General features: G+C 39.5%; 11 protein-coding genes and 1 pseudogene across 11 annotated transcripts; 10 read left to right on the forward strand and 2 right to left on the reverse strand.

Moving 5' to 3' along the window:
- The first annotated feature begins 2,349 nt into the window (after positions 1–2,349).
- On the forward strand, positions 2,350–3,276 carry LOC103057452 (olfactory receptor 10G6-like). The gene has a single exon (XM_007439374.2). The coding sequence runs from the start codon at positions 2,350–2,352 to the stop codon at positions 3,274–3,276; it is 927 nt and encodes a 308-aa protein (XP_007439436.1).
- A 5,560-nt stretch (positions 3,277–8,836) lies between these two features.
- On the forward strand, positions 8,837–9,763 carry LOC103057696 (olfactory receptor 10G6-like). The gene has a single exon (XM_088144065.1). It carries the CDS (start codon positions 8,837–8,839, stop codon positions 9,761–9,763), a length of 927 nt encoding a protein of 308 aa, XP_088000191.1.
- Positions 9,764–13,009: 3,246 nt separating this feature from the next.
- LOC103057937 (olfactory receptor 10G6-like) lies at positions 13,010–13,942 on the forward strand. Its single transcript, XM_088144066.1, has one exon. It carries the CDS (start codon positions 13,016–13,018, stop codon positions 13,940–13,942), a length of 927 nt encoding a protein of 308 aa, XP_088000192.1. The 5' UTR covers positions 13,010–13,015.
- Positions 13,943–18,057: 4,115 nt separating this feature from the next.
- Positions 18,058–18,984, forward strand: LOC103058182 (olfactory receptor 10G6-like). The gene has a single exon (XM_088144067.1). The coding sequence runs from the start codon at positions 18,058–18,060 to the stop codon at positions 18,982–18,984; it is 927 nt and encodes a 308-aa protein (XP_088000193.1).
- A 4,747-nt stretch (positions 18,985–23,731) lies between these two features.
- Positions 23,732–24,659, forward strand: LOC103058408 (olfactory receptor 10G6-like; annotated as a pseudogene).
- Positions 24,660–29,976: 5,317 nt separating this feature from the next.
- On the forward strand, positions 29,977–30,903 carry LOC103054151 (olfactory receptor 10G6-like). Its single transcript, XM_007444825.2, has one exon. The coding sequence runs from the start codon at positions 29,977–29,979 to the stop codon at positions 30,901–30,903; it is 927 nt and encodes a 308-aa protein (XP_007444887.2).
- A 5,277-nt stretch (positions 30,904–36,180) lies between these two features.
- Positions 36,181–37,107, forward strand: LOC103054398 (olfactory receptor 10G6-like). Its single transcript, XM_088144068.1, has one exon. The coding sequence runs from the start codon at positions 36,181–36,183 to the stop codon at positions 37,105–37,107; it is 927 nt and encodes a 308-aa protein (XP_088000194.1).
- A 3,748-nt stretch (positions 37,108–40,855) lies between these two features.
- Positions 40,856–41,782, forward strand: LOC103050689 (olfactory receptor 10G6-like). Its single transcript, XM_007445437.2, has one exon. The coding sequence runs from the start codon at positions 40,856–40,858 to the stop codon at positions 41,780–41,782; it is 927 nt and encodes a 308-aa protein (XP_007445499.2).
- Positions 41,783–46,656: 4,874 nt separating this feature from the next.
- Positions 46,657–47,586, forward strand: LOC103057472 (olfactory receptor 10G6-like). Its single transcript, XM_007443635.2, has one exon. It carries the CDS (start codon positions 46,657–46,659, stop codon positions 47,584–47,586), a length of 930 nt encoding a protein of 309 aa, XP_007443697.2.
- Positions 47,587–53,460: 5,874 nt separating this feature from the next.
- LOC103057242 (olfactory receptor 10G6-like) lies at positions 53,461–54,390 on the reverse strand. The gene has a single exon (XM_025176539.2). It carries the CDS (start codon positions 54,388–54,390, stop codon positions 53,461–53,463), a length of 930 nt encoding a protein of 309 aa, XP_025032307.2.
- Positions 54,391–63,701: 9,311 nt separating this feature from the next.
- On the forward strand, positions 63,702–64,694 carry LOC103057007 (olfactory receptor 10D3-like). The gene has a single exon (XM_007443633.3). It carries the CDS (start codon positions 63,702–63,704, stop codon positions 64,692–64,694), a length of 993 nt encoding a protein of 330 aa, XP_007443695.3.
- A 5,100-nt stretch (positions 64,695–69,794) lies between these two features.
- On the reverse strand, positions 69,795–70,745 carry LOC103056772 (olfactory receptor 10G6-like). Its single transcript, XM_088143915.1, has one exon. The coding sequence runs from the start codon at positions 70,743–70,745 to the stop codon at positions 69,795–69,797; it is 951 nt and encodes a 316-aa protein (XP_088000041.1).
- Positions 70,746–71,287: the final 542 nt, after the last annotated feature.

Below are 71,287 nucleotides of genomic sequence, written 5' to 3' on the forward strand. Positions count from 1 at the left end.
AGCTCTTGTTCAAAAGTAATTATGCCCCATGGAATTTCAGGCAACAGTAATTGCCTTTCTTCTAAATCAATAATGTTTTTGCAATAATGCGCACTGGAATTTGATAGAAGGCGCAGCAGCGCTCCTCTCACTATCTCAGGGGAATGATGACAGAGGGTTCATGGAAGATGTAACATTTTAAAAAGATGTGGAGGGAGAAGTATCAAAGGGCTCCTACCTGGATGCCCCAGGCTGTATGACTCTGCCTTATTCCTCATTTCATATTCAGAATGTATAACTTGCAGGAATCCATAATATCCTCGGAACAGAACTTCAAGGACTTCTAGATGTGAAAGTGGATGAAGAGTAATCCTAGTTAAGAGGGAACCAAGATGATTTGGAAAGAATCTGGCTCACATCAACATTATATTCCACAATCCAAGACTCCCTTTTTGGAATTACAACACCTTTGTTGGAGTCCTTGCAACAAATTATCTCAACCATCACTTTGGAAAGAAATTTTGATATCTCCCCCCTGCATACTCTGTCTGGGTGAAGATATCGTTGGTGCAACTCAAATTACTTGCGGTCTCTGGAGAGAAAGGTCATTTGCTATCTCTACTTTGTCCAGTAAACCCTCTGAAGAGGAACAGAATGACAACCTATAAAGCTAAGAGTCAGAAAACAAACAGAAAACAGTTCTAAAACCCATCCAGAGTTTCCAGTTTCTCTTCCAACAACAGCATTAGAAGTTAATGGCAGACCTCGCAACATTGTCCTTTTACAATTTCACAGCAGCAAGCATAGCTCTTTAGAAATGAAAAATAGATTGAATCACTCTTCCCCCAAGACATTTACATTGGAATAGGTCTGTGAAGAGGCAAACGATGCTAAAAAAAATCTGCGTGCCATGCTGATTTCCATGTTGTGTTATGACTGGTGAGTCTTCTGCAGGCTCTGTGCTATTTATATGAAGGTAAGGCAAATGATATCAGGATCAGGACCTCCATGATTTTCCACGTGGTCATTTCAGAGCAGATATTTCTTGAACTTGCATATGAACTATGTATATGCATATGAGATGGAATCTTGGACTTTCAGCCCATTCTTCATATTTTCATATCAGATAATGTCCAATTAATACATAGGCAGAATCATGTGATTTCCACCCTCCTATGTAAATGCACTTGCTTCAACCTCAAATTCATACTTTTGTTTTATATCAGGTTGAGGATTGAAGTAACATGTTCCTGTCAGTTTTCTTCGGAATCTTTTGCTTCTTCATAAATGGAAATGTCGCAAATATTTTAAAATTGGTCTCTCCCTGGCATTTCTTACCTCAGTTGCTGGCTTGGGGCTACTTCCTCCCTTAAAATCCAACCTAGCAGTCTGAGGTTGTTGGGGAAACTCCCTTTTTCCTAACCGTTGTTCATCACCCAAAGTCTAACCAGATTGGGGTGGGGTTATAATTCATCATAAATAAATGTTGTGTTGATTTGGAGCTCAGAGAGGAAAGACTAGACACAAAGGCAGATCAACCAGGGGGAGAAACCCCTGCCACATCCTTCATGCTACAATTACAAAAGAATGATAACAGAATTTCCCCAAGCCTCTTTAAATATGAGAAAATAAACACTGAGAACAATATGGAGAATTTATGCTTCTAACATTAAGATAGCTTCTTTCCCCCCACCAACAAATTTCACAAAATTCTAGGCCACAATGAGTATTCCACCTCCACAGTTTCAGGGTTGGTCCATAGGAATACACTCTTACGATCCATGTATTTGTTGGCTAGATTTTAGCTGTTAGAAAAAACGATCTTTCTTTTTCCTCAACATTATTTCTTTCTAGAACATCATTAACTCTGCAAATGATTTTGTAGAGGCAGTGTTTTTCCCATTTATTTTGATGAGGAACTGAAAAAAATGCTGAAACTAATTAAAGGTATAAATGCATCTGTAAGGCTAGAATTTTGACAAGAAAGAACTAACAATATGTTCAAGGATGCTACTGAGAACTGACACCAGTTCTATCTGATACCCAGCAGCTTTGTTTTGACATGCAAATTAAGTTTTTACTTACAATTGTTATACTTTTTAAATGCCTAGGAAATAACTGAGAGATAGCTCTCTCTGCCACGTTGGCTGACGCTGATGTTAATGATGATATGAAACAGATTTCTATGTTTGGAAGAAGATTGGATTGAATTCCATTAAACCTCCTTCTTAGTACATAAAGGCAAACACTGCAGAATGGGAGTAAGTTGCCAATGACCTTTCTCCATTGAGAATTAACTCCAAATGAAACTTCCCTCTTAGAATATCTCATTCCTTAAAGAGCTGAAGTGAGCATAAAAAAAGCATATATATGGAATGCCCAAATCAAACAGCTCCAGAGGATTTTGTCCTCTCTGGATTCCCATACCCAGAAGAACTAAAGCTCCCCTTGCTTCTCTTCTTCTCAGTCATGTTTGCACTCACACTTGCTGGAAACTCCCTGATCATCTTGGTGGTGATCTCTGACCTTCAACTGCACAAGCCCATGTACTGGTTCCTGTGTCATCTCTCCCTCCTGGATATGGCCTTCTCCTCTGTGGTGGTTCCCAAAGTTATTGCAGGATTCAATTCCAGAGGAAAGATCATTTCTTTCACAGAGTGTGTGACTCAGATATTTTTTTTAAACTTCCTGGGATGTGCAGAAAGCCTTCTCTACACCTTGATGGCTTATGACCGCTTCTTGGCCATTTGTAAACCACTCCACTATGGCAACATCATGAGCTGGAAAGCCTGCCTCATCCTCTCCTTGGGTACCATAATTGGTGGCTGCCTCAACTCTACATTTCAGACAACTTTCACCTTTCGCTTGCCTTATGGACAGAGAAACAGTATTGACTATGTCTTCTGCGATATTCCTGCCATATTGAAGCTGGCTTGTGCTGATACAGAACTTAATGAGTTAATGATCTTCATTGACATCGGCCTTGTAGCAATGACTTGCTTTCTCCTTATCCTAGCATCTTATGCTTACATTGTCATAGCCATTTTGAAGATTAGTAGCAGTGAAGGACGCCACAGAGCCTTCTCAACTTGCAGTGCCCATCTTACTGTGGTGGTCATATATTACCTGCCTCTTTTTTATCGTTATATGAGGCCATCTTCTCAGGACTCCATGGATGGTGTGGTGAGCATGTTCTACACTACAATCACCCCTTTGTTGAATCCAGTGATATACACACTTAGGAACAAGGAGATGAAAACTGCTCTGGTGAAACTATGGAGTAGGAATCTAGAGTAGGCAGTAGGTAGTATGTTAAACGTAAAAAAATGCATAAAACATTTTTATATTTTTAAAAATAAACATGGTCAATAGTCAAGTTTATTGCACCTTTTCAATGTGGAAATCTATCTTATTTTATGGTCTTTCTGTAATTTTTATGGAACACTGTTAAAGAAACTGATGGAGCTAGTCTAATTTATAGAAAAAGCAAAAAGACTTATTTAAAAAATAGAGATAACTTCTTTCAGATGACATAGGCTAATGTGTGTAATCATATCTTTCTTAATTCAGGGAATGATATCTTGTTTTAAAGAGGAAAGAGAAGAGGAATCACAAGTTGGTCCAAGAGTCCTGCTACATGTATGTGTTTACAAGAGAAAGAGTCAAAAGAATCTCCTGGAGAAATCTCAGATTGAAGGGAATCCTGCAGGGTCTTTGAAGGAAGTGAAGAAAGTCTGAGGTTTATGTCACAGAGCCACAAGAGTTGATGAGTTCCTCTCCTGGAGAATCCTGGCCCATCCAGATCTTGATTTCTGATGCTTAGAATGTCCTTAATCCAGCAGCCTGAGTAAGTTCTGCTCTCTTGGACACAGAGGGGGAACTCATCTTCTCCAAAAACATCTCTTTAGGAGACATGGTCCCTCAGCCTCTTTCCTGACAGCTGGATGTAATTCTTCTATCTCCTACAAGACCTGATTCCAAAGAGATCTCAAAGGAGGCAAATACAGCAAAGTAGAGGGGAAACAGGAAGTAATTGGCTATTAATTTTTATTGAGCCTCAATGGAAGCTATTACAGAGTTCATATGAATTTACCATTTAGAAATGGTTTTAATTTCTCTCCTAAACATCTTTGAATGTGTCTCTTCCTCAGTTAATGATTCTTTCAATCAGTTATACTGTGGGTTGTGTTCTCCTTTGAATAATCTTCATTCTTTTGTTATCATATTCATTAAAGCCCAAGAAAAATCAGATTGCTAGATTTGGAACTATTTTGGGTGTTCTTTTACTGTGAATACTGCAGAAGCATTCACAATAAAACCATTATCTCAGCTATGATACTCTAGCAAATGGCATGAGCGTAGGCTTCATCTGTTGGAAAGTTGAGATCTTTTTCCTTCCTTGAGTTGATTGTTCTTCAAGCACGCCATTCTCCCCTTCTGGTCTTTGTAGGTGAATCATGAGATTACCTTTTCATGTAATTACATTTTCATGAATAAACCAGAAGATGAAGTAACATTACTGGGGGATTGAAAGTATTCACTTTGCTCTCCACTATGATTGGTTTCTCACCTTATTGCAAAGGATGGGGCCCTAGCCACCACTTTTCTGCGATATATCCTTCCTTGGTCAAGGGATCATGACCTCATCACTAGTTTTGGGACTGGAGGCCTGGAAGTACCTTTCATCCCTTACCATAAAATTGTAGCTAAATCATTCATTCCCATTAATTCCAATTTGTCTTCATTTTGGGCAGGAAGTAAAAGGGTAAAAAAAAAAAACCTATTTCCAAAAAGAAAAAGATGAAAAATACTAATGGAAGAATTTGCATGAATTCTCATCACTCATAAACTATTCACTTAATTGTACTTATATATTCTGACATTATACAAGATTTTTTGACAATGAAGTCCTAGGAAAAAAATAGGAAACAATACATGCCAACTGGTATAAAGATAGCACATTTCTAATTAATCCTCTGTTTCAGACTCCTAGCAAGGGAATGCTTGTTCAGATATTTAAAAGTGGTAAGTTGTTCAGTTCTTTGTATAAATCATGAAGAACAGGAGTCCTTACTATTTATGTTATCATTTTTTTAGCAATTATAAATGCATGCAATATCCATATCCTTTGTCCTTTTGTTTCTACTGGAAACATAACCATCAAGAAACAACAGGAATTCTTCCAAATCAAAATTAACATAGAATCACAGAATCAAATGAAAAATCATTCATAGCCCCAAAAGAAGCATTATAGTAAAAGGCTACATTAGATGCACTAGAGGTACGTTTTTAGTACTAGACACCCAACAATTAACTGAAGTCCCCCAGCTACTTCTAAAGAGCACTCATATATGTCTAGCATGGACAAAATAATAAGGTTTGTTTTATCCATATGACCTAAGACAATGCAAGGGACAGAGTTGTTCAAAAATCAGACACTGTGATAGACTTGGAACAGGAAGAAGTCAAATTTTCTGCTGGAGAAAGAGATCAGGAGATCAGGAAGGAAACAAAAAATGATCCTATATTTTAAGGTAAAAGAATGCTATGAGGAGTGGGTCAAAAACTTTAAAGGATCTCTTCAGTTTCCATTCTTTGTGTGCATGACTCCCACTCTTCCTTTCTTCATGCCAATTTCATGACCATATGCTTCTTGTCCATCAAAGTGGACATTTTGTTCCTTCCTTCAACTCATCAACTATCACTTGAGTTTGTTTTCAAGCACTCCATGCAGCCCTACTGATTACCTTCTAGCTGCAATGTGAGATTATCTTTCAATTTCATTGTCATGAATTAACTGCAAGATAGAGCAAGAGTATAGAGGATTAAAAAGGCTTATTTTCCTCTCCAATAAAATTGGCTCCTGACCTCATTGTGAAGGCAGGGATCCCAGCAACCAACCTTCTGTGATACATCCTTCATTGGTCAATGGATCCTCACCTGATCACTAGCTTTGTGCCTGGTGGCCAGGAGGTACCTTTCTTTTTTTACCATAAAAATCATTCATTCCCTTTAATTCCAGCTCGTTGTCTTCATTCTGGGTGGGAGATGGAGGTGGGAAGAGAACGGATTTTTTTTTTATGTGTTATTTTCAAAAAGGAAAAGACAGACAAGAAAAATGCAAACAGGAGAGTTTGCATAGATAGTCATCACTCATACATTGTTCTGTTAATTGAATATATATTTTCTGATATTATACAAGGTTTCTTGATATTGAGATCTCAGGAAAAATGAGAAATAATACATACCAAGTGGTATAAATAGAACAACTTTCTAAATATTCCTCTAGCTGAGATTCCTAGGAAGGGAATGCTTCTTCAGATATAAAGAGAAATTAGAGCCAGTTTGGTCTAGTGGTGAAAGCACCAGGGTAGAAAGCAGGAGATGGTGAGTTCTAGTCCCACCTTAGGCATGAAAGCCAGCTGGGTGACCTTGGGCCAGTGACTCTCTCAGCCCAATTCACCTCACAGGGTTGTTGTTGTGGGAAAAATAGGAGGAGGAAGAAGTATTAGGTATGTTCACCACCTTGAGTTATTTATAAAAATAATAAAAGTGGGATTAAAAAAAAATCTAAAAAAAAGTTGTTGAGATCTTTGTATACCTGATGGAAACTGTGGGCCTCTCCAGGTGGTAATATCATCTTTTCCAACAATAAAGGCAATCAACAACTATTTCCTTTGCACTCTTCTTAGTTACCATAATAGTGGAAACATAACCATTTAGGGAAGATAGTGTGCCTTTCAAATGAAAATTAACATAAAAACATAGAATCAAATGAGAAATGTTTTCTTGCAAAAAAGGAAGCACTATAGTATAAGACCACTTCATATGCCCTAGAGGTACATTTTTAGTATTGCACCCCCAACATTTAACTGAATCCCTCAGCTTTTTCCTAAAACCTCACATACATGTCTGATATACATGAAATAATAAGGTTGATTTTATCAATATGACCTTTGACATCCCAACGATCGTGTTGTTAAAAAAATCTGATACTTTAATAGATGTTAAAGGTAATGTTCCAGGACAAGTAAAAGTCTCTGCCAGAGAAGTGTAGAAATAAATCAGGAAAGAGGTGAGAAAGATCATGAAGCTTAAGGTAAGGACAATGTTATGTTTGATCAAGGGGAAAGCAGAAATTCATCCTACACATTTCAGGGAAATAAATACATAATCCTAATGATAAGACAGAAGAATGGCTTTGGTAGTCAGGTCTGGGGTAAAAGAATTGTTCCAAATTTGTTCCCATTGGAAACAAGGGGATCTTAACTCATGGCTAATTGAACTCTTTGATTTTTATGCGTCCAAACTCTTCAAACTTACCTACCTATTGTTTGAAAGTAATTGTTCCCCAGTGGAATTTGTGGGAATGGTAATTGGCTTTCTCCTGGATCATCAATATTTTAAAATAGAACTCAGTGGAATTTGATGGGAGACTCAACCGTGCTCCTCTCAAGATCTCTGGGGTATGAAGACAGAGCATTCATGGAAGATGCAATATTTTTAAAAGATGCGGACGGGAAAGTATATTAGCCCTCCTACCTGAATGAACCAGGATTCATGACTCTGCCTACTCCTTCATTTCATATTGAGAGTGCTGATCTTTCAGGGGTCCCTAATATTCTTGAAATGAACCGAAAGGACTTCTAGATGTGAAAAGGAAAGAAGACTTAACCATAACTAAGAAGAAATTAAGGACGTCTTGGAGTATCCTAAAAACCTACAAGATATAAGTTTACAACAAGCTTCTATTTCATAATAGTTGACTACGTTTTTGGAATAATAACCCTTTTTTTTAAATCCGCTTGCAGCTAATTATCTCAGCCATCATATTGGAAAGAAATCTCTTCCAGCATATTCAATTTGGTTAAAGATATCTTTGGTGCAACACAAATTACTTCGATGTCCGTGAAGAGAAGGATCATCTGCTGTCCATAAATTGTCCAATGACATGATATAAAGCTAAGAGTCAGAAAGCAAATAAAGTGAATATCCATCAGTAGCTTTCGTGTACTCTTCCTGCAACAGCATTAGCAATTAATGGCAGACCTAACAATGTTGTCCGTTTGCCAATTGCAATCCATTTTACACAAGCAACCATAGATCAGGGGGAATTCAATGGCTTCTTCCCCAACATGTTCACAGTGTTGGAATTGGTAACTCAAGAGGCAAATTATGCCCCCTCAAAAAAACACATTGAATGCAATTGTCTTTTTAGTGTTGTGTTATGATTGATGATTTATTGTTATGATTTTTGATTGGTATGATTGAATATTGTTTATTGGTATCTCCCGCAGACTCTATCTTGTTGAAAAAGGCAACATTATGCTAAGGCAAATGATATCGATGTCAGGATCTCTGTGGTTTCCCACTTAGTCATTTGGGTGGAGACACTTCTTCGACTTGTGTATCTTCAGGAATGCTACTGAGGTCTCACTTAATTCCACCTCAAAATACTTACCCAGTAGTTTTCTGTTGTTAGAGGAATTAACTGACTGCTCACAATTTTGATAGATAGATGATAGGTATGAAATAAATGAAAAAGTGGTAGCACTTTCTCCATTGTATTGATTATATATTAATTAATTTACCTAATAAATATTCTTTTTTATTTATTTTATGCAGCTGCCCTCTTGACATATGAGAGAATGAGGATGATGTGATATTGATTCCTATGTCTGAAGGAAGAGTGCACAGCAATGCATGAAATCTCTTTCTTAGTACCTAAATTCAAGTCCTGCAAAATGCACAGAAGCTGTCAGTGACTTCTACCCAATAGGAGCTAACTCCAAGCAAAGTGCCCTTTAGAATAGCTCATTGCTCAAGGACCTGGGGTACATATCAGAATAACGGATATATGGAGTGTCCAAATGAAACAGCCCCAAATGAATTTATCCTGTCTGGGTTTCCATATCCACAAGGGTTCAAGCTCCCCTTCCTTCTCTTCTTCTCAATCATGTTTACACTTACCCTTTCTGGAAATTGTCTGATCATCCTGGTGGTGATCTCTGACCTTCAATTGCACAAGCCCATGTACTGGTTCCTGTGTTATCTCTCCATCCTGGATATGGCTTTTTCAGCTGTGGTGGTTCCCAAAGTTATTGCAGGATTCGACTTCCATGGAAAGGTCATTTCCTTTTTAGGGTGCGTAACACAGGTATTCTTTCTGAACTCTGTTGGATGTGCAGAATCTTTTCTTTACACCTTAATGGCTTATGACCGCTTCTTGGCCATTTGTAAACCACTCCATTATGGCAACATCATGACCTGGAGAGCCTGCCTCATCCTATCCTTCAGTACCATAATTGGAGGCAGCCTCAACTCTGCTTTTCAAACATCTCTCACCTTTCATTTACCTTACGGAGAGAACAACTATATTGACTATGTCTTTTGTGACATTCCATCCATCCTGAAGCTGGCTTGTGTTGACATAAAATTTAACGAATTGATTGTCATCATTGATGTGGGCTTTATAGCAATGACCTGCTTTCTCCTTATTCTAGCATCTTATGCTTATATCATCACAGCTATTTTGAAGATTAGTAGCAGTGAAGGACGCCAGAGAGCCTTCTCAACTTGCAGTGCCCATCTTACTGTAGTGGTCATATACTACCTGCCTCTTTTTTATCGTTATATGAGGCCAGCTTCTCAGGACTCCTTGGATAGTGTGGTGAGCATGTTCTACACCACAATCACCCCTTTGTTGAACCCAGTGATATACACACTTAGGAACAAGGAGATGAAAACTGCTCTGGTGAAACTCTGGGGTGGGAATCCAGAGTAGACAGAAAGAAGTGTACCTAAGACATTTTTAGGTTTTTAAAAATAGGGTGAATAGACAAATTATGTCATATTTCAGTGTGGAAATTGGACCTATTTTATGGCTCTACTGAAATTTTCTATTGACTGCTCTTCTGTAATTGATAGAGCTGGTAAAAACTGCATAGGAGGCCAAAAGGAGCTGATTAGAAATATGGGGGTGAGAAACTTCTTTCAGATGACCCAGTCTGTTGTACATAATAACTTCTTTCTTAGTGCAAGGGAGGATGACTTGCTCAGAGGTGTAAAGAAGTGGAATCATAAGTTGGACCTATGGTCCTCCTCACCGCATATGGTTTCAAGAAAAAGATCGAAAAGATGCTCAGGAGAGAATCTAAGCACTGCTGAAGGAAGCCTGTGGTTTGCAGAACACACATTCCCAACAGGTGTTGACTAGTCCCACTCCTAGAGAAATCCTGACCCAACCAGAAGTTGATTACACATATACATATACATATACATTTACAATGTCTTTATTCAGCCAGCCTGGGAAAAACCACTTATTTGTATCTTTTAATACCTATTTATTGAGATTGAAGCCCCTCCCCCACTTCCAGATGACTCTAGGCTAAACTAAGCAACCATACAAGATTCAACAATATGCTTTTTTATAGTGGATAAAAATGCAATAGGGAATAAATAGCATTCTTTATTATTTTTATTCATTGAAACTGTTTTCCATTTTCAATTTCTTGTCTTAAAAATAAAGCTCAGATGATTCAATTACAGCGGCAATAGGTGCACCATTGGAAGATCTCAAGAACCAGGCTGGCAACAGATCATCCTGGGGAAAATCTATTTGATCACCTAGGCTCAATGTTGACTTAATGGCAGATATTCAACATTATCATATGGCAATGTAGAGGATCACCCACAAGAAAACTATACAATGTTTCTTGACATTAAAATCAGAGGAAAAAATGGGAAACAATGCATGCCTGGAGGTATAAAGGCAAAACATTTCTAAATATTCCCTTAGCCCAGATTTCTAGCACGGGGAGGCTTGTTCAGATATCAAGAAAGATGTAAGCTGCGGAGATCATTGCATAAATCACAAAGAAGACAGATCCTTACCACTCTTGTTATTGTTTTGTCCAACTATAGATGTATGCAATATCCATTGCCCTTCTTCTTTTGTTCCCCCTAGAAACATAACCATCAATAAACAGCAGGAAGTCTTCCAAATCAAAATTAAAGTTCAATCATAGAATCAAATGATAGATAATTTGTAGCCCAAAAGGAAGTCCTATGGCACACGGCCCAATCCTACACACTAGAAGGCTATTTTTGGTATTACATACCCAGGAATTAACTGAATCCCTCCATTTCTTCCTAAAAATACACATATGTATTCAAAAAATATGAAATAATAAGGCTTGTTTCATCAGTATGACCTATGATGTTCCATGACTTGAGGAGTAAAATTCTCTGTCAGAGATGTGTAAAAACAGATCAGGAAAGAGATAACTAAAATCATAGAATTTAAGGTAAGGACAACATTATGATTGATCGAGGGGAAAGCAGAAATTCAGCCTCTGCATTTTGGAGGAGGAAAAAGATAATGCAAATGGTAAGTCAGAAAAATGACTTTGGCAGTTGGGTCTGGGGTAAAAGAATTCTTCTGAATTAGTTCCCATTGGAAACAATGGGATCTTAACTCGTAGCTAATTGATCTCTTTGATTATTATCTGGGTGAACTTTCAAACTTACCTGTTGTATAAAAATAAGTGTTCCCTAGTGGACTTTCTGGTAATCGTAATTGCCTTTAAAATCAGCAATATTTTAAACAAACATTCACTAGGGAATAAGGGCAGAGAGTTCGCTGAAGATGCAATATTTTAAAAAGAAGTTGAGTGAGATGAGTCTAAATACTCCTACCTGGAGATACAAATGTGTGACTCTGCCTAATTCTTCATTTCACACTGAGAGTTCATCTCAAGCAAGAGTCCATCACATCCTCAGAAGGGAACTCCAAGGGCCTCTAGATGTGAAAGGGAGAGAAAACCTAATCCCAGTTAAGAAGGAATCAACCAGACTTGGAATATCATACAAATTTACAACAGATAAGCTTAAATTAGCTAATATTTCACAACACCTGACTACCTTTCTGGAACTGCAACACCTTCTTTTGGTATTCATGCAACCATTTATGCCAGCCTTCACTTTAGAAAGAAGTCTTAAGATCTCCCCTTGCCTTCTCAATCCAGTTGAAGATATCCTGGAGACAACTGAAATAACATTGGAGTCCCTGAAAAGAAAGATCATCTGCTCTCCATAAATTTTCCAAGAGAAACTGAATGCCATGCTATAAAGCTAAAAATCAGAAAGTAAATAATTAAAATATCCATCAATAGCTTCTGTCTACTCTTCCTGCAACACCATTAGCAATTCATGGCAGACCTACCAACGTTGTCCTTTTGCCAATTGCAATCCATTTTACACAAGCAACCATAGATCAGAGGGAATTCAACGGCTTTTTCCCCAACATGTTCACAGTGTTGGAATTGGTAACTCAAGAAGCAAATTATGCCCCCCTCAAAAAAACACATTGAATGCAATGTTCTTTTTAGTATTGTGTTATGATTGATGATTGATAATTTATTGTTATGATTTATGATTGTTATGACTGTTATTTCTTATTCATATCTCCTGCAGACTATATCCAGTTGAAAAAGGCAATATTATGCTAAGGCATGATACAGATGTCAGGTTCTCTGAGGTTTCCCACCTAGTCATTTGGGTGGAGACACTTCTTGGACTTGTGTATATTCAGGAATGCTAGTTAGGACTCGCTTAATAACAATTCCACCATAAGATACTTACCCCGTAGTTTCCTTTTGTTTAGGGAATTAAGAGACTGTTCACGATTGTGATAAATAGATGATAGATAAATATGAAATTTTTAAAAAGTGGTAGCTCTTTCTCCACTATATTAAATATTTATTTATTTACCTAATGATTTCTTTTTCATTTATCTTATACAGCTGCTGCCTTGGCATATGACAGACTGGGGACGACGTGATAGCGATTGCTATGCCTGAAGAAAAGGTGTACAGCAATGCACAAAATCTCTTTCTCAGGAAGTAAATTCAAGTCCTGCAAAATGCACAGACGCGATCTGTGACTTCAACCCAATAGGAGCTAACTCCAAGCAAAGATCCTCTTAGAATAGCTCATTGCTCAAGGGACCTGGGGTACATATCAAAATAACAGATAGATGGAGTGTCCAAATCAAACCACCCCAAATGAGTTTATCCTGTCTGGGTTTCCATATCCACGAGAATTCAAGCTCCCCTTCCTTCTCTTCTTCTCAATCATGTTTACATTCACCCTTTCTGGAAATTGTCTGATCATCCTGGTGGTGATCTCTGACCTTCAATTGCACAAGCCCATGTACTGGTTCCTGTGTTATCTCTCCATCCTGGATATGGCCTTCTCAGCTGTGGTTGTACCCAAAGTTATTGCAGGATTCGACTTCCATGGAAAGGTCATTTACTTTGCAGGCTGTGTAACACAGGTATTCTTTCTGAACTCCTTTGGATGTGCAGAGTCTTTTCTCTATACCTTGATGGCTTATGACCGCTTCTTGGCCATTTGTAAACCACTCCACTATGGCAGCATCATGACCTGGAGAGCGTGCCTCATCCTATCCTTCAGTACCATAATTGGAGGCAGCCTTAACTCTGCATTTCTGACATCTCTCACCTTTCATTTGCCTTATGGGGAGAACAACTACATTGACTATGTCTTCTGTGACATTCCATCCATCCTGAAGCTGGCTTGTGTTGACATAAAATTTAAGGAATTGATGATCATCATTGACATGGGCTTTATAGCAATGACCTGCTTTCTCCTTATCCTAGCATCTTATGCTTATATCATCACAGCCATTTTGAAGATTAGTAGCAGTGAAGGACGCCAGAGAGCCTTCTCAACTTGCAGTGCTCATCTTACTGTGGTGTTCATATACTACCTACCTGTGTCTTATCGTTATATGAGGCCAGCTTCTCAGGACTCCTTGGATAGTGTGGTGAGCATGTTCTACACCACAATCACCCCTTTGTTGAACCCAGTGATATACACACTTAGGAACAAGGAGATGAAAACTGCTCTGGGGAAGCTCTGGGGTGGGAATCTAGAGTAGGGAGCAGGAAGTATACCCAAGACCTTTGTACATTTTTAAAAAGAAACAAGGGGAATAATCATATTTATGTTATCATTTCAGTGTGGAAATCTGACTTATTTTATGGCTTTACAGAAATTTTCTATTGACCTCTTCTGAATGATTGATAGAGCTGGTCAAATTGCATAGAAAGCCAAAAAAGCCGATTAGAAATATGGGGATGAGCAACTTCTTTCAGATGACCCAGTTTGCTGTAATCACTTCTTCCTTAATGCAAGGGGGGATGACTTGCTTAGAAATCTAAAGAAGTGGAATCACAAGTTGGGCCAATGGTCCTTCCCGCTGCATCTGGTTGAAGAGGAAGATTGAAAAGATGCTCAGGAAATAATCTGAGATATAAGCAATGCTGAAGGAAGCCTGAGGTTTGCCAAGCACACATTCCTAACAGATGTTGCCTACTCCCACTCCTAGAGAATCCTGACCCAGCCAGAGGTTGATTACACATATATGTATACATATACATATTTGTTGTTGTTTTTGAGTCGTTAAGTCATATCTGACTCTTCATGACCCCATGAACCATATCACACCAGGTCTTCCTGTCCTTCACTGCCTCCTGGAGTTTGCTCAATTTCATGTTCATTGCTTCAGTGATGCTATCTAACCATGTCATCCTCTGTCATCTCCTTCTCCTTTTGCCTTCCATCTTTCCCAGCATCAGGGTCTTTTCCAAAGAGTTCTCTCTTCGCATTAGGTGGCCAAAGTATCTGAGCTTGAGCTTCAGTATCAGTCCTTCCAATGAGCAATCAGGGTTGATTTCCTTTAAGACTGACTGGTTTGACCTTCTAGCACTCTAAGGGACTCCTAAGAGTCTTCTCCAGCACCACAGTTCAAAGGCATCAATTCTTCGGCACTCAGCCTTCCTCATGGTCCAGCTCTCACAGCCATACATTGCTACTGGAAAAACCATAGCTTTGATTATGCAGATCTGTGTTGGCAAGGTGATGTCTCTGCTTTTTAATATGCTGTCTAGGTTTGTCATAGCTTTCCTCCCAACAATGTCCTTATTCAGCCAGCCTGTTAGTTCTACTCTCTTGAACACAGAAGAAGAGGAATTCTAGGAAATCATCCTCTCCACCATGTCTTTTGAGGAGACGTGATACTTAAACCTCTTCCTGGACTGCTGGCTGGCATTCCACTGCCTCCTACAAGACCAGTTTCTGAAGAGATCTCAACAGAGGCACAGAGGAAAAAAATCAGGGAGGGAAAGAGAAAAATTATTTACCCACTAATTTTTATTGAAGATCTATTCAATAAAGAGCGTTTATAAACAACTGTGCCTTTTAGAAAAGCCCTTAATAACTCTGCTGAATGTCTTTCCATGTGCTTATCCCATACTATATGATATTGACATTGATCAATATCTATATCCATACTGATATTTATATTGTCTGTGATATTGTCATTTGAATAAACATTGTTCATTTGTGACTTTATTCACTAAACCTGAGAAATAGCACATTCTATAGTTAGATTTGCAGATATTATGCACAATTCTTTTTCTGTAAATAGAACAGAGATATTAATAATGCAATGTTTTCCCCTGATTATCATATTCTTGTAGTGATGCTGACATTATTCTGAGGAGCAATAACATGGCAAAATATTGCTGCTTTCTATTGTGTTCTTGTCTTGAGTTGTAGAAATCTGTGTGCAACTGTCTCCTGGGGTGAGTCACTGAATTTCAGGACCCATGCCCTAGGAAGGAAGGAAGACAAGAATTGTTTTTCCAGATGAACTTTATTCATCTGAGCAACAAGATCTTCCCAAGTTTATCATGTCTCCAACGTTCTGATTTGCCTCTTAGTCAACTTCACTTAGCTCCTTCTGTCAAATTCAGTCCTCACTTCTCCACTGCATCACATATTTCTTGCATCCCATCTATGGGATCATCTTAACCTGAGATTCCTGGCCAAGACTTGACATTGCTGTGATAGTTAATTTGGGTGGAAGGATGACATGTATTTCAAGAGTTGAAAAAAACTTGACATTCATTGTAGCTACATGTTGCCTAATAAAAACATATCAAATATTTTTACAGACAAAGTGTATGTGCCTCCTTTGTTTTTTTAAACCCTAATTTCCTCTACTGAATTTGGAATATTTGGGAAACAATCATTTATTTGTATCTTTTAATACATATTTACTGAGTTTGTAAACACCCGCACACACCTACTTCCAGATGCTAAACTAAAGCAAGAATACAGGATTCAACAATATTATCTTTTGTAATGGAGGAAAATGTGTTAGAGAATAAAAAACATTTTTTTTTATTTTTATTCATGGGAACTGTTGTCCAGTATCAATTTCTTATACTAAAAATAGAAATAAGACAATTCAATTTCAGCGGCAATGGGTGCACCTTTGGAAAACCTGAAGTACCAGATTGGCAACAAATCACCCTGGAGAAAATCTATGTGATCACTAAGGCTCAACATTGACTTAATGGCAGATACTCAACATTATCATGTGGCAATGTAGAGGATTACCCACAAGATAACTATACAATGTTTATTGACATTGAAATCAGAGGAAAATTGGGAAACAATACAAGCCTGGGGGTATAAAGGCAAAACATTTCTAAATATTCCCTTAGTAATAGTATTCCCTAGTAATTGACTTTCTCCTCAATCAGCAATATTTTAAACAAACATTCACTAACTCTAGGGAATAAGGGCAGAGCATTCACTGAAGATGCAATATTTTTAAAAGATGTGGAGAGAGAAGGGTCTAAATGCTCCTACCTGGAAACATGAAGATGTGTGACTCTACCTAATTTTTCATTTCACATTGAGAGTTCATCTCAAGCAGGAGTCCATCAGATCCTCAGAAGAGAACTCCAAGGCCTCTAGATGTGAAAAGGAGAGAAGACCTAATACTATTTAAGAAGGAATCAACCAGACTTGGAATATCATACAAATTTATAACAGATAAGCTTAAACTAGCTAATATTTCACAACAGCTGACTACCCTTCTGGAACTGCAACACCTTCTTTTGGTATTCATGCAACCATTTATGCCAGCCTTCACTTTAGAAAGAAGTCTTAAGATCTCCCCTTGCCTTCTCAATCCGGTTGAAGATATCCTGGAGACAACTGAAATAACATTGCAATCTCTGAAAAGAAAGATCATCTGCTCTCCATAAATTGCCCAAGAGAAACTGAATGCCATGGTATAAAGCAAAAAATCAGAAAGTAAATAATTTAAATATCCATCAATAGCTTCCGTCTACTCTTCCTGCACCAGCATTAGCAATTAATGGCAGACCTACCAACGTTGTCCTTTTGCCAATTGCAATCCATTTTACACAAGCCACCATAGATCAGAGGGAATTCAACGGCTTCTTCCCCAACATGTTCATGGTGTTCAAATTGTTCACTCAAGAGGCAAATTATGCCCCCCCCAAAGAAAACACTGAGTGAGTGCAACGGTCTCTTTAGTGTTGTTTTAAGATGGATGATCGATTATTTATTATTAGGATTTATAATTGTTATGACTGAATATTCTTTATCGATAAAGCCTGCAGACTCTATCTAGTTGAAAAAGGCAACATTATGCTACAGTAAATGATATAGATGTCAGGATCTCTATGGTTTCCCACCTAGTCATTTGAGTGGAGACATTTTTCAGCTTGTGCCTATTCAGGAATGCTACTCAGGACTCCCTTAATAACAATTCCACCTCAAGATACTTTGTTAGGGGAATTATTTGACTGCTCAGAATTTAGATAGAAAATAGATAGATAGATAGATAGATAGATGCGTAATAAATGAAAAAGTGATAGCTCTTTCTCCAGCATATTGAATATTTATCTAATAAATACTATTTTTTCATTCCTTTTATATAACTACCCCCTTGACATATGAGAAAACAATAATGTGACATCGATTCCTATGTCTGAAAGAAAAGTGCATAGCAGTGCATGAAATCGCTTTCTTAGAGCCTAAATTCAAGTCCTGCAAAATGCACAGAAGCTGTCAGTGACTTCTACCCAATAGGAGCTAACTCCAAGCAAACTGCCCCATACAATAGCTCATTGCTCAAGGACCTGGGGTACATATCAGAATAACTGATACATGGAGTGTCCAAATCAAACAGCCCCAAATGAGTTTATCCTGTCCGGGTTTCCATATCCACAAGGGTTCAAGCTCCCCATCCTTCTCTTCTTCTCAATCATGTTCATCCTGACTCTTTCTGGAAATGCCTTGATTATCTGGGCCGTGATCTCTGACCTTCAATTGCACAAGCCCATGTACTGGTTCCTGTGTTACCTCTCCATCCTGGATATGGCCTTCTCAGCTGTGATTGTACCCAAAGTTATTGCAGGATTCAGTTCCAGGGGAAAGATCATTTCCTTTTCAGGGTGCCTAACACAGGTATTCTTTTTTACCTCTCTTGGATGTGCAGAATGTTTTCTTTACACCTTGATGGCTTATGACCGCTTCTTGGCTATTTGTAAACCCCTCCATTATGGCAGCATCATGACCTGGAGAGCCTGCCTCATCCTATCCTTCAGTACCATAATTGGAGGCAGCCTGAACTCTGCATTTCAGACATCTCTCACCTTTCATTTGCCTTATGGGGAGAACAACTACATTGACTATGTCTTCTGTGACATTCCATCCATCCTGAAGCTGGCTTGTGTTGACATAAAATTTAACGAATTGATGATCATCATTGACATAAACTTTGTAACAATGACCTGCTTTCTCCTTATCCTTGCATCTTATGCTTATATCATCACAGCCATTTTGAAGATCAGTAGCAGTGAAGGACGCCAGAGAGCCTTCTCAACTTGCAGTGCCCATCTTACTGTAGTCTGCATATACTACCTGCCTCTTTTTTATCGTTATATGAGGCCAGCTTCTCAGGACTCCTTGGATAGTGTGGTGAGCATGTTCTACACCACTATCACCCCTTTGTTGAACCCAGTGATATACACACTTAGGAACAAGGAGATGAAAACTGCTCTGGGGAAGCTCTGGGGTGGGAATCCAGAGTAGGGAGCAGGAAGTATACCCAAGACAGTTGTACATTTTTTAAAAGAAACATGGGGAATAATCATATTTATGTAACCATTCCAGTTTAGAAATTGGACCTATTTTACACCTGTATGGAAATTTTCTACTGACCACTCTTAAATAATTGATTCAGCTGGTCAAATTGCATCTTTCAGATGACCCAGTCTGTTGTGCATAATCACTTTTTTCTTAATTGAAGGGGAGATGACTTGTTTAGAAGTGTAAAGAAGTGGAATCACAAGTTGGACCAATGGTCCTTCTCACTGTGTCTGGTTAAAGAGAAAGATTGAAAAGATGCTCAGGAATGAATCTGAGATATAAGCAATGCTGAAGGAAGCCTGAGGTTTGCCAAGCACACATTCCTAACAGATGTTGCCTACTCCCACTCCTAGAGAATCCTGATCCAACCAGAGCTTGATTCCAGATATTCCCAACATCCTTGTTCAGCAAGCCCCAGTTAGCTCTGCTCTCTTGAACATAGAAGAGGAGGAATTCCAGGTAATCATCCTCTCCACTGCGTCTCTTTACAAAATGTGATATTTCAATCTCTTCCTGGACTGCTAGCTGCCATTCCTCTGCCCCTGCAAGACCTGCTTCAGAAGAGATCTCAATAGAGGCACAGAGGAAAAAAATCAGAGAGGAAAAAAGAAAAATTATTCACCCACTAATTTTTATTGAAGAGCTCTGGGAGAGTACATACTTAACTGTGCCTTTTAGAAATGCACTTAATAACTCTTCCAAATGACTTTGCCTGTGACTCTCCCATTCTGTAGGAATCTCTCTGATCTTGTGATTTAAATAAACATTGTTCTTTTCTGACTTTATTTATGCAAATTTCAAGAGCATAGACTTTTGTATAGGAAAGTGGAGATTTTTTTTTTTTTTTTTTTTTTTTGAGCTGATCATCTATTGCTTGAGATTCTTCTTCAGGTAGACCGTGCTCCCTCTTGGGTCAATTGCAGGTGCAACATGACATTAGCTTTGCATGTCATTAGTTTTTCATAAATAAAGTAAAAGATGAAGTAGGCATCTTGGGGGATTGAAAGAGTTCATTTTGCACTCCAGTATGATTGGCTGCTGGCCTTATTGCAAAGGAGGGGGTTTATCACAGCGACTGTTGTGTGCTCCATCCTGGTTTAGTCAAGGGATCCAGAACTCATCATGAGTTTTGTGCCTGGGGGCCTGGAGGTACCTTTCTTCCCTGACATAAACCTGTGGTCCAATGATGCATAATCATTAATTCCAAATTATTCTTTTCATTTGGGTTGGGAGAAGGAAGGCAGCAAGAAAATGGAGATTTTCATTGATTTTTTCCAAAATGTATCATCATCAACATCATCATCATCATCATTATTATCATCTACATAATATTAAGACTCTTATATCTGTAACCTTCAACTGGGTGAAACGGTGCATCATAGGGCAACAATTTTTGAAGCAAGGTACCTAAAATGGGATAATTTACAGAATGCATCCAAAATCCAAGAACTATTACTCCCACGGGATTGAAATTTGGGAAATTTGTGTCTGCTTCACCACTGCTGTGCTGCTGCACCACCTCGGTCAGCCCAGGTCACATGATCATTATGGTCATATCCCCAACCTCTTTTCCACCTCCCTCTTCCCCTGTGTCCAATCCAGTGGCAGCAAGCCTAACAGGTGAGCAGCGATTGGCTGCTTTGGAAACAAGGCAGAAATTTGAAAACTCTTAATGGTGGTGTTTGTTGAGGGAAAGATGAGGAGGCGATTTGAATGCCTGCTGGTGAGGTAGGGCTGGCTGGGCATTGATGAGTGAGCCTTCTTCCTCCCTCAAGGGAGGGGCCCCTGGGGACATGGCAGAATGGGGAGTGGGGCTCTCCGGAGGGTCATGAGGATAGGGTAAATGGCACAAGTCTATATTATATGTGGGAAGGAAGGAAGGAAGGAAGGAAGGAAGGAAGGAAGGAAGGAAGGAAGGAAGGAAGGAAGGAAGGAAGGAAGGAAGGAAGGAAGGAAGGGAGTCTGACATTCCCTGCCAGCTTCCCACAAGCAAAGTCAATGGGAAACCTGGCAGCAAGTCATAAGTCACTCACACTCCCACTGCTTTTTTGCCCTTGATCATTCTTTTTCTTTGTCTAGGTAAGGAAATATCTCTGAAACTATGACCTAACAGGTCACGGGTTCTCCAATCATTATTCTTATTAGAAGACGAAGATGACAAATGGAAGAGTTTGCACAGATTGTCATCACTCATACACACTTCCATCAATGATACACATAAATTCTCCCATTATACAATCTTCCTTGACATTGAAATCAGAGAAAAAATACATGCCTGGAAACAATACATGCCTGGAGGTATAAAGGGAAAACATTTCGAAATAATCCCTTAGCTCAGATTCCTAGCAAGGGAATGCTTGTTCAGATATCAAGAAAGATGTAAGCTGCTGAGATCTACATACAAATCATAAAGAAGACAGATGCTTGTCACTCTTGGTATCCTTTTTTGCAACTATAAATTTATGCAATATCCATTTCCTTTGTCCTTTTGTTTCCCCTGGAAATATAACCATCAAGAAACAACAGGGATTCTTCCAAATCAAAACAAACATAGAATGATAGAATCAAATGAGAAATTCCTTATAGCCCAAAAGGAATCCAAGGCCCAATCCTAAACACTAGAGGTGCATTTTTAGTATTGCATACCCAACAATTAACTGAATCCCTCCGTTTCTTCCTAAAAACACACATATGTATCCAGAATACATGAAATCATAAAGTTTGTTTTATCAGTATGAACTATGATGTTCCGTGACGAGAGAAGTAAAAGTTTCTGTCAGAAATGTGTAAAAATACATCAGGAAAGAGATAACTAAAATCATTCTAGATACAGTATGTATCTAGAATGGATCAAATATTAAGGCAGGGATGTTCCATGATCTCTTACTCCTCTAGAGTAAAAGATAAATCAAGAAAGAGACAAGAAAAATCATAGATTTTCAAGTAAGGACAACATTATGATTGATCAAGGGGAAAGCAGAAATTCAATCTCTGCATTTTGGAGGAGGAAAATGATAATGAAAATGGTAAGACAGAAAAATGACTTGTCAGGTCATTTTTGGCAGTCAGGTCTGGGGTAAAAGAATTGTTCTGAATTAGTTCCCATTAGAAACAATGGGATCTTAAGTCCTGGCCAATTGATCTCTTTGATTCTTATCTGGGTGAAATTTCAAACTTTCCTATTGCTTTAAGGTAATTGCTCCCCAGCGGACTTTCTGGTAACTGTAACTGACTTTCTCCTCAATCAGCAATATTTTAAACAAACATTCACTAACTCTAGGGAATAAGAGCTGAGCGTTCACTGAAGATGCAATATTTTTAAAAGATGTGGAGAGAGAAGGGTCTAAATGCTCCTACCTGGAAACATGAAGATGTGTGACTCTACCTAATTTTTCATTTCACATTGAAAGTTCATCTCAAGCAGGAATCCATCAGATTCTCAGAAGAGAACTCCAAGGGCCTCTAGATGTGAAAAGGAGAGAAGACCTAATACTATTTAAGAAGGAATCAACCAGACTTGGAATATCATACAAATTTACAACAGATTAGCTAATATTTCACAACAGCTGATTACTTTCTTGGAACTGCTACAACGTCTTTTGGTATTCATGCAACTAATTCTCACAGCCATCACTTTGGAAAGAAATCTTCAGATCTCCCCCTGCCTTCTCAATCTGGTTGAAGAGGTCCTTGGTACGACTGAAATAACATTGGAGTCTCTGAAAAGAAAAATCATCTGCTCTCCATAAATTGCCCAAGAGAAACTGAATGCCATGCTATAAAGCAAAAAATCAGAAAGTAAATAATTTAAATATCCATCAATAGCTTCCGTCTACTCTTCCTGCACCAGCATTAGCAATTAATGGCAGACCTACCAACGTTGTCCTTTTGCCAATTGCAATCCATTTTACACAAGCAACCATAGTTCAGAGGAAATTCAATGGCTTCTTCTCCAACGTGTTCACAGTGTTGGAACTGTTCACTCAAGAGGCAAATTTTGCCCCCCCCCCCCCCGCAAAAAAAACACAGTACTGCAACAGTCTTTTTAGTGTTGTTCTAAGATGGATGATTGAAGATTTATTGTTCTGATTTATGAATGTTATGACTGAATATTGTTTATTCATATCTTCTGCAGATTGTATCTAGTTGAAAAAGGCAACATTATGCTACAGGAAATGATATAGATGCCAGGATCTCTGTGGTTTCCCACCTAGTCATTTGGGTGGAGACACTTTTTCAGCTTCTGTATACTCAGGAATGCCACTGAGGACTCATTTGATAACAATTCCATCTCAAAATACTTACCCAGTAGCTTCCTTTCCTTAAGGATATTAACTGACTGCTCAAAATTTTGATAAATAGATGAGCTATGAAAAAAATGAAAAAGTAGTAGCTCTTTCTCCAACATATTGAATATTTATGTATGTATATATTTATATATTTATCTAATAAATATTCTTTTTTATTTATTTCATATAACTGCCACCATGATACACGACAGAATGAGGATGATGTGATATTGATTTCTTTGTCTGAAGGAAAACTGTAGAGCAATGCATGGCATCTCTTTCACAGTAAGTAAATTGAAGTCCTGCAAAATGCACAGAAGCTATTAGTGACTTTACCCAGTAGGAACTTAGAACAGCTCATTGCTCAAGGGACCTGGGGTACATATCAGAATAACTGATACATGGAGTGTCCAAATCAAACAGCCCCAAATGAGTTTATCCTCTCTGAGTTTCCATATCCACAAGGATTCAAGCTTCCTTTCCTTCTCTTCTTCTCAATCATGTTTACATTCACCTTTTCTGGAAATTGTCTGATCATCCTGGTGGTGATCTCTGACCTTCAACTGCACAAGCCCATGTACTGGTTCCTGTGTTATCTCTCCATTCTGGATATGGCCTTCTCAGCTGTGGTGGTTCCCAAAGTTATTGCAGGATTCGACTTGCACGGAAAGGTCATTTACTTTGCAGGCTGTGTAACACAGGTATTCTTTCTGAACTCCTTTGGATGTGCAGAGTGTTTTCTTTACACCTTGATGGCTTATGACCGCTTCTTGGCCATTTGTAAACCACTCCATTATGGCAACATCATGACCTGGAGAGCCTGCCTCATCCTCTCCTTCAGTACCATAATTGGAGGCAGCCTGAACTCTGCATTTCTGACATCCCTCACCTTTCCCTCCGCCTTATGGGGAGAACAACTACATTGACTATGTCTTCTGTGACATTCCATCCATCCTGAAGCTGGCTTGTGTTGACATAAAATTTAATGAATTTAGGATCATCACTGACATGGGCTTTATAACGATGACTTGCTTTCTCCTTATCCTAGCATCTTATGCTTATATCATCACAGCTATTTTGAAGATTAGTAGCAGTGAAGGACGCCAGAGAGCCTTCTCAACTTGCAGTGCTCATCTTACTGTGGTGTTCATATACTACCTGCCTGTGTTTTATCGTTATATGAGGCCAGCTTCTCAGGACTCCATGGATAGTGTGGTGAGCATGTTCTACACCACAATCACCCCTTTGTTGAACCCACTGATATACACACTTAGGAACAAGGAGATGAAAACTGCTCTGAGGAAACTCTGGGGTGGGAATCCAGAGTAGGCAGCAGAAAGTATACCTAAGATATGTTTACATTAAAAAAAAAAACATGGCGAATAGTCAAATTTATGTCATCTTTTCAGTGTGAAAATCTTTTATGGTTCCACTGAAATAATTGATACCATTGGTCAATTTGCATCTTTCGGATGACTCAGTTTGTTGTGCATAAACGCTTCTTTCTTAATTCAAGGGGGGATGACTTGCTTAGAGGTGCGAAGAAATGGAATCACAAGTTGGACTGCTGGTCCTCCTTGCTGCATGTGGTTTCAAGACAAAGAGTGAAAAGATGCTCAGAGATATAAGCAATGCTGAAGGAAGCCTGAGTTTTGCAGAGCACAGGTTTTATTTATTTATTATTTATTTATTAATCAAACTTATATATGCCACCCATCCTTTTAATTATAACCCATCCAGAGTCACCCTCTGGGAGAGATGGGCAGCGTATAAATCAAATAAATAAATAAATAAATAAATAAATAAATAAATAAATAAATGAAATCTCACTGTATAAGTGACTCTAGGCAGTGTTACAAATAAAAAACTGTAACATCTTTACAAAAATATACAAGTTGAAAGCTACAAAAGTTATAATTTGAGCCTAAAAAGGTTAAAACTGAAAAGATTAAAACTAAAAAAGTGACAGAGCATTCTCAAGTACCAAGCATCCCCAGTGCAGCGAACCCCTGTTGGGTCCCATGCAAGTTGGCAGAGCCAGGCCCTAATGCCCTTTTGGAAGACCAACAGAGTGGGGGCCAATCTCACATCAGGAGACAAGATGTTCCAGAGGGTGGGAGCCACAGCAGAAAAGGCTCTTCTCCTGGACCCTGCCAGTTGCATTGCTTTAGCTGACAGGGTCTGTAACATATCCTTCCTGCCAGACCGGGTGGGACAGGTTGACGTGATTGGGATGAGAGGGTTCCTCAGGTAACCTGGGCCCATGCAATGAAGGGCTTTAAAGGTCATAAACAACACCTTGAACTGAATTGAATTGAACTGAATTCTTCTCAGATGTTTCCTAGTCCCACTCCTAGAGATATCCTGATCCAACCAGAGCTCGTTCAGCCAGACTCAGTTAGCTCTGCCCTCTTGGACATAGAAGAGGAGGAATTCCAGGAAGTCTTCCTCTCTACCATGTGTCTTGAGGAGAAGTGATATTTCAACCTCTTCCTGGACTGCTGGCTGGCATTCCACTGCCTCCTACAAGACCTGTTTCTGAAGAGATCTCAACAGAGGCATAGAGGGGGGAAAATCAGAGAGGGAAAAAGAAGTATCTACCCATTAATATTTACTGAAGAGCTATTGGAGAGTTTATACATGAATGTACCTTTTAGAAATGCACTTATCTTTTAGAAATGCACTCTTCTGGATGTCTCTATGTGTGTTTCTCCCATGCTGTAGGAATCTCTTTGAGATTTTAATTTGAATAAACATTGTTATTTTCTGACTTTATTCACTAAACCTGAGAATTTTAAACCATTCTATAGTTAGGTTTGAGGATATTACGCAAATATTATTTTTCTGTAATTACAACAGAGATATTAATCATGCAACCTTTTCCCCTATCATATTCTTGCAATAATGCTGACATTATCCTGAGGAACAAAGACATGGTAAAATATTCCTGCTTTCTACTGTGTTCTTGTCCAGAATTGTAGAGATCTGTGTGTAGCTGTCTCCTTGGGTGAGTTACTGAATTCCAGGAGGACCCTTGCCCTAGGCAGGAAGGAAGAAAAGATTCATTTTTCCAGATGAACTTTAATTGCGCAACAAGAACTTCCCAAGTTTATTATGTCTCCTACGTTCTGATTTGCCTTTTAGTCAACTTCAGTTAGCATCTTCCGTCAAATTCAGTGCTCACTTCTCAACTGCATTACATTTTTTTCCCCTTCCTTGAGCTGATCATCCATTGCTTGAGACTGTTCTTCAAGTACACCATGGTCCCCATCTGGTCTCTTTGCAGGTATAACATGAGATCAGCTTTGCATATCATTAGTTTTTCATTAATAAACCACAAGATGAACTAAGCACTTAGGGGGATTGAAAGAGTTCACTTGCTTGTTTGTCTTTTTAGCAAATTTATACGGCCGCCCATCTCACAAGAAGTAACTCAGGGTAGCATACAGCAAAAAGTATAAAACAAAAACATGTCAAACACAGTCATATTGGAAAAGTTACACACAGGGAGACTCACACACAAACACACACATTGACTTGGATTGAAAGAGTTCATTTTGCTCTTCAGTATGATTGGCTGCTGGCCTTCTTGCAAAGGAGGGACTTTCTCACAACTCTTGTGTGATGCGTCCTTGTTTAGTCACAGGATCCTGACATCATCACTGGAGGTCTGGAGGTACTTCTCTTTCCTGACACAAACCTGTGGCCCAATGATGCATACTTTTTAATTCCATATTATTCTCTTCATTTTGGTTGGGAGAAGGAAGGCAGCAAGGAAATGGACATCTTTATTGCATTTTTTAAAAATGTATTAGGAGAAGGAGAAGGAGAAGGAGAAGGAGAAGGAGAAGGAGAAGGAGAAGGAGAAGGAGAAGGAGAAGGAGAAGAAGACAAATGGAAGAGTTTACACAGAGTGTCAACACTCATACAAACGTCCGTTAATTGTAGACATAATTGCTGCCATTATACAATGTTTCTTGACACTGAAATCAGAGGAAAAAATGGGAAACAATGCATTCCTGTTGGTAGAAAGGCAAAACATTTCTAAATATTCCCTTAGCTCAGATTCCTAGCAAGGGAATGCTTGTTCAGATATCAAGAGAGACATAAGCTGCCGAGATCTTTGTATAAATCATGAAAAACAGGCATCCTTATCATTCTTGGTATCCTTTTTTTTGCAGCAATAAATGCATGCAATATCCATGGCCCTTCTCCTTTGGTTTCCACTGGAAACATAACCATCAAGAAACAAAAGGGAGTCTTCCAAATCAAACATAAAATTGAATCACAGAATCAGATGATAAATCGTTTGTAGCCCAAAAGGAAGTCCTATGGTACAAGGCCCAATCCTAAACACTAGAGGTGCATTTTTAGTATTGCAGACCAAGAATTAACTGAATCCCTCTGTTTGTTCCAAGACCTGAGGAGTAAAAGTCTCTGTCAGAGATATGTAAAAACACATCAGGAAAGAGATGACTAAAATCATGGATTGTAAAGTAAGAACAACATTATGATTGATCAAGGGGAAAACAGAAATTCAACCTCTGCATTTTGGAGGAGGAAAAAGATAATGCAAATGGTAAGACAGAAAAATGACTTTGGCAGTCAGGTCTGGGGTAAAAGAATTCTTCTGAATTAGTTCCCAGTGGAAACAATGGGATCTTAACTAATGGCTAATTGATCTCTTTGATTATTATGCGGGTGAACTTTCAAACTTACCTATTGTGTGAAAATAATTGTTCCCTAGTGGATTTTCTGGTAATCGTAATTGCCTTTGAAATCAGTAATATTTTAAAATAGCATTCACTAACTCTAGGGAATAAGGGCGGAGTCTTCACTGAAGATGCAATATTTTAAAAAGATGTGGAGAGAGTAGGGTCTAAATGCTCCTATCTGGAAACATGAAGATCTGTGACTCTGCCTAATTCTTCATTTCACATTGAGAGTTCATCTCAAGCAGGATTCCATCAGATCCTCAGAAAAGAACTCCAAGGGCCTCTAGATGTGAAAAGGAGAGAAGACCTAATCCTATTTAAGAAGGAATCAACCAGACTTGGAATATCATACAAATTCACAACAGATAAGCTTAAACTAGCTAATATTTCACAAGACCTGACTACCCTTCTGGAACTGCAACACCTTCTTTTGGTATTCATGCAACCATTTATGCCAGCCTTCACTTTAGAAAGAAGTCTTAAGATCTCCCCTTGCCTTCTCAATCCGGTTGAAGATATCCTGGAGACAACTGAAATAACATTGCAATCTCTGAAAAGAAAGATCATCTGCTCTCCATAAATTGCCCAAGAGAAACTGAATGCCATGGTATAAAGCAAAAAATCAGAAAGTAAATAATTTAAATATCCATCAATAGCTTCCGTCTACTCTTCCTGCACCAGCATTAGCAATTAATGGCAGACCTACCAACGTTGTCCTTTTGCCAATTGCAATCCATTTTACACAAGCCACCATAGATCAGAGGAAATTCAATGGCTTCTTCTCCAACATGTTCACAGTGTTGGAATTGTTCACTCAAGAGGCAAATTTTGCCCCCCCCCCCCCAAAAAAACACAGTACTGCAACAGTCTTTTTAGTGTTGTTTTAAGATGGATGATTGACGATTTATTGTTCTGTTTTATGAATGTTATGACTGAATATTGTTTATTCGTATCTTCTGCAGACCGTATCTAGTTGAGAAAGGCAACATTATGCAGCAGAAAATGATACAGATGCCAGGATCTCTGTGGTTTCCCACCTAGTCATTTGGGTGGAGACACTTTTTCAGCTTCTGTATACTCAGGAATGCCACTGAGGACTCACTTGATAACAATTCCACCACACAATACAGCATTAGCAATTTATGGCAGGACTAACAAAGTTGTCCTTTTGCCAACTGCAATCCATTTTACACAAGCATCCATAGCTCAGAATGAATTCAATGGCTTCTTCTCCAATTTGTTCACAGTGTTCGAATTGCTCATTCAAGAAGCAAATTATGCCCCCTCAAAAAAAAATCCACGGAGTGAGTTCAACGGTCTCTTTAGCGTTGTGTTATGATTGATGATTTATTCTTATGACTGAATATTTCTTATTCATATCTCCTGCAGACCGTCTCCAGTTGAAAAAGGCAACATTATGCTACAGCAAATGATATAGATGTCAAGGCCTCTGTGGTTTCCCACCTAGTCGTTTAGGTGGAGACACTTCTTGAACTTGTGAATATTCAGGAATGCTAATGAGGACTTGCTTAATAACAATTCCACCTCAAGATACTTACCCGGTAGCTTTCTGTTGTTAGAGGAATTAATTGACTGCTCACAATTTTGATAGATAGATGATAAGTATGAAATAAATGAAAAAGTGGTAGCACTTTCTCCAGCATATTGAATATTAATTTATTTACCTAATAAATAGTACTTTTTCATTTATTTTATATAACTACCCCCTTGAAATATGAGAAAATGAGGATGATGTGATATTGAGTCCTGTGTGTGAAGGAAAAGTGCACAGCAATGCATGGCATCTCTTTCACAGTAAGTAAATTGAAGTCCTGCAAAATGCACAGAAGCTATTAGTGACTTTACCCAGTAGGAACTTAGAACAGCTCATTGCTCAAGGGACCTGGGGTACATATCAGAATAACTGATACATGGAGTGTCCAAATCAAACAGCCCCAAATGGGTTTATCCTGTCTGAGTTTCCATATCCTCAAGGGTTCAAGCTCCCTTTCCTTCTCTTCTTCTCGACCATGTTTATCCTGACTCTTTCTGGAAATGCCTTGATTATCTGGGTCATGATCTCTGACCTTCAATTGCACAAGCCCATGTACTGGTTCCTGTGTTATCTCTCCATCCTGGATATGGCCTTCTCAGCTGTGGTGGTTCCCAAAGTTATTGCAGGATTCAATTCCAGAGGAAAGGTCATTTCCTTTGCAGGGTGCATAACACAGGTATTCTTTTTTAACTCTGTTGGAGGTGCAGAATGTTTTCTTTACACTTTGATGGCTTATGACCGCTTCTTGGCCATCTGTAAACCCCTCCATTATGGCAACATCATGACCTGGAGAGCCTGCCTCATCCTATCCTTTGGTACCATAATTGGAGGCAGCCTGAACTCTGCTTTTCAGACATCTCTCACCTTTCATTTGCCTTATGGGGAGAACAACTACATTGACTATGTCTTTTGTGACATTCCATCCATCCTGAAGCTGGCTTGTGTTGACATAAAATTTAACGAATTGATGATCATCATTGACATGAACGTTATAACAATGACCTGCTTTCTCCTTATTCTAGCATCTTATGCTTATATCATCACAGCCATTTTAAAGATTAGTAGCAGTGAAGGACGCCAGAGAGCCTTCTCAACTTGCAGTGCTCATCTTACTGTGGTGTTCATATACTACCTGCCTGTGTTTTATCGTTATATGAGGCCAGCTTCTCAGGACTCCATGGATAGTGTGGTGAGCATGTTCTACACCACAATCACCCCTTTGTTGAACCCACTGATATACACACTTAGGAACAAGGAGATGAAAACTGCTCTGAGGAAACTCTGGGGTGGGAATCGAGAGTAGACACCAGGAAGTATACCCAAGTCATTTGTACATTTTTGAAAAGAAACATTGGGAATAGTCAAATTTATGTTATTATTTCAGTGTGGAAATCTGACCTATTTTACGGTTGTATGGAAATTTTCTATTGACCTCTTTTAAATGATTGATAGAGCTGGTCAAATTGCATAGAAAGCCAAAAGAAGCCGATTAGCAGCTTCTTTCAGATGTGTTATGTGTAATCACTTCTTTCTTAATTCAATGGGAATGACTTGGTTAGAGGTGTAAAGAAGTGGAATCACAAGTTGGGCCAATGGTCCTCCTCGCTGCATCTGGTTGAAGAGGAAGATTGAAAAGATGCTCAGGAAATAATCTGAGATATAAGCAATGCGGAAGGAAGCCTGAGGTTTGCCAAGCACACATTCCTATCAGTTGTTGCCTGCTCACACTCCTAGATAAATCCTGACTGAACCAGGGTTTGCTTACAGATGTTCACAGTGTCCTTGTTCAGCCAGCCTCAGTTAGCTGTGCTGTCTTGGATATAGAAGAGGAGGAATTGCAGGAAATCTTCCTCTCTACCATATATTTTGAGGAGAAGTAATATTTCGACCTCTTCCTGGACTTCTGGCTGGGATTCCACTGCCTCCTACAAGACCTGTTTCTGAAGAGATCTCAACAGAGGCATAGAGGAAAAAAATCAGGGAAAAAGAAGAATTTTTTAGCCACTAATTTTTACTGAAGATCTATTGGAGTGTTTATAAAGAACTGTACCTTTTAGAAAGGCACTTAACTCTGCTGAATGTCTCTCCATGAGCTTCTCCCATGCTGTAGGAATCTCTCCGATATAGTAATTTGAATAAACATTGCTCTTTTGTGACTTTATTCATGCAAATTTCGTGAGCATAGACTTTTGTATAGCAAAGTTGAGATTGTTTTTGTTTTTTTGATCTGATCAACCATTGCTTGAGATTCTTCTTCAAGTAGACCGTGTTCCCCCTCAGGTCTCTTTGCAGGTGCAACATGAGATTAGCTTTCCACGTCATTCGTTTTTCATGTATAAAGCACAAGATGAAGTAGGTGTATTGGGGGATTTAAAGAGTTCATTTTGCACTCCAGTATGATTGGCTGCTGGCCTTGTTGCAAAGGAGGGGGTTTATCGCAACAACTCTTATGTGATGCATCCTTGTTTAGTCAAGGGATCCTGACCATTTTTTTGCCTAGATTTACTTTTCTTCCCTTACATAAAACTGTGGCGTAATTATGCATACCTAGCAAGGGAATGCTTGTTCAGATATCAAGAGAGATGTAAGCTCTGAGGTCATTGCATAAATCATGAAGAAGACGGATCCTTACCACTTTTCTTATTGTTTTTTCCAACTATAGATGTATGCAATATCCATTTCCCTTCTTCTTTTGTTTCCCCTGGAAACTTAATCAAGAAACAACAGGGAGTCTTCCAAATCAAAATTAAAGTTCAATATAGAATCAGATGAGAAATCATTTGTACCCCCAAAAGGAAGTCCTATGGCACAAGGCCCAATCCTATACATTAGAGGGGTATTTTCAGTGTTGCATAACCATGAATTAACTGAATCCTTCTGTTTCTTCCTAAAACACACACATGTGTGTCTAGAATGCATGAAATAATATTAATAAACAAATAATAATGATTTCTTTTATCAGTATGACCTGTGATGTTCCATGACTAGAGGATCAAAAGTCTCTGTCAGATACAGTCTCTGTAAAAATAAATCAGTATGACCTGTGATGTTCCATGACTAGAGGAGCAAAAGTCTCTGTCAGATACAGTCTCTGTAAAAATAAATCAGGAAAGTGACAAGAAAGATAATTGATTTTAAGGACAACATTATGATTGATCAAGGGGAAAACAGAAATTCAGTCTCTGCATTTCTCACCTTTCATTTGCCTTATGGGGAGAACAACTACATTGACTATGTCTTTTGTGACATTCCATCCATCCTGAAGCTGGCTTGTGTTGACATAAAATTTAACGAATTGATGATCATCATTGATATGAACTTTATAACAATGACCTGCTTTCTCCTTACCCTAACATCTTATGCTTATATCGTCACAGCCATTTTGAAGATTAGTAGCAGTGAAGGATACCACAGAGCTTTCTCAACTTGCAGTGCTCATCTTACTGTGGTGTTCATATACTACCTGCCTGTGTTTTATCGTTATATGAGGCCAGCTTCTCAGGACTCCATGGATAGTGTGGTGAGCATGTTCTACACCACAATCACCCCTTTGTTGAACCCACTGATATACACACTTAGGAACAAGGAGATGAAAACTGCTCTGAGGAAACTCTGGGGTGGGAATCGAGAGTAGAAACAACAGGGATTCTTCCAAATCAAAATGAACATAGAATCACAGAATCAAATGAGAAATCATTTATAGCCCAAAAGGAAGTCCTAAGGTACAAGGCCAAATCTTATACACTAGAGGTGCATTTTCAGTGTTGCATAATCAAAAATTAACTGAACCCCTCTGTTTCATGAAGGAATGCATGAAATAATAATAATAATAATAATAATAATAATAATAATAATAATAATAAAAAAAATAAAAAAAACAAAGAGAATGCATGAAATAATAATAATAAACAAATAATAATGATTTCTTTTATCTGTATGACCTGTGATGTTCCATGACTAGAGGAGCAAAAGTCTTTGTCAGAGATGTGTAAAAATAAATCAGGAGAATGACAAGAAAGATAATTGATTTTAAGGACAACATTATGATTGATCAAGGGGAAAACAGAAATTCAGTCTCTGCATTTTGGAGGAGGAAAAAGATAATGCAAATGGTAAGACAGAAAAATGACTTTGGCAGTCAGGTCTGGGGTAAAAGAATTCTTCTGAATTAGTTCCCATTGGAAACAATGGGATCTTAAATCCTGGCTAATTGATCTCTTTGATTATTATGTGGGTGAACTTTCAAACTTACCTATTGTGTGAAAATAATTGTTCCCTAGTGGACTTTCTGGTAATCGTAATTGCCTTTCTCTTAAATCAGCAATATTTTAAAATAATGTTCACTAACTCTAGGGAATAAGGGTAGAGTGTTCACTGAAGATGCAATATCTTTAAAAGATGTGGAGAGAATGGGGTCCAAATGTTTCTACCTGGAGACACGAAGGTGTGTGACTCCGCCTAATTCTTCATTTCACATTGAGAGTTCATCTCAAGCAGGAGTTCATCAGATCCTCTGGACAGAACACCAAGGGCCTCTAGATGTGAAAGGAGAAAAAATATCTCAGTGAAATTGAGAAGGAACTCTAATGGCTTGGAGGAGACCTGGCATACCACAATTGTGTATCTCACAATAGCTGATTGCTTTTTTGGAAGCTGCAGTTACCTTTGTTGGGTTTTTTTCAATTCATTATACCAGCTGAAGCTTGGAAAGAAAACTTGAGGTCTTCCTCTCCATGCTCTGTTTAAGACTCCTCTTGGAGCAACTCAAAGTATATTGCTGTCCATAAAGAGAACAATCATCTGTTTTCCTTAAAGTGTCCGGTGAATCTTCTGAACAGAAAGAGAATTAAATGTTATAAACCTACAAGTGAACAAGCAAATAATTCAAAAATCCATCAATAGTTTCCACCTACTCTTCCAGGAACAGCATTAGAAATGTTGTCGTTTTAACCCTTCTAACCTATTTCACACCAGCAAGCATAGCGTTTTAGAAAAGAGAAATGAATTGAATCATTTACAATGTTGGAATAGGTCTGTGAAGAGATAAATGGCGCCAAAAAAGTCTCTGTTTTCCATGTTGTGTTATGATTGATAAGTCTTCTGGAATCTCAACACAGTTAGTAAAGGAGTAAAGGGTATATTAGGCTACAGCAAATTATTTTTTATGTGGTCATTTGAGGGCAGACATTTTTCAACTTGTCTTTCATATTTTCATATCAGATACTTTCCAATTAATATATAGGAACAATTGTAGGATTTCCACCACCAGTGTAAGAGGACCTGCTTTATCCCCAAATCCATACTTCTCTTTCCTATCAGGTTGATGGAAACTTAACTCATATATTTTTTCTGTCAGGCAGTTTCTGATTAACATATAGGGAGAATCAGTTTTCTTCCACCCATGTAAAAGGACTTGCATCAACCTCAGAGCCATATTTCTGTTGTCTATCAGGCTGATGAGTGAAGGAGAACATTCCAGTCACTTTGCTTGGTGGCCTTCGCTTCTTCTCAAGTGGATATCTTGCAGATGTTTTGAAATTGGTCTCTCTCTCTCTGGCATTTCTTACCTCACCTGTTGACTTGGGGACACTGGCTCTCTGGCAGCCCAACCTGTTGGTCAGTAGTTGTTACTGGGAGAAACCCCCATTGTTCATTATCCAGGGCCCATCAAGATCAGGAAAGTTACAAGCAGTAATAAATAATTAGGTGTATCCCATTAGCAGTCAGAGAGGAACGATGGGATACAGTCAATCAACTGACCAGTCAAGGAGAAGAAACCCCCACCAGATCATTCATGTTACAGTTATAAAAGAATTATAACCAAATTTCCCCAACTTTATTTAAATATGACAAATATTGAGGGAAATATTGAGAAAATATGCTTCTAACATTACAATAGGTTCTCCTATTCAGCTCTTATCACACAAAACTCTGGGACATAAGGAGTGTTTCACCTCCACAAATCCAGGGTTAGTCCACAGGGATCCACTCTCCTGATCCATGCATTTGTAGGCTAGATGTTAGATGTTTGAAAAAGAGCCATCTTTTTCTGTGCCAGGTATTACTTCTTTCAGGAACATCATTAACTCTAAAAAGGAGCCTCTGATTTTGAGAGGGAGTGTTTCTCCCGTTTATTAAGGGAACTGAAAAGATGTTGACATTCTGTTAAAGTTATAAATAGTAGTATAAGGTTGTAATTTTGAGAGGAGAGAGCTCATAATGCATTCAGCAAGGCTACTGAGGACTGACTTAATAACAGTTCCACCCGGGATACCCAGAAGCTTCCTTTTGTTAAAGAAATCATCTGATTGCTCAATTGCTATATTTTTTTACCAGCTATGAAATAACTGAAAAAGAAATAGTTCTCTCTCCACCATGATGTTATATAGATTTATGTGTTTGAAGAAAGAGTCAACTGCAGTGCCCAGCAACTGCTTCTTAGCAAATAATTGCAAGCCCTGCAAAATTCAAGTAACCTGTCAGTGTCCTCTCTCCAGTAGGAACAAACTCCAAATATAAGTTCCCACTTAAAATATCTCATTGCTCAACAGGTTGGGTGATTATAACAAAAAAGTGCTATATGGAGTGCCCAAATCAAACAGCTCCAAATGAGTTTATCCTCTCTGGGTTTCCATATACACAAGAGTTAAAGCTCCCCTTGCTTCTCTTCTTCTCAGTCATGTTTATTCTCACCCTTTCTGGAAATTCTGTGATCATCTTGGTGGTGATCTCTGATCTTCAACTACACAAGCCCATGTACTGGTTCCTCTGTCATCTCTCCATCCTGGATATGGCTTTCTCCGCTGTGGTGGTTCCCAAAGTTATTGCTGGATTCAATTCTAGAGGAAAGTTCATTTCTTTCACAGGGTGTGTGACTCAGATATTTTTTTTGAACTTCCTGGGATGTGCAGAAAGCCTTCTTTACACCTTGATGGCTTATGACCGCTTCTTGGCCATCTGTAAACCACTCCATTATGGCAACATCATGACCTGGAAAGCCTGCCTCATCCTCTCCTTTGGTACCATAATTGGTGGCTGCCTCAACTCCACATTTCAGACATCTCTCACCTTTCATTTGCCTTATGGACAGAGAAACTATATTGATTATGTCTTCTGTGACATTCCTGCCATACTGAAGCTTGCTTGTGCTGATACAAAGCTCAATGAGTTGATGATCTTCATTGACATTGGCCTTGTAGCAATGACTTGCTTTCTCCTTATCCTAGCATCTTATGCTTACATCATCACAGCTATTTTGAGGATTAACAGCAATGAAGGACGCCACAGAGCCTTCTCAACTTGCACTGCCCATCTTACTGTGGTGGTCATATATTACCTGCCTGTGGTGTATCATTATCTGAGGCCAGCTTCTCAGGACTCCATGGATGGTGTGGTGAGCATGTTCTACACCACAATCACCCCTTTGCTGAACCCAGTGATATACACACTTAGGAACAAGGAGATGAAAACTGCTCTGAGGAAACTCTGGGGTGGGAATCCAGAGTAGATAACGGTAGGTGTGCACAATGTATTTTTCCTCATGTTTATATGACCAGATGTGAATTCTACTTAACTTTACTATATGGATTTGCAAATAAGAATGGGGAAGAATGATCAGAACTACAGTGCCTACTACCTTTTCTGTAGCTCATCTGGAATTGTTGGAGGGACACGTGTATGTAATTTTTAGAAGTCTATTTAGTTTTTCTCTTGGAGATCTTTGGATGCATTTCTACTTTTTTGTATGGTTGCCTCAATTAGATTTATCCTAAAATGTGTTAACCATTGTTTAAAATTGCTCTTTTATTACCATGTTTGTTTCAAAGGGAGCTGTAACACAGTGGATTGTTGATTCTGGAAATATGATAGGTCATTCTTTTTCAGTAAAAGCTGCAGAAATGTTCATAATGAAGTAGCATTCTCGGTGTTTGATAGTTTTGGAGATCATGCCAATATTTTGCTGAGAATCAAAAATGTATTGAAACATTGCCCCTTTGTATTGTGTTCTTGTTAGGTCCTGCTGAGGTCTCTGTCCATCTATCTTCCTACTTTACTACGATGACTTCCTAATGATTTTTACTTAAGGAACAAAGTCCTTCTAAACCAATGGGATGGTCCACATCTTTAAATGCTTGTTGGTTCTGGCTTCTGGCTCCACTGAACTGCATGGATTCATCTTCAATCCTGTTTGATCTGTACTTCTAAGTTGTACCATGTCCCCTGCATCCTATCTGCTGGATTATTTTGAACTTTTATACCTGCTATAGCTTTGGCATTTAAATTACACTCCCTGATCTAAATGGAAGTATCAATATATAATATTTATATAATATGATTTTTTTTTCCCTAATGAAAATATATGGGATTTGCATTTCTAATCCTTGAGAACGTGGGCTTTTTATTAAGAAAACAAAAATCAAATTCCTATTATTGTCATCGGGTTTAACTTAGAAGCATTTTGTTTCTAAAATAAATAACAAGAAAGCTCTAACGTTATGAACCCCAAGACTTTACTTTGTTTCTTGGGTATTGTATTTCACTCATGATGAGACAATGAGTTTTTTATATAATTCACCATTGGGAAAAACTGGGTGGAACATTATTGAGTTGTAGGATATTTGAAGAAAAGAAAATGGAAGCATCACATACATATCTGGAAGGAATTTCCAGAATTCTGGAAGGATCAGAGAAACAAAAACAACCAGAGTTTTTTTGAAGAATCAGGATGCAACTATAGAAATAAGAAGAGACAGAAAAGGTATCTGAAGGCTTTTGAGAGAAAGAAAATTTTACGCTGGTTCCCACAGCAGAGAGAAAACCACCAGAGCATTTAGGGGAGGAAACATGCATAAAACAGTGGAGCACAGTATTTCAGTTTTGTTTTTATGTCACTAACTGTTTTGCAAAGAGCTCCGATCATTTGTATTGAGTGTTGACGTCTGGCTTTTATATAGAGCTTCGCTCGTACACATTGTAAGCCATGTCGGCTTACTTGGTGAAGTTGGGTAGCTGTAACAATTGGCCAGATAAAGAAACCAAAATGATACTTTTGCTAAATAAATACATAAATAGTTAAATACGTAAACAACATGATAAGGCATACGAATGGCTTTCGTCACTAAGTGCCAGATATATTTGCTGTGCTTGGTTTGTTCCCACTGAGATCCATGGGGTGTTAGGTCGTGTAATGGAAAGAAGGAACAACCGTGAGGAACAGGAAGAAAACCCCCAATCAGGACAAAGGTCACATAATAGAAATCGGCTTTAAACAGCTCTATGGCTACTGCGTCTGTGTTTGGTGAACTACTGTTTGACAGCTCTTTTATTGACCCACCGTGGGCTAGTACACAATTCTGATAAATAAATAAATAAATAAATAAATAAATAAATAAATCCGCATGATATCTAAATTTCCCATGCAGTACATATTCTCTCTCTGCAAATTATTCTGTCTTCTATAATCCCATTTGTAGAGGGTTTCTGTATAGTGTCTACATTTCCCTTATTTACCTCTATTGTTTCTGTTCAATGATCACTCTTGGCTATTCCAACCATAGCTGTAAATTTGCCTGTGAATTCTTTAAAAATATCTCTTTTTTCCTTTCCTGTTATTTCCTCAGGACTGGGGTATCTTTGGTTCTTGCTTCTTGTCTCATCTATCACACTGATTATTATGAGCCAAACTTTAGGCCCAGCCCATAGTTTTCTAACTGTTCCTCAGTGGCTTTCTGGTAATGTTACCAGAATTCTGGTAATTACCTTTTCTCTAAATAAGCATTTAAGATAACACTCAGAGGAATTTGATGGAAGGACCAACAATGCACATCCTGGGAAATTATGAGTGAGGAGATATGGGAGTTGCTGAAGATGCATCACTATAAAGAGATGGGGAAAAAGAACTGCAGAACTGAAAAAGTGATCCTATGTGGACCCATTCTTCTCTCAAGTTCTCAAGGTAAAGCAATGTTCTTTCATTCTTTATTTTATGCACATACGTGCTAAAGACAATACTGTCCTCTTAAGGAAGCATCTAAATATGCTAGCTGAGAAAAAAGCAACATGCAAAGCAAGTGAGAAGAACATAAGATGCTTGGGAAGATCTTGTTGTATTCTGGCTCTCAACCAGCTTATACTACACAATAGCTAATATTATCTTCCTCTTCTTTTTAATGCTAACATACCTTCTTCTGTGACAAATTAAAACAAGTCTCACTCTGAAAAGAAACCTTGAGATTGAGATGTCCTCCGTATACTCATGTCTAGCTAAAGGCAATTCCATTTGGGGTCAACTCAGTGTCCATTGCCATCACAGAAAAGACAGATCTGCTATCAGTGAGACCTCCTAAGAACCTTCTACACACTTATCTTGGATTCTTTACGAAACACCTGCATTCTTCTTACAATTGTTATTGATCAGGCTGAAACAAAAATATACAATTCAGGACATTTGTGGTCCTTTCAGTGGAGAAGTCCACTATATTTGAATGCAAATAAGAAGGTGGGAAGAAGATATATGGTCTGTTTCATGGTATGTTATAAATGTATACCTAGAAGGGCCACATTATTTCCTATACTTGTGTTGATATCTATGTGATAAATGTAGTATCAGACTGATTGCTTTAGGGTCTGGCTTCCATCATTTCATTTACCTGAAATTACCAGAAATTCTCTTCTGGTTAAGCTAATATTTAGCAAACTTTTTGAAACTGTGGAATAAAACTATTTATGGAGTTATGTGTTTAAGAGTTTTAGGCAGTATCTTTTCCAACATACACTTATGGCTAATCCCAAAGATACCTGAATTTATCTTGCTGTTATGAAAAGTCTTCAGGGTTGAAACTTTTAACAAAACAAGGCTAATAAATCTTGTAAAGACTGACTTAATAACATTTTTAACAAATTTGCCAAGTATCATCTTTTTCTTAGGAAAATTGTGCCATCAAATAATTTCTTCTTCATGACTATGAAATATTGGAATGGTGATCACATGCCTTTGCAAGAGTTAATAATATAATATAGAAAACTGGAATTTGAATTAAACATGAATGAGTGAAGGTAAAGAATTCAAGTTCAGCTCTATAAATACCTACAAGTGCTAGAGACAGAAAGACCTTGGCAACCTATTTGAGTGCCTCGTGGTACTAAAACTATATATTGGTAAATACAAAATTTAAAAAGTGATTTCTTTTCAAAAGGAACTGAGTCCAGGGAAAAGGTGCACCCATATAGTGTCTGGTTAGATTTATACCTGATACATGGAGTGTTCAAATCAAACAGCCCCAAATGAATTTATTCTCTCTGGGTTTCCATATCCACAAGAGCTAAAGCTCCCTTTGCTTTGCTTTTTCTCAATCATGTTTATTCTGACTCTTTCTGGAAATTCCCTCATCATCTTGGTGGTGATCTCTGACCTTCAGTTGCATAAGCCTATGTATTGGTTCCTTTGTCATCTCTCCATCTTAGACATGGCCTTCTCCTCTGTGGTGGTTCCCAAAGTTATTGCAGGATTCATTCCTGGTGGAAAAGTAATTTCTTTTGTAGGGTGTGTGACTCAACTATTCTTCTTTCATTTCCTTGGATGTGCAGAAAGCCTCCTCTACACCTTGATGGCTTATGACCGCTTCTTGGCCATCTGTAAACCACTCTATTATGGCAACATCATGACCTGGAAAGTCTGCCTCATTCTCTGTTTGGGTACCATAATTGGAGGCAGTCTCAACTCCACATTTCAGACATTTCTCACCTTCCACTTGCCTTATGGACAGAGATACTATATTGACTATGTCTTCTGTGACATTCCTGCCATGCTGAAACTGGCTTGTGTTGATACAAAACTCAATGAGTTGATGAGCTTCATTGACATTGGCCTTGTGGCAATGACCTGCTTTCTCCTTATCTTAGCATCCTATGTCTATATCATCCTGGCCATTTTGAAGATTAGTAGCAGTGAAGGACGGCACCGAGCTTTCTCAACTTGTACTGCCCATCTTACTGTAGTTGGCATATATTACCTGCCTGTGGTGTATCATTATCTGAGGCCATCTTCACAGGGCTCCATGGATGGTGTGGTGAGCATGTTCTACACCACAGTAACCCCTTTGTTGAATCCAGTGATATACACACTTAGGAACAAGGAGATGAAGACTGCTCTGGTGAAATTGTGGAGAGGAAATTCAGAATAGGCAACAGCAAGTAAACAAACTGATTTTTACTTATTTTTCTATTATCAGAATTATCAGAACTTTCACCTGAATGGGGAAAAGTGAACATAACTGCCTAGAACTGTGGTAGTCATGAATGCCTTTGGGTGCGTCCTCCTCACAGGTTGTGTCAGTCACAGATTTTTTTTTTGTTATATTGTGCTCCAGAGAAAGTTTGCTCTTTTGATACTAAAGAAACCAAGAACACATTCCAATGGTATTTTTGTACATTATTTAAATTACTATTTCTCCATTGAAACTGAATTCCTAATAAACCCTCATTCTCAGATTTAAATACTTTTGTTTAGATGTTTGGAGATTACGCACTGTAAATTGCTATTGGACATTTGAATTAGAAATCAAAAGTTTAAAGGAAATTTTTAAAAAGTTAACTAATATAGTGATGACCCTCACCATGTTTAACACAAATGAGTTCTCAGCACCTTCCTTTCCCTACTCGCCAGGACTTGCTGCAGATCACCAGTGTCCTTGGTACCAAGCACTGGGACTACCTATCTCTAATACCTTTTGCCCACTTAGTAAGATTGGGCAGAACAGATGTACTCCAGATCCTTTTAATTCAACAATGTCATGGTGGCAGAGACCTTGTAGACAGAATGGTGGGGAACTGACCAGTGAGTAACAGAAAGCAAACACAGTTTATTCTCCCTAGTCTCTTAAGCGTTCAGGGTCAGGGGCTATCATCAAAAATAGACTGTATGGAGAATCAGCAGTCCAACTCAAGATCTCGAAGTAATTTCTCAAAATAAAACATCAAACCAAGGAAATAAATGGGTCTGGTAGCAGCAGTTGGAGGCCTGTTCTCCTCCTATTCATCAATGGTCTCAGTGTGCCTTCCAGTCTCGGCTGGCAGCATATAGGTCAGTGTTTCTTAACCTTGACAGCTCCCAGAATTCCCCAGTAAGCATGTTGAGAAACACTGATATAGGCAATTTCTTATTTGGGAAGTTTCTGGACTCTTCTTTTCCGCTAAGTAAGGCTTTCCAATGAGGTACCAGCTATCTTCTCTGTCTAGGCAAAAAGGTGAGTCCTGGCCAGGCGGGGGAGTCTGCTTATACAGGCCTGATAAGGGTAATTCCAGCCAGTGCTTTCTCTGCAGGTTTCTCTTTGTCTGTCCTCTGGTATTGTTACAAGGGCTCCCAGGTTTGGCTTATGGACACTCACTCACACACTCACAGCCTATTGAGGCACACGGATCTTGTAAGCCCCCCTTGCTTTCTACTTGGGTTTTCCAGATAGGTGCGGCTTGAGCAGACAAGACACACAGCCCTGGTCAACAGCTGGGAAATAATTAGGGACACACCCAAATCACTTTCAACCAAGCACTGAGGCAGAAGAGGTTCTTTGGAATACACGGAGACCCAGTGAATTTAAAAGGACAGCAAAACTTTACTGGTTACAATGTACATTTGCTCTTCCATATATGAACACACACACTCATCCACACTTACCCACATCCTTCTCAACTAGGCTGCCAGGCACTAGCTAGAGAGAGGGAAGCTGCCAAGTCTGGATCCAAAGACGACTCAAGGAGTAGGTGAGCTTCAGGACCCCTTTTATCCCCAAAATTCCTTGCTTGAGCTGGCAGCTGCTCTAGCCTTGTTAATCTACAAGTCTGGTAGCTGTTGATAGGATTGGGGAGAGGTTTCCATGCCTTGAGGCCCAACTTCCTTTGTCTGCTTCAGGTGACATTTTTTTCCTTTGTTTCCTTAACGACTTGCTTCCTTCTTATCTATCTCCCTGAAGGGATCCTTTTGACAAGATTCCTGGCTTCTGTCCTCTCTGCTTACGTGCTGCTTCATCTTCTAGTTATGGCAGCTTCAGCCTAGTCTCACAGTGTCTGCCCTCTCCCTCCACCTTCTTCTCCAGCCCTCCCGCCTGCCCATTCTTCAGAGCAGCCTTGATGCTTAACCAGCGCTGAGCCTGCAGGCACTTACAGTCTGGAGCTGTGGCTTCCTCAGAAGGAGGCTGGTGTTTTCCCTTCACCCCAGTCATCTATTGGGACCCTGGAATGCATTCCTGGATTGCAAGGCTCTGCTTGTAGTTACTCACACCCTGGTCGCCTCCCCAATGGACTACTGTAACACGCTCCAATGGGGCTGCCCTTGAAGAGAATTTGGAAGCTTCCACTGATTCTGACCTTTAAAGCCCTACATGGCAAGGGGGACCAGCTTATCTGAGGGACTGCCTCTCCCCGGTTACATCTACCCATTCCATCAGGTCAGGCAGGAGAGGCATCTTGTGGGTCCAATCTGTTAAGGAGTGCCATCTGATGGGATGCAAGAGGAGAGCCTTTTCGGCCATGGCACCCACTCTTTGGACCATCATCCCCCTGAGGTGAGGTTAGCCCCAATCCTAGTGACCTTCCAGAAACTCCTCAAAATGTGGTTTTCTCAACAGGCCCCAGGGATGCCCTGCTAACAAGGAGCCTGTGCTCTGGCAATATCATGTGTAAGATTCTGATGTATTCCCTCTTGCTAACTTGTTTACGTTTAATTGTTTTTAAGTGTTTTTTGAAGAATGTTTTAATTGTGAGATGAGCAGCCATACAAATTTGATAAATAAAAATGAAATAAAAATGCATGCTCTTTTATGGCACCTACAAAAACAGCAACTCCCAGCCACCCCCCAGAGATTCAAATGGCTTTTTAACTGTCCCTTATTTTATAATGTGAGAGCCAGTTTGGCGGTTAAGGCACCAGGCTAGAAATCGGAGGCCGTGAGTCCTAGTCCCGCCTGAGGCACGAAGCCAGCTAGATGACCTTGGGCCAGTCCCTCTCTCTCAGCCCTAGGAAGAGGAAGGCGATGGCAAACCACTTTTGAAATCTTGCCAAGAAAACTGCAGGGACTAGTTTAGGCAGTTGCCAGGAGTCAACAATGACTCAAAAGCAATAGATGATAGGTAGATAGGTAGGTAGGTAGGTAGGTAGGTAGGTAGGTAGGTAGGTAGGTAGATAGATAGATAGATAGATAGATAGATAGATAGATAGATAGATAGATAGATAGATAGATAGATAGATAGTTGTGCAACCTCAGGAACATAAATAGTGATAAAAATGACCTAAGGAAAATGGAGTTCTATATAATAATAATATACAGCTAACTCAGTCCTTTAAAACACAACTAAATCTAGACCATAGAACAACCTACTGCTCCATCTTCTCATTTTTACAATATAAAGACCTACCAGCACCAACAGAGAGCACCTCTCTTGAATCCACTCTTTGACATTTGGGGTGACATCTTTTGACTCCAGAGAGGTGTTCTTTTATCCATGAAACATTGCCTGGTGAATATATAGTTTGCATTCAGGAGAAAGCTAGAAAACCTTTCAAGGACCTGGTGGATCGCCACGTCTTGGTTTTCCCCTCTTTTCTGCTGCAGCTGCTTCTCCTTGCTATGTCTTGATGTTCAGGGTCCACAGAGGCCACTGGAGGGGGCACAGAACAAAAACCAAGATGGTGGCTGCAACCGTGTGATTGAGGTTTGATTGCACAGTTGCAGCAACCATCCTGATTTTTTTAAACCACTCCTTCCCCTTTCCTAAACTTTGCTACAAGATAAGAAGATGACTCGGAGAGCTGCATATGATCCATAGGACCCAAACAACTGCACACTATTCTATAAACCATCAGTTGCCTCAATGGATTTTTTTTTTCCATGCACAATGCAGCACATACTGTTTTTCACAAATGTTTCATGGATTAATTCTGAAACAAACCGGGGGGGGGGGGAGATGAACTCCTGAAATCCCTAAAGGGCAAATATATGGAATGGTAAAAGCAAAACTGCACAAAAGGGAAAGAGTTAAGAAGAAAGAAGAAATCATTAAAACAGTACCATATTCTAAATTTCTAAACGGAAGAACTTCAGGGAATTAGTACCAGCAGGAAATGCCCTGTTCTCATGAGCAAACATGTATTTAAAGCTTAGATCTTTTCCTTGCTTATATTCTGTAGACCCAGATGGTTAATTAAGGAAATGAAGAGCATTAATGATGAGAATAAGCTGATAGAAAGCTTTGTAGCTAAGATTTGGTCACCAGCTTCCTTGTAATGGAAATTCTGCAATGAAAGGTATAGCTACCTGAAAGACTACCTCATTTTATTTTTCAAAGTATCTTTGAAAAACATGCTCTGAAGGACATGGTAAAGGAAGAACAGAGGAAGATATGATATGGAATGGCAGACGAAGAATTTGGGGATTCTAAGCCTCCAGTGAAGAAACTAGAATGTATTTGGAGTTACTATGATATGTATTTTGTCATGTTCACAACTGTTTATCCTGCCTGTTTCAAGCAGTTTTCTCCAGTTTGTGTCACATTCTCTAAGGCAAATCTTCTCCTAAGTGGGAAATTTGAAGAATTTGTGTACATTGCTTGGGAACATAAAGACACATTGTTTTAGGAGACAAATTATTTAAGAATTTGAGAGTACTTTGGATGGAGACTCAAGCCTTTGGTGAGGAACAAAAAACAGCTGCAGAATGGAGAAGTGTCATGTTTGAAAACAAAGATTTTTCTCTTGAGTCTCCCTGGATCTTATTTGCATCTTCAGATTCACTGAAATCTAAAATCTACATCTCCAAGCTTCTATTTTAAGCAAGGAAAAAAGAACCATTCAGAGACCAAAATCTTTGGTGTTGTGGGCAAAAAGAACATGATTCTCTGGCTTAGAAAACTTTAAGAATCTTGCTTAACATCACACTTTACAATGAGCACCATCTGAACCCTGAAATATTCCCAGAAAGAAAATCTCAGTATTTCTCATTTCCTGCTAATCCTCTCCCATGGAAAGGTGAATCAACCCTCTTTCCCAGGGAGGACTATTGCATAAATGGGGTGTGAAAACCAAACAGTCTGGACTGAATTTGTCCTCTTGGGCATTCCATACCCTCAACAGCTCTATACCCCCTTATTCCTCTTCTTTCTGCTTGTCTATTTCCTGTCTATAACTGGGAATATTCTGATCCTATTGACTGTGGCATCTAAATCTGACTTGCACAAGCCAATGTACTGGTTTCTCTGCAATTTAGCTATCATGGATATTGCAGTATCCACCGTAGTAGTCCCAAAGGTGATGGATGGGTTTGTGGAAGGAGGACGGATCATTTCTTTTGGAGGTTGTCTGACCCAGCTCTTCTTCTACCACTTTCTGAGCTGTTCTGAGTTCTTCCTCTACACTGTCATGGCCTATGACCGCTTCCTTGCCATCTGTAAGCCTCTTCATTACAACACCATAATGAATCACAGAATGTGCTTCTGTCTTTCCTTGGGCACATGGTTTGGTGGATGTCTCCATTCCATCATGGTTACCTCCCTCTCCTATGGCTTGCCTTATGGACCTAAAAATGAGGTGAACTTCATCTTGTGTGAAATTCTTTCCGTGTTGAAATTGGCTTGCTCAGACACTTGGTTCCATGAGATATTTACCTTGGTTGATATTGGTTTAGTAGCCATCTTCTGTATCTTCTTCATTGTAATGTCGTACATGTATATTGTCTCTGCCATTTTGAAAATCCCCTCAGTTGAAGGACAACACCGGGCATTCTCTACTTGTACTTCCCACCTCATTGTGGTGATGATCTGCTATGTGCCTGCAGCTTTCAATTATTTGAGAACAGGGACTCTGGATCTTCTAAGTGGGGTGATAGCCCTTTTTTATACCACCTGGACTCCATTCCTTAATCCACTCATTTATACATTAAGGAACAAGGAGATGAAAGATGCAATGCTGAGGCTGAGAGATAGGGTTAGGGGACTTTAATGGTATGCAGATCCAACTAGATTAGACATCAGAAGATTCAAGAAAGGATTCCATGTAGGGTTCTCTTTTCTAAAACTATAGTCAAACTACAGAGAGGTTGAGTAAGGATCAAATTGCAAAATGCATGTTATTGTTTTGTACATTGATCATTCTACAATTACTTGATTCCTTTTGACTGTATAACACAACACACGAGGTCAGGAAAGACTTAACAGATGGGTTACACAGCATACAAAGCCTGATTAGGGTACACCTTGGGAGGGGAGTGGTGGTATGTCTATGTACATCTATGGTACAGCATCTTGCAACATATTGTCTCAATATATAGTATATGAACCCTGACAGTGGATTAGTTTGGTAACCAAATTATGGATGTGTAAGGTTTGTAGACCTGAATCTTAAGGAATTCAATACCAAGAATTCAGGCGGAGGCTCTTAAAAAGAAAACAGCTCTTTAATCGGCCAAGTGAAGCAGCTGGGTGGGCAGCAATCCCAAAACACAGGCAGAGAGTGCTGGGATGCTCCACCACACCAACAAGATTTCAAAGGCAGTTTTTATAGCATTGCAAGGACAATCGATTGCAACTAATAAGGCAGTTTCAGGCAGTTTGAACCAGTGTCCCCCCTTTACCCTCAAGACTTTTTCCCTGTGCTCTCCCCCCTCAAGGTCTTCTGTGTACATGTCCTTCAGGCAGTTTCTTCCTACCACAAGCAAAATACAGAAGCGAGATAGTGAGAGCCAGGCTAAGAAAATTCCCCCCCTTTTTCCTCCCTTTCAGATGTTATACAAAGAGAAGCTTTAATTCTTATGATTCTTTTTTTATATATACACTAAGCTGGAGGACCGTGAGACAGTCCCTCTTGAAACCAGATTGATGTCAAGTAACAGCCTGTAATGTTCCAGCAAAGGGCTTCAATGGGACAATGCTCAGCCCAAGGAGGCATACAAGGTAGGGTAAAGATGAGACATCTTTGGTTTCCCCCTTTAGTTGAGGGGCAGATGAGCTGAGTACAACATGATGTGATTTGGTCCTGGAACTGGATTAGAAAAGGACTGAGAATTGACATATCACATGCCAGATTATCTAACAGCACTATGAGTTCTCCTAGAAATGTTATTGGAAAGGGAGATGTGTTAGGGGTATCAACTTTGTGGATCCTCATCTTGTAGATGACTATAACCGTACTAATACTTATACCTATATGGAAATCAATCTTATATCACAAGAGATACCAACAGTCTCCAGTGTATTCTTCTAAGAAAATTACTAGCAAAACTCTTCCCTTCTCACACATGACAATATTAAAAGGTATAAAACAGCCACAGGATTGGTGCCGATAACCTGAGGAATAAAATGTGAATCAATCAAATTGGGGGTTGATCCTTTCTGCCTGCCTGCCTATCATCCATCTATCTATCATCTATCTATCTCTATCATCTATCTATCTATCATCTATGTACCTATCTATTTATTTTATTTACAAGATTTAGAAACTACCTTAATCCAGAAGCGTTTTGTCAGTGGAGAGTAATAAAATAACCGATTTTATTAAAATGTTGGTTATAACATACAAATGGAACAATGGGAAAATATGTTGTTGAAAGGTTTGAAATTTACATTATGTTCTAGTCTTAAAGAGAATTCTTATAAAATGATGTACCATTGGTATTTGTCACCAGAGAAATTGTCTAGAATGTATAAAGGTACTTTGAATTTATGGTGGAAATGTGAACAACATGAAGGGACATTTTATCATGTTTGGTGGACATGTAAGAAAGCCAGAACATTTTGGATACAAATACATACACTATTTCAGAAGATTTTAAAGACTAATGTACAGTTGAAACCGGAGGCTTTTCTTTTGGAACTAATGGGCAGACAGTTGGAAAAAAGTTTTGGAACGTTGTTTTTATATATGACAACTGCAGTGAGATTATTATATGCTCAAAAGTGGAAAGGTTCAGCACTAGCCACAATGGAGGAATGGTTGGTGAAGATGTTGGAACTTGCAGAGATGGCTAAACTGACTTCACTGATTACAGAAATGACAATATCTACATTTATTGTTGACTGGAAACCCCTTTTTGCATGAAACAGAAAAAAATGAACTCATGATTCATGGTTTTAACAATTAAGGGAAAACAACTAGTGTGAGATTGTGAGGAGGAAATCCTCCTCCCCCACCATACTGTCTTCTTCTTTGCTGTTTCCTGCCATACAGTTTTCCTCCCTCAAACAAGGCAAAAGATTAAAATTTACCATTAGAATGGGCTCATCCAAAAGATTAAAATGGGGCAGGGAGAATTAAAATTCCTTGCACTTAGCTAAAACATCTCTTCCACGAAGAGATTAGCATTTCAATCAAGCAGTGCTAGACAGGCAAATACCTCAGCTCAAGAAGATGCCAAATTGCAGGAAACCACAACTCAGCAGGGTGCCTGACTTCAGAGCGCTCCCTCTGTGGCTAAGTGCCATTTCTAACAATTGCTAGAGTGGGCTCTCAACCCTGATTGCTCATTGGAAGGATCGATAATGAAGCTCAAGCTCAGATATTTTGGTCACCTAATGCGAAGAGAGATCTCTTTGGAGAAGACCCTGATGCTGGGAAAGATTGAAGGCAAAAGGAGAAGAGGACGGCAGAGGATGAGATGGCTAGATAGCATCACTGAAGCAATGAGCATGAAACTGAGCAAACTCAGGGAGGCAGTGAAGAACAGGAAGGCCTGGTGCAATATGGTTCATGGGGTCACGAAGAGTCGGACACGACTTAACGACTAAACAACAACAAAGAGTGGGCTCTTTCACATACCTTCAAGGAGCAATAGCAGGATCTTCTCTATATAAAGGGTTCCCAGGAAAACGAAGGCGTGGCCGCCTTCCGACAGCTAATTCTGCATGTTGTGCTCTCAGAAATAAAACCTTATCTCTGTTTCAAGCAACTGCCTGAGCATTTTTATTCCTGGCTTGAAAACAAACTTCGTAAGATTTCTTTCCAATACGAGATAACAGAAAAAAGAGCTTTTCTTTTTGTAACCACAGAGTAAGAGATAATTTTGTAATCATATTCATATTTGCTGCAAAGAATATCGGAAGCTTCTTCTGTCTATTTCTTTTTATCTTTTCTTTTTGCACTTTTGTCTTTTCTTTTTTTTTTTTTTAATCTTCTCCTTTCTTCTCTTTTTTGGTATTAGTTTTTGTGAGTTTCATCTTTTTAAAACTTTTAATAAAATTTATATAAAAAAACAGATTTTATTAAAAGCCATATGCTTCATCAGGTGCATAGAGTGGCTAGCCCAGTGTTGTCCAAACTTGGCCACTTTAAGAGGAGTGGACTTCAACTCCCATGGCTGGCTGGGGAATTCTGGGAGTTGAAGTCCACTCATCTTAAAGTGCCCAGGTTTGGGCAACACTGGGCTAGACTGATGTAGGATGTAGATTAGGGGGAGGTGGGGAGGGAAAGGGAGGGGAAGACAGTTTGGTTATGCAGATGGAGACTACATAAGACAGATCAGAAACCTTTATCAATTAACAAATATAATGTGTTAAAACCCATTGTGTTTGTTGCGATCTTCCAAGATGGCCTGAAACCTTTGAACAGATGTGAGTTCAACAATTTCTTGCTTGAGGGTGCTGTTAAAGTCCTGCTTTTCCAAAACAGTGTACAAACACAATACAAAGTAGAATAAAATAAAAATAACACGGTGAGGAATAACAGTAATAGAGGTAGTCATTTTCCTCTGGCTGACCAAACGTCTTTGAGAAAAAACAGGTTGTAACAGGCCATTAGGGGGGGGGGGGATTCTTGCATCAAGGGAGAAGCTATTCCAAAGGAGGTGAGCAGTTACAGAGAATGCCCCCCTCTTGAGCCCCCTTCTCATTGTATCTCCTGCGAAGCTCGTACCTAGCTGATGCTTATAAAGGCAACCAGTAATAAATCTTGAATAAGTCTTTATATTCTAAATGTCTAATGCTCATTACCACTCTGAATTAGTCATTCTTTATACATAATATCATTCAAAATGATTAATTGTATGTCATTGTAAATAACTGAACTCAGCTGGATTGTTGATTTCTAATCACAGTCACTTGTATTTGTTTTCTTCATAACGGACAATATTTTTCCCTCTTGTCAACTTGAAGTTCTGCTTGTGTATGAAAATAAAATGGGTTTTGTGAGGATCATCAGGTTGCCAACCGTATGGTCAATATCCTCTCCTAGCCAATATTTGCTGGGTTTTAGTGAAACAGAGCAACTGGAAATATGAATAGTCTTCATTAAAAGCAGAACAAAGGTCCTCAAGAAGGCAATAATCCATCAACCGGAGGGCTGGAATTCTAAAGAGAAGTTTAAGCAGCTTCCCCAAATGTGGGAATTCTTGCCTTGAAGTAGTGGATATTTCTCATGGAGAACCATGTGTCCTAAAAGTTCCAGCTTCCTTTCCTTGATGGTATCCAGTTTCTCTGTCATTGCCCCTACTTTGGAAAACAATCTTGTTTCTTACACATTCATCCCATGATATTTTAAATCATCTTCTGTAAAGCCACCTTTACATATCCTGGTTGCACAATCTACATGTGTGGTTTGGCAAAAAAAACCCTACAATCTTCTTGTTTAGGACAGTAAAATCAAAATAATAAGTAGGATTGTTGATCACCAAGCTCCAGAAGGAGATGGTGCTAAACAAAAATTGAAAGCAATTATTTATGTTACTTAAATATCACTTAGTTACCAATATGTCTGTCATTCCTTCTCTGCCCAATATGCCTCACAGGGTATTTATTGGGGCAAATAAATAGAAGTTTTATTAATATAACTCTGAGCACCTGGAGAGCATGAATTCAACTGAATCAACTGAATTTTAAAAAGAACACTGCATTTTCCCATTCTACATGGAGTGGCAAATCCTACCTCTCATATATCTAAATGAACAAAATTGGGAAGATTATCTTATGTGATCTCAGACCAGGATACCAATATCTTGGCTATGATCCCATTCCTGTTCCCCTAGTTCTCTACTGATGAAGGACACACACAGAGTACACTCATAGTTTTCCCGCTAAGAGAATTACAGCAATCATGACAAATTGTTGTTTCCTCAGAATGCTACTAAAATACTAAGATCTGATCTTAGTTCAGATGTTAATTTATTAACAACATATTAATATAATAAAGTTGGCCTTTCTCACCCTCCTCAAAATAATTCTTGGAATTATTAGGCTTGTTATCAGTGTCCTAACAATTATGTAGGTGTATCTCTAAAAAGTAGGATGTTTTGACACAAGGAAGTTCCTAAAAGCTGTTGACATTGCTTCTGTGTGTGATACATAGTGGGATGTTAGATAGATGAGAGAGAAAGAGAGAGAGAGAGAGAGAGATTCTATGGATGTTAAAGACTATGCATTCACCAGCTCCTTCTCAAGTCTAAACAAGCATTCCCTTCACATGGCTGTAGTCAGAACATCACAGCACATGGAAGAATCTTAATGATAAAAATCACAGACATGGAAGAGGCTCAGTGGTCCTGTTTGCAAAACATGCTTAAGTAAGACAATATGTCTGTATGTCTGTGTGTAGTGTGCAGTGTGTCATCCGAACAGCTAAACTTAGGTAAGTCAAGGAAATAAAAATAAGCACTCTTTGATTAACTGGAATATCCATAATCATGCCCTGCCAGCATCCAGTCCACTTTTTACTTATTTGTTGAAATTATACTCACCCCACCCATTCCCTCAAGAATCTCAAAGTGGCTTACATGGTGCCTGGGCCTACAGGTCAATAGCTATAACAGCTTTTTGTTTAGAATTAAAGTCCTAATCAATATTGTCTGGCAATACCCAGGAGGGGATTCACTGTATCGGGCTCCTGGAATGTTCAAAGGGCCAGATTAGGTCTACGCAAGTTTATCAGGGCAACTTTTATGTCCTTGTTCCTTAGCGTATAGATAATGGGATTCAAAAGTGGAGTCAGTGATGTGTAGAAGACTGCCACTACTCCATCCAGTGGATCCTGAGATCCTGGTCTCAAATAGATGAAGACAAGGGGCACATAGTAGGTCACCACTACACTTATATGAGCACTACAGGTAGAGAAAGCACGTTGACGACCTTGGGCACTGTGGATCTTCAGGATGGTGGAAACAATGTACACGTAGGAAGTCAAAATCAGAAGGAAGCATGTGGTGGCCACAAGCCCAACATCCACCGTGGTTACCATCTCATTGAGCGTTGTGTCAGCAGAGACCAGTTTCAGCACAGCAGGGATATCACAGAAGATATAGTTGACCTGGTTTTCCCAGCCAAAGGGCAAGCGAAAAACAAGGGCTGTCTCCATCAGGGAGTGAAGGCATCCTCCAACCCAGGTGCCCATGGCCAGGAAGAGACATGTCCTATGATTCATGATGGTGCCATAATGGAATGGTTTGTAAATAGCCAGAAAGCGATCATAGGCCATCAATGTATAAAGGAAGCATTCTGTGCAACCCAAAAAATGGGAGAAGAAGAGTTGACATACACAACCTCCAAAGGATATGATCCTCCCACCTTCTAAAAATCCAGCAATTAACTTGGGAACAACCACAGTGGAGATTGTCATGTCTAGAAAGGACAAATGGCAGAGAAACCAGTACATGGGCTTGTGGAGTTGGGGATTAGATAGCACAACCAACAGGATCAGAAGATTGCCAAAGAGTGTTAGTAAATAAATGAGGAGGAATAAGCTGAATAAAAGTTCCTTTAGACTACTGGGATATGGAAAGCCAACAAGGACAAACTCAGTCAATGAAGTTTGATTCTCACCTTCCATCTGTACGACATAAAAAGTCAGGGGTATAATCAGTCATGGAAAGAGGACTGTCAGTAAGCACAGAACATAATGAAATCTTTAAGCTGTCACAGGTATGTATGACTGATCTAAACAGATGTTCAACATACTTTGTTATTTCATGTTAGCACATCTCACAGACATGGACCTAAATGAGGTTTGGCAGTGTAAGACACACAGATTGTTCCTGATACCTCCAGATAACACCTATTTAGCTCACAAAATATTATAACATCTATCCATGTCCCTCACAGCTTTATGTGAAGTGACATTTGCTGCTTGAAAGTTGTTGATGCCCAAAATATGTTAATCCCAACTCTGGACAAACGGGAAAGAAAAGGAAGAAACATGTCCTTCCTGGAAATTCCTGACCTGAGATGCAGATCATTATCTCTGCGCAGAGGCACCGTTTTGTTCCTCTAAACTATGGCAGTCCAAGCATGCTTTGCAGGTTTTCCAGAAATTAGTCTTCCAAAAATGAAGTAGTTTACCAGGTTTTGGGTGAAACAAGCCTGGAACAGCAGGGGTTCACTGTATGTACTGAGAACCTCTTCATTCAGCGGGTGAAGGAAGATATAAAAAGGTCAGCTATCCTTGACCTGATGTTAACCAATAGAGGAGAAGATTTGAAAGACATGGAAGTAGCAGCTATGTTGAGAAATAGCAATCATGTTGTTTTGGATTTCTTAACTTTTCTTTCTCATGGTACATGTGTTCAAGCAGAGGCCAAAACTTCACAACATCCATCAGAGATGCTTCGATTTGGATTCCTACATGGAGCACAGAGTTGATCTCTCTGATCTCAGTGGTCTTTCCCACCTCTATTATTCTATCACATGAACAGTTCTTTGAACAGGAGGATCAGGACAATTTGGGGCTTTCCACCATCATGCCTCTCCCTAGCATCCTATACTGAAATCGTTCAATTTTCTGTCTGCTGGTAAGACGAGCTTTAGATCTGCTCAAAATTCTGAAGATGGTTGCTTAAATTTTGGCTGCAAAACAGATGCCATATGTCTTACCTCAACCTTGCTAAGCACTTTGGTTATTCACCTTAACAAAGGGTACCATGCAAAAAGATTGGATGACCATCCTTTGTATTTGACCCAGGTAGTCCATCTGCTCATCCAGATGATTCCACATTATTCACAGTTTCAGCTCATTTGCAAACGAACTTCTATCGCATGTTGAAACCTTTCTAAAAGTCCTTGCTCCCACCCCACATCATGTCTCACCCAAAGATGGACTTTGCCTCTAATGCCAAGAATAGTCAGAACACAACTGGGGATGAGGAGACCATTCCAGGTTACTTGGTAAAGTCTTGCAATGTGTCTTCTCTCCAAGGGTCTGAGAGACATTCATGGATTTTTGGAGGCAGAAGTAGTCTTAGAAGGAGGAAATGGCTCATGCAATTCATCCATCATCTCAACAAGGAGGAAGCTGGGCTACCTGGTTTAACTCCAATCTTCTTGTCTTTTCTAATGCCTTTATAACATGTTCTTGTATATACTCCCAAGCTGCCTCTCTCTCCAAATCCCATTTGCATTTTCATCTCTAAGGACCTATCACCCTTGATTTGTAGTCTTTAGAGCTCTCATTAAACACGATTGCTGCCTCTGAACAAATCTCTTCAAGATTGATTTAAAAGGTGGAATGAGAAGATTCCAAATAACAAACGTTGTAGTTGAATCAGCTCTGGGATGGTTAATAAACAGAACAGGTTAGAAGAGTTTGAGGTGTTGTTGTGTGTTCCTCCTCATCATCTCCATTCTCGCTCAAGACAACAACTTTTATACGCCTCTAGTTCACCCTTCCCTAACCACTGCCCTCCGTAACTGATGGACTGCAGCCACCATCATCCCCAGCCATTATGACTTAGACTGATGGACCCATTGATAGTACCAGTACCAGTCTTAGTGTAAACTGTCTTACCATTAGGGGTGGATGAGGAATGGGGTCTATTGAAATTTTGAAAGGCATATACTAAGTTTAAATCTCTTTAATGTATTGGAAAACCTGTAAGGTATGCATCCAAAATCCATATGCTTCAGAACTTTCTAACCCTGTCCCCTCTGGGGTTTTTTAATGTTCTTATACTTCACCTTTCATTAGAGCAATGCCAGAGATAGATCAACTTCCTGGGCTGGTGGACACACTTGGAATTTAGAGAGCATATTGCAGGCACTTTCTCAAGATGGCTGCCCTGGAGAGAGGAGTAGCCATGATGGGTGTGGTCAGTGGGGAAAAAAATCAATTTCCTTGAACATAAACTGGTTACTCCTGGCCATTCCCATCCTCCTTGCCCTGAGATTGCTACTCCCTAACAATATTTATCCTGGGGGGTAGGCAAGCAGGCTGTTGGGATTGTCCCACCTCAACTTCCTGAAACCCTTGAAATATATCCATTTCCTTCTTCAGAAAAGGGGAAAAGAAGGGATGTCATGCAGCAAGCTCCTGAGCATGTACAGAAATCTTCTCTCCAAGCTTACAAAGCTGACAGTATGTTTCAATACATACTTTCAGTGGATCTGGATCACTGTGAGCACTATCCATGTATCATATCCAACATTTAGAACTTTATTGAAATATGAAGTGGTCAGTCCAAGAAGGCATACAGAAGGGGGTAGAGATGTGACTGTTTTCCCCCTTCAGCTGATGGGCACAGACGAGCTGGGTACAACATGACATGATTTGCCTCTGGTCCTGGATTAGCTATTAAGGCTGTGTGGGCTTCAAAATGATTCAGGAGTGTTTTGAGTGTGCCCAAACACAGTGCTTCTTTGTTATTCATTAAAGCATTTTCAACTCTGTTCATCTCGAGTGGTAAGCTCTCAAGAATCATAGAAGAGGAAGTCCTATTTTGGCCATCAGCCCCCTACTCCCAAAAGGAACCAACATTAAATCTACAATCCCAAGAAACCACTGTCCAGCCTCTGCTTCACTTCATTTCCAGAGGTTGGAATGTACTGTATAACCTCTGGGATTCAGCAGAGTGCTAGATGTAATGACCAGGCAGTACAAGAGCTTAACAAACAGGTTGGATGAACTCTTCCAAGCACCCTGTCTGTATCCTCAGGCTGTAGAAATACATACAATCCTAAAATTGGAAGTAACCATAAAGATCACCTAGTCCAAACCCTGCTTGCTTCTGGATCTACTACAGCATCTGTGACATATGACCACACGGCTTCTTAACATCATTCAAATGAGCCTCACCAGATAGTAAGCTGAACACATCTACAGATTGAGTTGCCAGATAAGGATCAAGTTTCTCCTCAAAATAACAAGCTAAAACTTCAAAGCCCAATCCTTATGTCCACCTCACCAACATCTTTCTGAAGAACAGGATAAGAAGGAAGCCAGCTCCAAATATTATTTCCCCATTAGTGACTTAGGACATTTTTAGAGAAGCATTTCTTAACCTCAGCAACTTTAAGATGTGTGGACTTCAACTCCCAGAATTCTCCAGCCAGCCGTTTTAAAGCAACTCTTCATTAATGTTATATTGCCACAATCAATAGCAGAGATACTAATTCAGATTGACTGTGTTTCAGCTCCTTTCAGAACTCAGTGACCAACCTGGCTGATCATTTTCTTAGAAAAATTCTGCATCACATTTAGATGATAACAAAAATATCCAGATAACCTTCTGCTGCCCTCTAGGGATCATCGGAACATTTTCAGCCCAGATGTAGAAGACCTACTTTTAAGACCAGCAACTATATTTAACTTTTAGGTTTTTCATCAGAGTTGGTTTTCCTCTCCCCTCCCCTTTCCTTCTTCTTTGTAGTGGGTCTATTATATCATAAGCTTTTGGTCAAGCCCTAATCACTTCTTTAGAAACAATAAAAATTATGAATGAACCAAGCCCCCAGGAGCAACCATTAGATAAAAAGGATGGGGCTTTCCCCCAAGTTTTCTGCAGTGTAATAGAAAAAACTCTATCTTGCATGGGACCAGGCCAATTCTTACAGGCAGTACAAATTTTACAAATCAAGATTTACAACACTTAAAACCACTTGTGTATCTCTAATTAACATTTGCTAAGAATGCAAAACAAGCTATATTCAATTGTTGAGCCCTGGAGAGTCTCAAACAAATTAAAACATGAAGCCATGGAGGTCCCAAGATGCAATATCTAGCTATATAGACATGTAGTTAAAATTGGGTGCCATATGATGTGGACTGGAAAGAGACTCTGTTTCCATTTGTACCCAATCTGCAGAAGACAAAATGTATGTCTCCTTCCAGGAGTATAGATTGTTGGGTTTGTAGAATAGAATCATTTTTTTGCTTATTGTATTAAGGCAATTTTTTTTCCCCAGATTGCAGATACTTTGATCATTGTTTCTTCTTTGTGAATTGATTTGGCATAATACAAAAGCTCAGTAGCCTGCACAAAAGCCAGCTTGGTGGAGTGGTTAAAGGCACCAGGCTAGAAACCAGGAGACTGTGACTTCTAGCCCTGATTTAGGCATGAAAGCCACCTGGGTGACCTTGAATCTTTCGCTCCCTCATAGCTCTAGGAAGACAATAGCAAACATTTCCGAAAATGCCACATAGAAAATGCATGGGGTAGGAGTTGAACTTGACTCAACAGCATAAAAAAAAATTGTTCAGAAGTGATGAGATTCCTTGCCTAGTAATCCTATAGTCCAAAATATTAGAATGGAAGGAAAGCAAGGAAGTAAAACCCAGAATGCAATGGAATAGAAAAACATCCCTTAGCCCTAGAAGCGGGGAAAGAACAAAGGGATTTAAGAAACTGTGGGATTAGGGAAATAAGATTCATCCTAAACTTAGGCAGGAAGAAAGACAGAACAAAATATAAAACTGGATGAAACTGATAATAACATGCCAATGTTGGGTTCAATATTGGAGATAGATGTAACAGACATTTAGCATCATATTGATGATGCTCTGAGTTTGTTCCTTATTGCTTGGCATGCCATTTTTAAAAAATGGATTGGCACCAAAAGCTGCAAAGGCTGTTGGCTGACATATCTTTGGAGCTGATTTGGTACAGGGATGCAAGAGAAATGTATTTGAGTTGCATTTTGAAGGCAAACCAGCTAATGTTGTGTTTTGAACAAATACCAACCAGAATGATCGCTTGGGATTCAGAGTTCTCCAAATGTTGCAGTGCACTCTGCCAACAATAAAACAATGAAATGCATATTAGGAGAAAGAGTCATGAAAAATGCAAATGTTGAGGAACACCATGTACAACATTACATGAAAATTATTTGCAATAACTGTTTGGAGTGGCTTTCTGGGTGGAGATACTAGGAATTTTGTCTGTTCTCAATGGAGTTGCAGAGTATCAGAAAGAACAAGGATGAAGTTTGGGGGTGGTCCCAGAGTCATTGTATTGTATTGATTTAATTAATAATTAGTTGTATTGGTTTAATCTCCATGGCTGGAGACACTTGTTACAGCTTCTGCTGGAATATGAACAATGACATTTCATGAACAGAGACAACCTAGTTACTGTTTTTCTCTTACTGATAACTTCACACATAGATTGATATGATGAACATGGGGTTGGGGGCAGAGGGTGGCTATATTTACACTTAGTCCAGAAGTTGAAGTCAATGCATAATTTGGTGGCTAGTTCAAGGAACAATTAGTAGGCTCCGTGTCACCCCTCTGCTGAAGCAATTGCGTTGATTATCAGCTGGTTGGTGAGACAGATTCAGGGTTTTGTTTATTATATGTAAGATCCTAAAGAACTTGAAATCAGGATTCTTGATAGACATCTTTTACCAGATCCGATCAACCAATGAGTTTTTTATACATAAGGCCAGGATATTTGTAGAAATGCCTGTCTCTGATTACCTCTGCCCATCCCACCAGAACCAGAAGAATCATCCTAAGTCAGGTCCTACCTATTAGACACTTAGAAGGAACAAGATGGACAATATAGATGGGACATTTTGTGGGATCTAGAAGGCATGCCTTTTCTGTTGATGTGCCTGCTCTAGATGAACAGCATTTGCCTGGCAATCTGAAGGGTTCACACTCTGTAAGCCTTCACAAGACGTTAAAGCCCTGGATGTTCCCACAGGCATTTGGGCCAGGAGGTTAAGTGAGCCCCATTGGCTGGTTGTTTAGTTACTTTTTTAGTGATTTAGTGGCATGAGTTATATTATGGATTTTTGTGTTTTGTTTTATAAATTGGGTTTTTTGTTTTCGTCTTCTATACCAGCTGGAGTCACTTTGGTGACATGGACAGCCATATACAGTAAATTGTTTAAGTAAATAAAAAAAAAAAAAAGTGCTGAAAACCAGAGTGCCTTCTGGAAGTCACGTACGGGTGGGATCCCTCTGGGATACTCCCCAAAATTTGTGTAATGCCTATTCCCATTAATAGATAGGTCTTCTTTCTATGAAGTTTGGATGAATGGCTTCCATTTCTGCTTTGTGTGGAAGGGGATCCTCCGTGTATAGGAGAAGGTTTTTCATTGTATTGCTTTGAATGTATTATCTTTACTGAGTATTGTACATTCTGAAAAGCACTTCGGGATACCATGTATGGAAAGTTATTTATTTATTTATTTATATACATTTGATTTATTCTCCGCCCATCTCCCCACAGTGAGGAACTCTGGGCCGCTCACAAGGTATATATAAACCTAACAGTGACTAACAATCATTACAAATCTACTGTGCTATATATACAGTATTACACTATGTGACCAGCAGTGGTCGCTAGGGGGTCATCCGGGCTTTTCCTCCTCCGTGGATCTTTTCTCGCCGCTCGCATCGATCGTAGCTCATGCCGGTTGCCTTCGGAGTTCGGTCGGCGCCGGTAGTTTGCTCCCCCGCGCAGCACCGCCGATTCCTCCCATCTAAACGGGAGTCCCCATTTACAGTCAGGTCCAGAAATATTGGGACATCGACACAATTCTAACATCTTTGGCTCTATACACCACCACAATGGATTTGGAATGAAACAAACACAATGTGCCTTAACTGCAGACTGTCAGCTTTAATTTGAGGGTATGTACATCCAACTCAGGTGAACGGTGTAGGAATTACAACAGTTTGCATATGTGCCTCCCGCTTGGTAAGGGACCAAAAGTAATGGGACAATTGGCTTCTCAGCTGTTCCATGGCCAGGTGTGTGATATCCCCTCAGTACCCCAATTACAATGTACAGATAAAAGGCCCAGAGTTCATTTCAAGTGTGCTATTTGCATGTGGAATCTGTTGCTGTCAACTCTCAAGATGAGATCCAAAGAGCTGTCACTATCAGTGAAGCAAGCCATCATGAGGCTGAAGAAACAAAACAAACCCATCAGAGAGATAGCAAGAACATTAGGCGTGGCCAAAACAATGTTTGGAACATTCTCAAAAAGAAGGAACGCACCGGTGAGCTCAGCAACACCAAAAGACCCGGGAGACAATGGAAAACAACTGTGGTGGATGACCGAAGAATTCGTTCCCTGGTGAAGAAAACACCCTTCACAACAGTTGGCCAGATCAAGAACACTCTCCAGGAGGTAGGTGTATGTGTGTCAAAGTCAACAATCAAAAGAAGACTTCACCAGAGTGAATACAGAGGGTTCACCACAAGATGTAAACCATTGGTGAGCCTCAAAAACAGGAAGGCCAGATTAGAGTTTGCCAAACGACATCTAAAAACGCCTTCACAGTTCTGGAACAACATCCTATGGACAGATGAGACCAAGATCAACTTATACCAGAGTGATGGGAAGAGAAGAGTATGGAGAAGGAAAGGAACTGCTCATGATCCTAAGCATACCACCTCATCAGTGAAGCATGGTGGTGGTAATGTCATGGCGTGGACATGTATGGCTGCCAATGGAACTGGTTCTCTTGTATTTATTGATGATGTGACTGCTGACAAAAGCAGCAGGATGAATTCTGCAGTGTTTCGGGCAATATTATCTGCTCACATTCAGCCAAATGCTGCAGAACTCATTGGACGGCGCTTCACAGTACAGATGGACAGTGACCCAAAGCATACTGTAAAAGCAACCAAAGAGTTTTTGAAGGGACAGAAGTGGAATGTTATGCAATGGCCAAGTCAATCACCTGACCTGAATCCCATTGAGCATGCATTTCACTTGCTGAAGACAAAACTGAAGGGAAAATGCCCCAAGAACAAGCAGGAACTGAAGACAGTTGCAGTAGAGGCCTGGCAGAGCATCACCAGGGATGAAACCCAGCATCTGGTGATGTCTATGCGTTCCAGACTTCAGGCTGTGATTGACTGCAACGGATTTGCAACCAAGTATTAAAAAGGGAAAGTTTGATGTATGATTATTATTCTGTCCCATTACTTTTGGTCCCTTAACAAGTGGGAGGCACATATGCAAACTGTTGTAATTCCTACACCGTTCACCTGAGTTGGATGTACATACCCTCAAATTAAAGCTGACAGTCTGCAGTTAAAGCACATTGTGTTTGTTTCATTCCAAATCCATTGTGGTGGTGTATAGAGCCAAAGATGTTAGAATTGTGTCGATGTCCCAATATTTCTGGACCTGACTGTATCGAACTGCTGGGTGAACAGGAGCTAGGACGAGTGATGGGAGCTCTCCCCATCCTGCGGAGCCAGGCCCGAACTGCTGGAGTGCCGACCATTTCTGGCCTGCAAACTCCAGCATCATTAAGCCCTGTGCCACCACGTCCCATCATCATTATCCAACCAACTCTCCATCCAGTTGACCAATAAGGGAAAACTAATCAGCTCTCCATTACTGTATATGAAAATTCTCAGAGGCACTAGGATTGTTCCTGTAAAAAAAGAAAATGGACTTTGGTATGACAAGCCAAGGTCTTTTAAGCTGAATGATAGACAAACCAGAAATTGACAAATTCCAAAAGGACATAGGAAGTTGTCCTACAATAACTGAGACCACTGGGCCACCTAGACTTGTAATGATGATTGATCACAGTTTGGCTTGTCTGGTTTTGGCTTAGTTTGTCATGAAACAATCCCATTGTGATTTATTCAACAATCCATGGTTTAAAACAGAAATCCAGTCACTCACTGGCAGTGGTTCTCCTAGTTTTCCAGCCCTATTTGGAAATATCAAGAATTGAACCCAAGCCGTTCTACAGCTAAACCTTTCTTTTCTTGATCCATCTTTGCTTTAAGCCTGCACATCTTCTGCTTTTTCAGTTCCAAGCAGGTAGGAAAGTGGGACACCTTAAAACAGCATCAGAGTGTTGGTTCAGTCAAAAGGAGAATTAAGTTGAGGACAGCTTTTTGACTCTTCTTCTGTCTTCTAAGAAAAATCTGGTGAGAAACAGTATGCAGGATGCTGAGTGAACTCCATCAGGCCTTAATAGTCATTAATCTATTGCATGTTTTCTTCTTCTGTAAGGATAGGTCCAATGGGGAAAACCACACAGTTGTGACCCGCTTCATTCTTCTTGGCATCCCACACACAGATGGCCTCCAGACCATCCTCTTCCCTGTCTTCTTACTCTTCTACATCTGCACTTTATTCGGGAACCTATTGATCATGGTCACCATCCTTACTGAACCTCACCTTCACACTCCCATGTACTTTTTCCTTTTCAACCTCTCCATCCTCGACATTGGTTTCTCTTCTGTCAGCACTCCAAAGATGTTGGCCAACCTTTGGGGTCAAAGCAGTAGAATTTCTTGGGGTGGATGTGCATCCCAAGTCTTCTTCTATCATTTCATAGGAGACACTGAATGCCTCCTCTACACAGTCATGGCTTATGATCGATATCTTGCCATCTGCCACCCACTGCGGTATCTCATCATCATGAACCGGAAGGTATGTGCCATCTTGGCTGCTGGTACATGGGTCACCAGCTCCTTCCATGCCACCATCCTCACCACCTTGACCTTCACACTACCCTACTGTGGGTCCAATGAGGTTGACTATTTTTTCTGCGACATCTTTCCTGTTGTCAAGTTGGCTTGTGCCAACACTATCATCATTGAGACCATCAGTTTCATTAATATTGGAGTGGTGCCCATGACATGCTTCATCCTTATCCTGGCTTCCTATGTTCACATCATCTATTCAGTCCTGAAGATGAGTTCTGGGGAAGGCCGACGGAAGGCTATCTCCACCTGCGCCTCACATTTAGCAGTGGTCACACTCTTTTTTGGACCCTGTGCTCTGATCTACACTCAGCCATCACTAAGTGAGATCCTGGTGACTCCTGTCCATATCTTTAGCAATGTGGTCACACCCATGCTAAACCCAGTCATCTATACCCTTCGAAACAAGGAAGTGAAAACAGCTTTGATCAAACTGACAGGGGGAAGATAGGATCACAAACAGTTCATGTCAATGGCATTTTTCAAAGATCAGATGTTGTTGCTTAGTTACTTGTTTAAATGTGCCTTTTTATTGAGCTGTGTTTTCTAATTTAGCAGCCCATATTAATAAGGTCTGGCTGGCTGGTAGTCTGTAACTCTTACAGTGCTCGACTAGCATGTAATGATGAACATTCTTTAGTAATTAGATTACTAGCTATTAACTATCCAAATGTGATGGAATGGTATGGAGAAGGCCGCACTCGGGGAGATAAGCATTTCCTTAGCCCCCAGAATGAGCATGGGAAGGTGAAGAGAATGAGACTGGCACCACCCTAAGGAATTTGCAGTGTTTGCTTGCTGGCTTGGGAAGTTTAGATTCAATCTGGCGAGATTCTGTCTTGTAGGTAGAAGCTAATAAATGCAACAGAACTGTAACTGTACTGTCTTGTGGAGTTCTTTGGGCTGAACCTGACACCATAAGAACCAAAGAAGAACAATGCTGGATCAAAGTACTTTCCTGATCCAACAGTCTTTCCCACAATAGTAAGCCATATTAAGCAGGACACCTTCAAGCAGATACCAGAGATAGTGGACAGCCATTGTGACCAATGCCACCCATCTTTTGTACTAGTGTTTTTCAACCTTGGCAACTTTGAGCTGTGTGGACTTCAACTCCCAGAATTCCCCAGCCAGCATGGCTAGCTGGGGAATTCTGGGAGCTGAAGTCCACACATCTTAAAATTCCCAAGGTTGAGAAACACGGTTCTGTACCAAACTTCAGAGCCTAACGATAGCTGAATTTTATTTTATTTTATTTATTTTTAAGTTTATATCCCTTTTTCTGCTCAAAGAAGTGCTTGCATCAGCTTATATGAATAAAGAAATACTTTCTCTCTAGCTCAGATCTCCACAATTTAGATTCATTGGACAACCTTGGATTCTAAGATTCTTATAGGAGAGGGAGAAAGAGTTCTCCCCTTCTACTCTGCCCATTCCATGTAGAACTTTATACATCTCTGTCCTGTCACTCCATTACTCACTTTTTTCCTTAGCTAAAACTCTGATAAAACCAAAATCCAGTTGTGCCTTTGTTCATTTGAATATCTCAGTCAGAAAAGATGACGATTTCTGGATTGTGTATAGATAAAAGTTTAGCTATGGAGAAAAGAGGTCTTTTTTTTTTTTGGTAACTTTTAAAGAGAGTGAAAAGTTACTATATTAGCTTATGCTCAGGGTGATGAAGGTTGGAAGCTGTGTCTTTATTATCCTCTTTGTTGCCTTTTTCTTTTTCTTTTCTCTTCTATGTTTTTTCTTTTTCTTTTTTTCTTTTTATTGTCCTTTCCGAATTTCTCTTTTATTTTTCTTTGGTCTTCCAGTTTAGTTTGTATTCGTTTGTAAAAATCCATGTTTAATAAAAACTTCAATTATTTTTAAAAAAAGAATATCTCCATCAGCTGATTCTCTCTTACCTGGACCCACTTTAAGAGCCTAAATATTTAATGTTTAAATACATTGCAAATTATATTAGATCCAAGTTTTGCAGGTTAGCTGGGGCTAAGTCCCATTAGAGGAAAAAAATGAATGGGACCCACCCAGATGAGACAAATATGTTGGATATACTTCATTCCCACATGTCCTTATTTGCTTATGAAGCAATGTATTCTTAATAGAAAATAAATAGCATTTCAGTTTGGACTAGATCTTTGCACAGCAAGGTAAGTGGAGAAAAAGATGGCTTTCACTTTCTTTCTCAGTATGCTTCTTGGTATTAAAAAAAAATAGACCACTCTATATTCTATAGTGGGTTCATGGAACATGTTAGGCTCTTAGCCACTGTTTCTTGAATAGGTAACTACAGTTGGATTAACAAATAATGCTAAGCTTTAAATCATGGTTTACAATAGCAAGGACCAAACCAGCCATGTGTAAATACAGTGAACATGAGGATCGCATTCTTAATCATGATTAACTAACTTAGCCATACCAATTTTGTCAGCACCAAGTCAGATACACCTAGACTTTCACTAAAACATATTGCACGATAGAGCCAACATCAGCAAAAAGTCTTTGTTTTGTGATGTGACTGCCTCCTTTCCTTATTCCTCACTCTTCTGTACAGATCCCCGGGTGTATTTGCTGGTTGTGAAAGGTGGTTGTAGCCCAATGTCATTAGATACAATCTATTTGCTTTTTTCGTTCATTCATTTATTTGATTCATCTTGTTAAAATCTTCAACATTGCCATCTAGCCAGTGGGAGAGCATTAACTACAAGATATCAATATCCATTTTTAATCTCTTTTTCTTCTTCCAAACTGCTGAGCCTAGCAATCGAATCCTTTGATCCTATCTATATTTACTCGAGCATGTGTTGGCAAAGATTTCTGAGCAACATCAGATAAGGGTCGCATTTGCAAATCTTTAATAGATTCCACCCACCGCCATCAGAATAGGACATAAATGTTATTAATTTGCACGCTTACATAGTTGATTCTTATAAATGCAGCCTGTAACAAATCTTTGGAAGTCTTTATATACTGAATCCCTAATACACCTTATCACCCCAAATTAGACATTATTTACTGTACACATAATGATGTCATTCAAAATAGTTTGTTTTACGTATTTGGAAACAACTGAACTCCATTTGATAGTTGATTTCTAATGGATCTGTTTTGTTCATAGCTTACAAGAATTTTCCCTTTTGTCAACGTGAAGTTCTGCTTATTGTGTGTATGAAAATAAAATGCGCTTTGTGATTATCCTCAGGTTGCCAATCGTGTGGTCAATATCCTCTCCTGGCTAACGGTTGCTGGTATTTGGTGCATCAGAGCAATATGGATAGTCTTCAGTTTATCTTCATCTCAATGTGATGATAGAATTCCATGCAGAGTATTCCAGCATAATCCAACTTCCTTTACACATTCACTCCCTTCACACAAGCCAGGGAAAGCCCCAGTAATTGCATTTTCCCAGCCTGCTAAGCATGGTTAGCTTTAGCCTTACTTAATTTGGGGAAAGGGGCTTAATGAGCTGTGAGGGTCCATTCTGTTGGGTTGCCTTACAATTCAGCATCCTGAAAATGGATGAACGCTGTAACTGTTAGATGTCTTCTATGAACAGAGCCATAAACACTTGAGTTGGTCATTCTGGTTTCTGGCAAGGGCTGGGAGGAGATTAATAATCTCTTCATTCTGGGACTGTGTTTTCAATCACCCTATCTCCCATTAAAGCATGTTCCAGGGACGTTAGAGATTATCTATCCACCAGCTCCTTGTCCAGCCTTAACAAGCATTGCTTTGGGGTGGCTGCAGTGAGAAGAACAGAACACACTGAAGAATTTTAATAGACACAAATCACAGAGTTGGAGGTTCCTGGTGGCTCCTGTTTGCAGAACATACTTAACTAAGACAATATGTCTCTCTGTCTGCGTGTAGTGTGTCATGAGCTAAACACAGGGCAGCCAAGAAAATAAAAATTAGCACTCATTGATTAACTGGATTATCCATAATCATGCCCTGCCACATCCAGGCCTTTATTTTATTTATTTGTTGAATTTAATACCCACCCCACCCATTCCTTCAAGAATCTCAAGGTAGCTTACTATGCACAGGGATCTCTCTTTATTTTATTCCCAGTATGACAGTTACAAATTCTCACATTGAGAACAAGTTAAGCAATAAAAAAGAAACAATTGATGCAGACTGCCCCACCCTTATGAAAACAGCAAACATCCAGCCCCCTCCATCATAAAGGTAGAAGAAAATCAACCAGGGCTTTGCCACCATTAATGGTCTCTGCAGAGGTGCATTTGAAAGCTAAGTCCTTGATGGAATTCTTGTGTTACCACAGTAAGCTTCCTTCTAATAAATATTACTAATCAAAGCTCCATGAGACTTGTTCCTTGGATTAACTATTTCCTGTCCAGGCTCCTTGGAGAGAAGTCTACCAACCACAGTTTGAAGGAGGTATAAGTGTATTGCAATCTAAAAAAATACACACACACCCCCAAAAAAACCCAACACTGGATACAGAGTGGAACCCACAGATCCAAATGACCTGATTGGATAACTGTTCCTAGTTCTGTGATGAAGTGGTTGTAGGCCCAGATTCAAACTTGAGATTTATTGCTTGCAAACAGGTGCTTCAGCACTCTGTATCTTAACACAGTAGCACTGTATGTCAGTGTAATTCACAAAACTCAGATCTCAGAGTACAAGGATAGAAAAGGTTCAGGAGATTTCTAAGATGGATGGAATATTTCTCTGATTCAGCCTATGAAAGCTTAGAAAACATGAGAAGGTAGATGTTGACAATCAGCTAGGACCACCAAAAACAGGTTGAACTGAGCAAGCACAGATAGGCTTCCTCTTAAAAAGCCTTGGTGCCTGTGCCTACAAGTTAATGAGTATAACAGCTATTTTTGGTTTAGAATTAAAATCCTCTAATTGTATGGCAATACTCAGAAGGGGCTTCAATCTATCAAACTCCTGAATGTTATATGGAATCAAAACGCAGGACTCAAATGCAAAATCATCAAGGCTTCACTGCAGTGTTTATTAGACAGTGCGCACTGGAGGGGACCCCACCAAGGGTTAGTGGGAGACACTCCCCTGCAGGCAAAATGGATGCTCTGATATTTTATACATTTCTACAAGAAGGGGAAGGGAAAAGAATGCATACACATACATATTCATGCAATGATGCAGACATACATCAGTAAGCAATAGATCTCAAGTGACTTTCTGCCCCCCTTCTTATCTCATCCTCCTTCAAGACAGACGCCTTGTGTATTTGCCCCTCTTCTTGTCTGCTGCCTTCAAGGGAAACAATAGCCTTACTAAGAGGAAGAAACAAGTTAGTTCAAGGTGCCAAATGCCAGGAAGAGCTGTGAGACAGAGGCCTTGTGTATTGGGATGTTTGTGACAAGGTTTTCAGATGAGGCTTTTTACAATCAGCCCAGTTCAGAAGCCTGCACATTCCTTTATATTTCAATTTTATTAAGGCGATCCCATTCATCTGAGGGGATTGCCTTAATAAAAAGCTTACTTTTATTAAGGCGATCCCCTTAACAACTTCCTTCCTTCACCAAAGATGTATTTTCCTCACAGTTCAAAGGGCCAGCTTAGGTTTACACAAGTTTACAAGGGCAACTTTTATGTCCTTGTTCCTTAGCGTATAGATAATGGGATTCAAAAGTGGAGTCAGCGATGTGTAGAAGACTGCCACTACTCCGTCCAGTGGATCCTGAGATCCTGGTCTCAAATAGATGAAGACAAGGGGCACATAGTAGGTCACCACTACACTTATATGAGCACTACAGGTAGAGAAAGCATGTTGACGACCTTGGGCACTGCGGATCTTCAGGATGGTGGAAACAATGTACATGTAGGAAGTCAAAATCAGAAGGAAGCATGTGGTGGCCACAAGCCCAACATCCACCATGGTTACCATCTCATTGAGCGTTGTGTCAGCAGAGACCAGCTTCAACACAGCAGGGATATCACAGAAAATATACTTGACCTGGTTTTCCCAGCCAAAGGGCAAGCGAAAAACAAGGGCTGTCTCCATCAGGGAGTGAAGGCATCCTCCAACCCAGGTGCCCATGGCCAGGAAGAGACATGTCCTATGATTCATGATGGTACCATAATGGAGTGGTTTGCAAATAGCCAGAAAGCGATCGTACGCCATTAATGTATAAAGGAAGCATTCTGTGCAACCCAAAAAATGGAAGAAGAAGAGTTGACATACACAACCTCCAAAGGATATGATCCTCCCACCTTCTAAAAATCCAGCAATTAACTTGGGAACAACCACAGTGGAGACTGTCATGTCTAGAAAGGACAAATGGCAGAGAAACCAGTACATGGGCTTGTGGAGTTGGGGATTAGATAGCACAACCAACAGGATCAGAAGATTGCCAAAGACTGTCAGTACATAGATGAGTAGGAATAAGATAAATAAAGATTCCTTCAGACTTTTGGGATAGGGAAAGCCAACAAGGACAAACTCAGTTAATGAAGTTTGATTCTCATGTTCTATCTGTGCTACATAAAAAGTCATGGCTATAATCAGTCATGGAAAGAGTACTGTCAGTAAGCACAGAACATAATGAAATCTTTAAGCAGATGATCCATCACAGGTATGTTTGACTGATCTAAACAAATGTTCAATGTACTTTGTTAGAGTTTGTTTGTTTCACATTAGTATGTCCCGCAGGCATGGACCTACATGTGATTTGGCAGCATGACACACAGATTGTTCCTGATACCTCCCGATAGTACCTATTTAGCTCACAAAATATTTTAATATCTTTCCATCTGTCCATGTCCCTCACAGCATTATGTGAAATGATATTTGCTGCTTGAAAGTTGTTTACCCCCAAAATATGTTAATCCGAACTCTGGACAAAGGGGAAAGAAAAGGAAGAAAAATGTCCTTCGCAGGTTTTCCAGAAATTAATATTTCAAAAATGAAGTTGTTTACCATGCTTAGGCTGAAACGGGCCTGGAACAGCAGGGGTTCTACATAAGTACTGAGAACTTCTTCATTAGTGGGTTAAGGAAGGCATAAAAGGTTCAACTATCCTTGACCTGATATTAACT

This window comes from Python bivittatus, unplaced genomic scaffold (genome assembly GCF_059951505.1).
Source record: "Python bivittatus isolate LINGU-HERP-01145 unplaced genomic scaffold, Pbiv_v1 ctg000430_np1212, whole genome shotgun sequence".
NCBI classification, from domain to species: domain Eukaryota; kingdom Metazoa; phylum Chordata; class Lepidosauria; order Squamata; family Pythonidae; genus Python; species Python bivittatus.

Coding starts and splice junctions, on each gene's coding strand:
- LOC103058182 (XM_088144067.1), top strand. CDS start 18,058: ATGGAGTGTCCAAATCAAACAGCCCCAAATGAGTTTATCCTGTCCGGG.
- LOC103057472 (XM_007443635.2), top strand. CDS start 46,657: ATGGGGTGTGAAAACCAAACAGTCTGGACTGAATTTGTCCTCTTGGGC.
- LOC103057696 (XM_088144065.1), top strand. CDS start 8,837: ATGGAGTGTCCAAATGAAACAGCCCCAAATGAATTTATCCTGTCTGGG.
- LOC103057937 (XM_088144066.1), top strand. CDS start 13,016: ATGGAGTGTCCAAATCAAACCACCCCAAATGAGTTTATCCTGTCTGGG.
- LOC103056772 (XM_088143915.1), bottom strand. CDS start 70,745: ATGACTTTTTATGTAGCACAGATAGAACATGAGAATCAAACTTCATTA.
- LOC103057452 (XM_007439374.2), top strand. CDS start 2,350: ATGGAATGCCCAAATCAAACAGCTCCAGAGGATTTTGTCCTCTCTGGA.
- LOC103057007 (XM_007443633.3), top strand. CDS start 63,702: ATGCTGAGTGAACTCCATCAGGCCTTAATAGTCATTAATCTATTGCAT.
- LOC103054151 (XM_007444825.2), top strand. CDS start 29,977: ATGGAGTGTCCAAATCAAACAGCCCCAAATGGGTTTATCCTGTCTGAG.
- LOC103050689 (XM_007445437.2), top strand. CDS start 40,856: ATGGAGTGTTCAAATCAAACAGCCCCAAATGAATTTATTCTCTCTGGG.
- LOC103054398 (XM_088144068.1), top strand. CDS start 36,181: ATGGAGTGCCCAAATCAAACAGCTCCAAATGAGTTTATCCTCTCTGGG.
- LOC103057242 (XM_025176539.2), bottom strand. CDS start 54,390: ATGGAAGGTGAGAATCAAACTTCATTGACTGAGTTTGTCCTTGTTGGC.